A 72,089-nucleotide genomic window follows, 5' to 3' on the forward strand; every position below is an offset into this window, starting at 1 on the left:
TGAGGGAAATATATTTTATGAATATATATAATTGTTTTGCCTAATTTTAAATACAAATTTTTTTATGATTAAGTTAAATCAATAATTATAAGAAAATTATAAACACCCTAAAATATTATGTTAGACCCGGTAAGTTTTAGTGTCGTACTGCGCTTTGTGTCCTATGAGAAGGGATTGGAGTTGCAAAAATATAGAATTATGGATGTTGAAGAAAAGATATTATCGTAATAGAACGTTTGTGTTTATCAAGTTATATGATGGAATTTGGGTATTGACATTTATTGAAATGAGAAAAGATGAGATTAAAAGTAAGGTATGAGAAAAACGTTACAAAGTTGGTTTTATTTCTCGAATTGGATATTTGAGTATTAATGATCGAGATTAATTAATAAGAGGTTTAAATATTTTGTTTTATAAAGTTATGGAATAGTATTATTTATTTGGTTTCAGGTAATACGTATATGCGTGAGTAAAAGTGACTAATCGATAGTGTGGTTAAAGAAAAGATAAAGGAATTAATTGAATAGGTGAAGGATTGAAGAAGAAAGTTAGCCACACTATAAAACATGATGATATGAATAAAAACACAATATAGAGAGCAAGACTTCATCAACATCATCGATCAATTTCAAAATGCTATGGTTTCTTTATTTCTTATCGGAATTGGACGGTTCTTGTTGCTTTGAATCAAGAAATATATTCTCTATCCTCCTAGGGCTTCAAATCTATGTAAGCATCAGGTTTGGATTTCGGAAATTAGGTTTTTATAAGCTAATTTGTTGTGATTTGCATGCGATTAAATTGAGAGCTCCAAAACCTAGGTGTATGGATGAAATTATGACGTTTGATTGTTGTTCTGAGATAGGTTTTGAGTGTACATCAATTTTTATGCATTTTGGGACCTTGGAGAATGTCGAAAAAGGCTCGGAACGCATGTTTTGGGGTTATCTCATTCTCGATTAGAGAGAGTGTGGGGGCGCACACTCCTTTCAAAGAGGGTGTGCGGGTGCACAGACAGAGTGTGCGGGCGCACAGTCTGTTGCGCAACCGCACACCGATTGGTTCGGCGTTCCTTTGACGTTTTCGACCCGTATTTGTTTCCAACATACTAAAAAACTATAAAGATTACACTTAACAATAGGAACATATGCGATCAAGTTGTTAAGAAACGAGTTAAGTAAACTAGGGTTTTGATATTTTGAAGTTATATGCATCAAGATATCAGTATAGTCTTAGACCCAAGATTTAATATTGAGATTGACGTTTATGAATTAAACGTATTCTGATATTATGTCGCAACAGAGGATCTGAGGAGCTACCAGACCGATCGACATGTATTATCTTTATATCTTCGGGTAGGTTATATACTTGGTCAGGACACAAAGATGTTCAACGGACCAGCTTGTTTGGAGCTTATGTTTATGGATATGGAAATAGCAGTCGCTGTGAGTTTACATGTTACTTATGTGTATCATTATACCAAAATGTTTATTATATAATATACTATATGAAACACATTGCATATTAAATGATTTTACCGAAATGTTTCTCGTATCGTGAATTGCTTAAAAGTATGAAAACCAGAGTATGATATGAGGGAACAGGCTATCTATTGGGCGTCAATAGGACTGTGTGATCACCGGTGTTGTGTAAATGATAGATGTCAGTACTATGATTACGTTATGAAATGGAAAGAAGGATTACATATAGTAGACACAAGGTTGAACTCGGTGGAACTATCTCGGGACCTGTTTCTAGTGAGTTGAACTTGATGGAAATATCTCGGGACTCACACTTTGGGTTTAAGAAGTGAAATGAGTTGAACTCGGTAGAATTATCCTGGGACTATGTCACATGGTATTGGTTAACTCTGTTGAAATATCTCAGGACCATGCCATTTGGACTGATCGATTTATACTATGGAGCTTGATATAATAGTTCGTGAATCGAGTTTAGTCAATTCAGGATATGATTATAAGATTAGGATTTTGGTCGGGTCAAATACCTGTGTTATGTTTATAATTGTTTTATTTATATGCAATGTTAGTTTATATAATTCCTTAAGTAACTGTGAACTCACTGAGCATAGTCTGATCCTGTTGATGTTTTAACCTTTCAGGTATTTATAGTCTTGGGCAGACCAGACTTCCACTCCTTGTTCTTGGAAGTCTTCTTTTGGCATGTATAGTGTATACCTTTCTGCTAGAGCTGCAATAGTCTATGGTAGACCAATAGTAGTCTGTTACAGTAGTGTGTTGACATGAGTTTGTTTTCAGACCTATTGTCTTTGTATATATCGTTTGTAGGATATGTTTATGATGTTTTTTCCATTGTGCATATTGCTCACGTGATGGTGTGGTTAGCTAATGAATGTGATTGCGGTTGAGCTAGTACCTACAAGTATGAGAGTTATTACATATTCAGAAATGAGAGCAATATGTTTATAGTTAAGAATTAACAGATAACTTAAATGATGAATGAAAAAACAATAAATCTCAGAAACTTCCGCCATGCAAAACCCTAAACTTTTCCTCACCCGCCAAAACCCTAACCACCATGAAACCACCGCCTCCGAAAACAACTCACAACAAAACCGAAACCCCTTAAACACAAGTGCTCACCATCGAATCATCGTACCAGGACAATCTTCACAAACACCATATGTAAACCCTCAATATTAGGTGATCTGCTTCGAGATTGTCCACGGAACTGGAAACCATATGACCTGGAAAAAGCCTTTGCAAAATATAAGGTTTATGGTAGAGTTTCTCTTGCATAAAAACTATCAAAACGACGGTTCAATTTTGGATTTTTCAGACTAGTTAATGGCTCCGAATTAGTTTGGATTCTATTACAGATGAATATGATTATCATTGGGCAATTCCGACTGTGAGCCTATTGGTCTCGATATTCTAGTGTTTCAAATCAAGAGCTTAAGATAATTCCCAAGCCAACAGTAGTGCAGAAACAAAATTTAGTTGTGCATCAATCTCTTTGAGATAACAGATCTTACGCCAATATGATTAAACCGGTTAATAGAAATGTTAACTCTCAGAGTGCAGCTCATGTGGCCAAGATTACCATTAATGTGGATTGAAAAAAGATAGATGTGAGTAATATGGATTGGCTATAACGCTCAATCGTGGCAAGACTTAACTCGGTTCAATCTGTTATGAAGGTAAAAAATTATTTACTGTCTAAGGAAGTAATTTTTGATAATGTTTCTACTATGGGAGGTTGTTGGATTCTTATTATCTTTAATTCTATCTTGGATGATATGTTGTTCTTGGATGGGAAGTCCAAACAATTGTTGGATTTTTTCCATTCTTTTTATATGGGTATTGACTTTAACTCCCCTACTCTTCGTATGACATGGCTCTCGATTTTGGGTGTCCCTCTATCATTATGGTCTCTAGAGGTTTTCACAGAGACTGCTAACTATTTTGGAGAGGCAATAAAGGTTCACCCTTTGATTTATGTGAAAGAACGTTAAGATTCATGTCCGATGAGTTTTGAGCTTCATCTGTGATCCTGATGCATGAAGGATTATTTACAACCACTTGCCTTTAAATGTCTCTCAGTCTATGCGCGGCAGGCGCATTAACAACAGGATTTACTTGATTTGCCATTATTTGTCTCTTTTCTTTTCGATTCCTTCTGCAAGTGTGTTTGATCTCTGGGTTCAAGGGTAGCAATTCTGCGCTGATAGTGCTCTTGGAACGCATTCGTTGCATATACTACGTGAAATTCACACTTGAAAGAGTTTTAGAAAAAACAAGACAAAAATTAAAGAAAAAATAACTTAAAACCGTTATCCCCTGCAACGACGCCAAAAACTTGATCGCTTAATTCCGCAAGTGCACAGAATCAATTGTAGCAAGTAATACTCAGAGTATTCCGAGGTCGAATCCACAAGGAGCGAACTCTTTAAAATGCTATTTAATTTAACGTTTGTAACGTAGCCGTTCTGTTAAGTTGATTTGATTTTGAACAATAATTTAATACATAAAATGTAAGAATATTTTAAATAAAATATCAAGATTTAGAACAACTAGGATTTCGGGTTTCTCCATAGTCGAGGGGAAATTCTATCATATTCAATAATACATCTCAAAATCTTTTTCATGACAATTGTTTCTAAAATATGTTTATTCTCTCTCGAGACATAAACATGTGTTTAATTATTTCTGCATATTTCTCAATTACCATGTTAATTAATTAAACCCATTAAGTAAAACAATTAACACCATCACAATTCCTTAGCCATATCTCTATTCTAAGTAAAATATATTTAATCTCTAGATCCAAATTCATGCTTCACCGCTAAGTCATTTGCATGAATTTTAGGATAAAAACATTAATGTGATCAATCTTAATATTCATGATCATCACAAGAGAATTAAAAAAAACCCTTGTTTAAAACATTAATGAGATGTAATAATAAATAATCAAAAATTTCCCTCTAACTAGGCAACATCCCTAATCCTAGTTTAAGGATTTAGCAATCCATTATCATATTGAACATAACAATGAAATTGTTACACCTCAAGAACATATAAGAAAAGAAGTAAAAATAGAATAATGGTTGAGAGTTGTCTTATAGAAAATGTCTACACAGATGTATGTCTGAGTGAATCCAAAAGTGTGTCTTTCTTCTCAAAGTGAAGACTATTAATAGTATAGTTAGGAGTGTTCCCCAAGGCAAGCATTTACTTCGTCTCATAATGAGGTGGAGTGACGATCAAGTTTGAGATCTTTTGTTGCCATACATATTTTGAGTTACGTCCAAGTTTACCCTTCCTTCCATAGTGAGATTGAATGATAATCAAGTTTGACATATCTTCTTTCTATAAAGAGTTTGATGGAAGTCTAAGCTCATTTCGTTGAGTGCAAACTAGGCATCCCTTTTTGAGTGTGAATCAAGGTTATATCGACATAGAAGGTCTATGAGTGCTCACCAAGGCCTCACACTTTCCATAACTGTCAAAAACTAATTTTTCCAGGTTGCAGCCGTCCTTTGGCCGACTTGGAGGTCGTGGGCCGGACCCGGGCTAGCCGAGGGTCTGTTTCCCAAAGTTTCATCTATTTCGACCAATCTGATTTTTTGTTCGCACTAGTTCTGTCTTAGAGGCAGCTTTGGAGCCAGTTCGAGTCCGAATTTGTACTCAGTTTCTACATGAAAGTTGTAGATCTATCGCTTATCTTTCCATGTGAAGTTTAATTACATGATTTGGATATTTCTAGCTCCCGATATTTTCCGAATATAGACCTATGTCTGAATTTTCAGCTTTTCGATCCAAACTTTCAGAGACTGATGTAGCGGCCACTTTGCTTCCATTTAGACTTGATTCTCCATTATTCTTCTTCTTGGACTTGATAGAATCAATCCTGCAAGACTTTCACTTTATTTTTTCTATTTTTATTCAATTATGCTCCAAAAATGTTAAGTATTTACATTTTATATTAAAAACTACAAAAAGGTAAAAGTGATTATAAAACTCTCTATTTTACGCAATAAGACACTAAAATTATAACACCCCATAATTATAAGTAATTAAAATATTCCATAAGGTCAAATTGGAGAGATCAAAATATTAAAAATAATATTTTGAGGTTTCGAATATTAAAAAAATATTCGGAAAGACTAAGTTTGATAGTCAAAGGATAATAGTAAGGTTTGACTATTTAAAGTAATTAAATTAAATAACGGGAAGTGATTTAATAAATTCGGAATACGTAAATTAAATTTACGTTTAAATTTAATTTATACGTATCCGTAAAAGAATATCGTAATAACATGAGTTTAAAATTTAAATCGGATATTTAAATTTTAATAAATGGGATAAAAATGAGACAAATAGAATAGAGAATACGACTAGACGTCGTGGATGAAAATATATTGGTAATTAATATATTCATATACCACTCTAATTGGAGAGTTTATTATTTCGGATAAAACCTCGAAATTAAAATGTCGAAACTCGGAAGTCTCGACGAGTAATTAAAGAAAATAAGTTAAAAATATATGTATGAATAAAAAAAAGATTAAGAAGAAGAAATAGAGAGGCGGTTTGTGCGTGAACGCAAAGTAAGAAAAAGGTATGATTTGGTCCCCAATTTCATTATTTTAATTAATTTTAGTTTTTAACTACTCCCTCCGTCCCATTCTAATTGAGAAAATTTCAATTGCACATTATTTAAAAAATTTTAGTAACATTACTTTTATATCCTTACATTACATTAAATGCATCATAACTTTTTAAAAATATGCTTTCTAAATGCATTAATTGAAGAGGGTATAAAGAGAAAAGTAGTGTGAAAAGTACTCTATAAATAGAAAATGTCAATTAGAATGGGACACCCAAAAAGGAAATAGTGTTCTATTAGAATGGGACGGAGGGAGTAATTAAATATTATTAAGTAGTCCAAATCAAGATAAAATAATTTATAAGTCCCGAGCGAATAATTTTGGTGTCAATATTCGCAAAATAATATGACCAATCTATCGTTAAAATTTCATGAAATTTGGACGTAGTAATTTTAGTAAAGTGGGACTGATTTGGACCTAATAAATCTTCTGGATCGTATCGATCAAATTCGAATCGATTTAAAGTTTTTATTTTCGGAATTGGATTGTTTGGATTATGTTTTAGTGTTTGGTGTGAAATTTAGGTCAGAATAGCACGGGGCTATCTCTCCGTGGCTGTGCGAAACTCACGCCCAAAGGGCTACAATCGCACAGCCTGTGTTAGGGTTGTCCGCGCGCACAGTTAGGGCTGTGCAAGCGACATCTAGGGCTGTGTGAGCGCACAAGCCCTGCTGTGCGAACGCACAGCGATGCCTACGTTAGGGACAAAGCATTTTCAGCCTATTTCGAACAGTGTGTTCGTCATTAGTACAATCGGGCTCTTGAAAGTGAACTAGGACGTTTTAAAAGGTTAAGACGTTTATGTAAAGTAAAGATATTCGGTTTATTAAAATAATGTTATGTTTTAATAAAGCTCTATGTTAATCAAACAATTAATGATAAAAGGGCTATTAGTCCATACCAAGAGTGGTTTTATAAGCTGAACTAAAAAGTTCAATATTGAGATTAATTTATACGTCCCGTTTATAGAAGTTGTCTGTAAACGGAAGTTGTCTAAAGTCTATCGTTTATACAATAGGATTAAAGTTAGGGATTTAAGTATTTAATTGGACCATGTGTCCAGTTCTGATTCGCCAGGGTGGTGATATCGGAAATAATTTCCAAGAAATTCAAAGTAATTATGCCGTATTTAACATCATATTCCAATTCTAAAGTTGGAATTTAAACTAAAAAGGGATAAATGTCAAGAAAAGTCCCAAACTAGAGTTCAGGGACAAAAATGGTAATTTAACCAGTTAAGTCCCGAAAAGGAAAATTATTTCGCAAAGGTCCGCGAAATGTTTTATAGTAATAGTGGTAAAAATCTTGGGTCAATCGGAGACCTTTTAAAATTTGGACGCGGATGCGTTTTAGGCTAAATTGCGACTTTTGAAAAGTTCAAGGACCAAAGTGCAAATCAGCCAATTAAATCTCGAGAATAGTAATTAAAAGATTATTGACGGAAAATAATAATTTTGGCTTAATATTATTTATATGGATATAAATAATACGTAAGTAATCGAGTTAAAAGGATAATTTAACCATTTGGTTAAATTAGAAAGTTTAAAAGAGAAATGGTTAAAGTTAAAGAATTGAAGGATTAATATGGATAATTAGCCAAGCTATAAGTAAAGGAAATGAAGGAATCAGATGAGGGAAAGAAGGTTACAGAAAGAACGAGAGAAATTCGACGATCGATTACGATCCGTCGCCGTTTCGCCGTTTCTCGTCCAAATCGAACGTTCTTTATAGCGATTTGTTCAGAATTCGATTCTCTATCGATTTGTAGCTTCAAATCGAGGTAAGCTCGACGTTTTTGTTGCAAGAATTAGTAAATAAGAGTTATTTCGTTTAACGAATTAAACGAATTATAATCGCGTTCCTATTATCGTTGTTGATGAATTTGGAGTTGAATTCGTGATAAAATGAGATAGGGGCATGTCGGAATCAAGATTAGGCACGTCGGGATCGGCCGGAGACGGCTTCCGGACCGTGCGAATTCACGCTGTGCGAACGCACACTCAAGGTGTGCGAGCGCACACTCAAGGTGTGCGAGCGCACACCAATGTGTGCGAACGCACACACGGTTGTGCGAACGCACACATCCTCTTGTGTGCTCGCACAACAAACGACGAAGTCGTTTAAAGGTATATTCGCTCCGTTTAGACCTAGATTTCTGACCTCAAGTACGTCGGACATTAAAAGTAAACTACGGATCCTGAAAACGAGAAATTTAGATATCGAACATAATGTGTTCGATTAGGATACCGAGATATAAGGAACCTAAGTTTAAGAATCGATGAATAAGAGATATAACAAATATCTTGATTCAGTATTAGAGTACTATCAAAGTTAAGAATCGTATTTGAAATACGATTATGTTAAGCTAAGTTTATAACTTAGGATTTTGATACTAAGCCTACATTTATAAATTAAACGTACAGGTAATTCGGATAAGTAACTGACTTATCGACGAGCTACCAGACCGACAAGCTGGAATAGCTAAAGGATCAAACGACGCATAGAGCTCGTGTTCATGGGATCCTTATAATATTATATTTCGGAAAGCGGTCACAGTGAGTGGCAAATTTACTTTTGTATATTATTATGAAAGTTACTTTCATACCTTATTAGTAGTATTACCCGTATATCGCAATTGTATGAATTGTTATATGAGATGATAGGTTGATGAATTTGATTATATAGATGCTGTTGTATTCGATGTTTTAAAGATGAGTGTCTAGTGTGCGGTCCGAAGAGACCAACTACCTATTGGATGTCAATAGGCTGCGTGATCATTAGTGAGTCAGTCTAGAGTGCCTGACTTTGTGTTTAAGATTTAATTTATTGATGCATGATATAGTACGAATACGATGCGAGGGTTAACTCGATTACGGTGTAACCTTAACCCCGTATCTAGTGGGTTGGACCCACCAGTGAGTTGGACTCACACTTTGAATTCGATACGAGTGAGCATTCGGCTACGGTGTAGTCTGGAGTCCCCGTATCTAGTGAGTTCTTATTTCGACTTGGGTTTTATTTAAAGATTGATTTAAGACTTTGGTTTTCACTTTGGATTATGGTTGAGTCGGGTTAGACGTGTGTCGCCCGACATGTGATGTTGAGCTACACTGCAGTTAAGGCTAACACACTACCTTGGGAAATCTTTTGATTTAAATAAAGTATTTAAGCTATGAAAGGACTTTGGTTTTGTTTTAAAGATAATTTTGGTTATGCGTTGGTTGTTATTAAGATGCTAGTCCTATGTGGTGTCTAGTAATCTTAGAGTTAGGGGTTGATCGGAGTTTAACTTATACAATTGTTTTAGACCCGTCGACTGCTCATGCTTCGGAGTCTACGCAGGGTTAGCTGTTTGCCAAGATTCACGTGGATAAGCATGCAGTGAGTTTGTAGTGTTATTTACCGCTTTATTAAGTACCGCACATATTTTAGTATATAAACTGTTTTCGAACTGTTTTAAACGATTATGGATCTGGATTGGAACGAGCTACTCGATTGGCTTGTATCGAGACTGTGTGCACCGGTAAGTACTCTGGGATCGGCAGACTAATGTCTTGCTTACGCTGGTATATGATGAGGGATTTGTTCCCGTTCACTCTGGGTTCGGTATGATACGTCATACTAACGCTGGGATCATTTTAATACTGTTATTTCCATAATCTTATGTATATTAGTATAATAGGATTTGTTTTAAGGGTTTTATACTTAATAAATGTAAATAGCATTATTAACTCATCTCAGTATATCTCACCCCGTTGTTTTCCCAATTTTTTCCAGGCTTATGATTTGAGTGTGTTAGTCGATCTCCGATTTCTTGCTTTCCCTCGGAGGTTCATTTATTTTAAGAAAACTAATCAACTGATTTTACTCTTAGACCGCAGTAGAATTACTTAGTCGTTTATGTTTATTTTATATATTGGTTTATCAGAGTGGTCCGACTATTTCTATATTGATGTTGGCATGTATACATTGGATTTGATTTATATAAGGCATGTTGTTAAGTCTCAGATTTTAGTCGAGCGTTTTGGATAATTAAGCTGTGATTATGTTGTTATATAAACTACCATATTTAGGTTGGAGTCTCGGTTGCCCCCGAGCAGTAGTTTCTTTGCAGGTTTATTCTAATTGTATGTTATCCGCGAGGCTTCCTACGGGTTTTGGTACGACCATACCCATACCCTAGCACCGGTCGCGATCCTTGAAATTGGGTCGTGACAAAGTTGGTGTCAGAGCTTTGGTTTCAAACCAAGGCCAAATTTCGCATGTTATGTGTTTACTGCTTTAAGGCATGTTAAGTATTATTGTGTCATAGGATCTACTGCGGAGTTAGGATTCAAGTCTTGTCTGTTGAAACGTCATCTTTTATTTTCAAAATTTCTACCTTCATCTATATGAATGTTGAGTGTCGGTTTTATGTGTTACTGATGCTTTACTTTGGAATGTTTACTGCTTATACATTGGGTGATTTGTTGGCTGTACTGCCATATATGAGATATACTTTGAGTGATTTTTGTTGACTGTTGTGCCATCTATGAGATATACTTTGGGTGATGTTTTGATGGCTATTGTGCCATATATGGTGTTTACTTCGGGTGATGCTTTATAGGATGTTGTTCCTTATATGATTTTTACCTTGGGTGATTAGTTCTTGGCTTTTATGCCTTGGGTAATTTTGATTATAATTGGGTTGCCTTCACCTTATTGGTGAGTACAATTTGGTTTTGGCTATATTGTTGGGTGCTAAATAGGTTGGCACGTACTATGATCCGTTAGGCTTTGGCCTTGCATGATTTTTAAAGGATTTTTGTGTTAAATCTTTAAGCATGTTTTGTAGCTTTATGTTGTTTGATTGCACGTTGGTTTTACACTTTTTATTAAGAAAATTGTTTTGATTACTTTTGTGTTTTGACACGAGAATCAGAATAGACGTCTGGTTTTAATACTTTTTAAAAAAGTGATTTTTGATTACTTTGCAAGTAAAATGAATTCGATGTATTTCAGAATCTTACGTTTGGATTAGTGTTGACGAACAATTATTTTCAAAATAATTTAAATTATGAGGTGATTCACATTTGAGGATTTAATATTGCTTTTGTTATTTTCACCGCGTTGTGGTTTGTCAACGTTTGAAGCGTCGTTGGTCATATGTTTGGTATATTACGTTTGGCCAGATTAGGTGTTTACAGAATGACTGTTTGAGATTAAAGATTTTCTCACTTAAGATTTTGAAATGCTTTTGATTTTCGGATAAGGTTGAACTCCTATTTTTTTTAAGAAATATTGAGATTTTATTTAAATGCTTTTTCAAATTTATAAATAGTTGTGGTGATTTACGTTCTTCTCAACTAAGTAATTGAGTTGATTTTTGATACTTGGGTTGCGTTGAGCTCTTATAAAAAGTGGGATTTTATTTAAAGGCATCCTTTCGGACTTACAAATGTTTTGAATACGTTTTATAGACGGTTGTTTTGGGTTCGACTTGGGTCACCCAAATTTGGGAGTTGAACTTGGTAGTTGTAATGACTCGGCTAACTCGATGATTTTGTAATTGAAATACTTTGGGAATTCTTTTAAAGCGATTGATTTATAAGAAGAGATATTTTTTCCGGATAATTGATTGCGTTTTAATAGTGGATCTAAAAAAAAGCAATTGAAAATTTTTTTTGGTTGACTTTAAATTTCAAAATGAATTTGAAGCGTACTCTTGAAAGGTGACATATTACAGGTTGACTTTATTACAAATTCAAAATTGGTTATAGCACATTTTGATTTTGTCTTTTAAATATATTGGTTTAATTGGATGTATGGCACACTTGGAGGGTTTTAGAATTGTAGAATTCGTGATCTCTTGATTTGAATTTGCGTTGTTTACCTCACAAGTTTAGTTGATTTATGTTGGTTGAGTTTGTTTTATCTCATTGTGCGGAGTAGCATGTGAGGTAATTATTTTCATGTGTTCGTTTGGCTTAACCTTGATGTTTGGTTCTGATTTGTGGGTCGAGCATTTGTTAGACCCTGTACTGCCTTAGTTTCGGTTTGGGGTTAAGATGGGTTAATATTTTGTGGGTCGAGATCTTTTGGTTTCGATATGGAAAATCAGTAAAGTGTTTTTTTGAAAAGATTGGCGATATTTGTATATCATAGAAAAATATATTTTAGAAATTCTTATCCGAGGAGATAGATAGGTGTATCTTGTAATGCTAGTGCTTCTCATCAAGTTGGATAATATGATGCGGAAATTGATGGTAAGTTTTTTTTTGTAGAAGCATGCATGATGTATTGTTTTCCTTGAGTTAAATTTCAGTTTGATTGGAGTTTATCGAGTATTATTTTATTCATAAGAGATTTTAAAGGAGTTATCGGTTTGAATTGTTATGTTAGTATCATATTATTTGGTAGTTTGCGAGTATGAAATTTGAAATAATATTCTGAGGTTATCGAGTGCACGTCTCACAGAGTGTAACGTCTAGCAAATGTTTTATCGAGAAATTGATTTCGAATGAAAATTTGTAGAAGTATTTGAAATATTTTTATCACGTAATTGTGTCCAGACATATCATGAACATGCATTTTTGTATGTCACGAATAGGAAATTGCATTAAGCACTGAGTATGTTCACTAATTAAAAAAAATTAATAATTGATCCATGCGTAATAGTACATGCATCACGTGCATAGAAAAGTTTAGAATTGGATGCAACTCTTTGGGGATGAAAGATGTCATCACCCTGGCGCACAATTATGTAAAAAGGGATTTTATCGATAAAGTGTTTTTATGAAAGACGTTTTGAAACGAACTCGCGAGTCACATTGTGATAAATGTATTTAATAAGTTGTTGGATTTCAAATCATTTTGAAACTTTTACCAAAAGGTAGCTAGGCAAATACTCTGTGATGATGGTGGTGAATTAAGGACGATTACGTTATGAGTGATTGATCTGTAGTATCATAAATTTGGTGCTTCATAGGGAGTAAGAAGGAATATAAAGGTTGCACTCGAGTTATTGTTGCTATAAGTGTGATAGGATTTTGAGGTCGGATTGAAAGGCTTATGTGTTAGCTTCCAATTTATGATTTGAGGTTATTAGATTAAGGGATTTGGTTATTCTCGTCATATGTGTTTACGCCGGGATTTTAAAAGAAGTTTGTTATTACATATTCGTTTTTGTATAAATATTTTGGTATACTCGTATGAAAATACTATGTGGAAGAAGAGATTTTCTTTACAAATATTTTCTATTTTGATAAAAGGATAAAAAATTTATCAATCATTGATTTAAAGAAAATAATAATTCTGTTAGTTGAACTATTTTATATATTTGCAAACTTATATTGAGAGTAAGGTGCAACAGCGGAATTCAAATAAGAATGTTTTGAAACTTTTAATGTGTTTACAAAACTTGAGGTTTTCGAACGGTAAAAGCACTTTGGTCTTTGTATAAAAAGAGAGGTATTAGATGTTAACGTCTTTAAAAGAGAAGTGGAAGATATAAACATAATATTTTGTATTTTGGAAATTTTGTTTTCATATAAGTTTGACTTGAGCATAACCAATCACCTAGTTGCTAGTGAATTTGATCTAGGTGATATCCTGGTTTTAAGATTACAGTTACATTTGGTAAGATGATTTTGAGAGTTTGAGTTAGGTTCCGATTTATGAGTTAGCTGATTCGAGAATCGTGATCAGTAGGTTTCAACAATAAAGGTTGGCTGGTCGATACTATTGATTGTGGATTTTTGTTGTTTAAAGTTGGATATCGTTTTATTTGGTTGTTGAACCTTTTGTGTGCGGCATAAAATTTGGTTTGTGCAAAAGTTTGTATGTACGTTGGTGTTTAATTACCTTGGGTAGCTTCGGGCTGTATGCTTTCTTATTGTATGAGTGGAAGAATCTATTTGAATGAGTCAGTTTGTATATAACTTGGAGATTTCGTTATCATAGGTTAAAACGGTATATTCTTTGGAATGTCAGTATGTGAGTACGTTTTTAATGATTTGTTAAGGTTGATGGTCTTGTCGAGCTTAGTCCTTGTCGTGGGTACAACTCGATTTTGATGATGTTTTAAAGTTGGCTGATATATGTTGGCGAGAACCTTATCTAGTTAATTTTGGACTAGATCGTTCGTTTGACATAACGAGTTCATTTAAATACTTCGATGTGGGATAATAGGTGTTGATATGTTAAGTAAGTGGCGAGGGTTGCATGATGTCATTAATGGGGATTTCAAAGTTTCCATTTTGAAGTGTTAGATTTTGGTATTGTAAGAATTACGATTTGAGTTTCGGGTTGTCCTTGCACCTTGTTAAGGATGTTATTATAGATGTTAGACCTCGAGCGGGTCTTGGTAACCTCCCTTGTGAGCATATTTATTGTTTAGAGTTGAAAAATATTGAAGGTTTATATTTTGTTTAATCAAGTAATCGTTTGGATCAACGAACTGTTGGATATAAAATTTTGCGCATATATGTGTGGTGACAATTTGAGTTGTTGATTTATATGAGTGGTAGTTTTGAGTTATCATTCCAAGAGCAACCTATTAAGTTAGTGGTTACGCAAGTGCGTAGGTTGATGAGTGAAGGTATGCCTATGGTTTCGGTTTATTCAGTTTTATAGTTAGGGAGTATACTTAGGGGACGGAGTCCATTATGTGGAATTGTTATATTTCATTCCTTGAGGTACGCTGAGTTTAGCGTTGCTTCGAATGTTCGATGTTATTTTAGTACTTTGGATTTGTGTTATATGTTTTACTTGGGTTGCTTTGTGCGCGTATACCGTGTTTTGTGCTTGTTTGCGTTGTGTTAAAATCGAGGACGATTTTGTTTTTAAGTTGGGGAGAATGTAATATCCCGTGTGTTTATGACTCGATTCGAAGGTTGTTTGACCGTTTAATGTTCGGTTTAGGTTGGACACTAGTCGTGTTCTCACTTCGGTTTGTGCATGTGTTTTGGTGTTGGTTTGGTTCACACTTGTGTGTGTGTTTGGCGAATCATATCGTAGCCTTCAGGACGTGTTTGGACACGTTTTCAGTCAGTTTTTAGGCTTTGAGTGGACCTAGGACCGGACCTACTGGGTAGAACCGGTTTGAAGGTCCGGTTTGCTCAATTTTGCTGAGCAGAGGGTGAACCGGTTCTCTGACCTGTTCTGCCCAGTAAAACTGCGCAGAGGGCCGGCTCATTTTATGCTTGGCCGGTTCATTGACCGGTTCTGCCCAGTAGAACCGGCCAGTGAACCGGTTCACTATGGGAAGGCTTATAAAAGCCCCGTTTCTGAAACCTAATCAGCCCCCACTTTTTTCTAAAATCCTAAACACGATTCTAACTCATTCCCAACTGATTCCCTACCTTTCCTTGGTGATTTAGACATTCAGTAAGTGTTCTAAACCAATCCCTTGTCGTTTAATTCATTGATTTCCTTATCCCATCGAATTGGATTCATTAGTTATGGTGTTTGGTTGATTGTAGGTTTGTTCTAATCAAATATTTTCTGGGTTTTCTATATTGAATCGTTCTTAATCTGTTCTAAGAGGTTAGTGGCTCTAATCCCTTGTTTAAATGTGCAGAGATTGCTAAATGATTGTATGAATCCATACCTAGGGTGTTTGGCTTGTTAATTTCTGTTTGGTTGCAATATAAAAATCTGTAAATAATGATTAGTGTTGCGATTGGCTTGTTCTTGTCAATTGTACTTTGGGTGGATTGATTTGGTTGAGTTAATTGGAGGAATAATACATTCGGCAATATTTTGAATTGAAATTCTGGAAATCCACTATAGGATGATTATAGGTTGTTAGTTAACAACTAATTCATTGGGGGGTTTGTGATAAATTGGCTAAGGTTAAATCATTGGTTAATTAATATTTTACAAAGATTAAATCGCTGTTTTGAAATGACTTATATTGCTGGAAATTACTTTAAGGTTGATCTTAAGTAATTTTAATGCTACTTTGGGTGAGATTGGATTAAATGGTTAACCAACATTTTGGCCAAATGTTTAAGGCATATTTAAGATGTTTTTTAGTAAATATAAGAGGCTGAAAACTATGTTTTAAAAGTGGTTTAAACATATTAAAAGGATGTTAACCTTATTCTAGATTGTGGTTAACATGGGTTAAGTAATTGATTAAAGGCATGTAAGGTGTAAGATGGTTGTATTATGTTTAGCTAAGTTATTTTAGTTTCAAGTTGATACATGAAATATGTTGAATCTTATTGATTCTATTTAAGGTGATATATTCAAGTGTACCTTGGGTGTTACTTGCCAAGTGTTAGCAAATGTATTTGGCTTTGTTGCTTTCTGTGTTTTTGGCATTGTTAAGTTAGGGAATGAGTTCTTATTTCGACTTGGGTTTTATTTAAAGATTGATTTAAGACTTTGGTTTTCACTTTGGATTATGGTTGAGTCGGGTTAGACGTGTGTCGCCCGACATGTGATGTTGAGCTACACTACAGTTAAGGCTAACACACTACCTTGGGAAATCTTTTGATTTAAATAAAGTATTTAAGCTATGAAAGGACTTTGGTTTTGTTTTAAAGGTAAGAACTAAATTTAACTTGCCTAATTTGATATTTGGTTTGAATGGATTACTTTGGTTATGCGTTGGTTGTTATTAAGATGCTAGTCCTATGTGGTGTCTAGTAATCTTAGAGTTAGGGGTTGATCGGATTTTAACTTATACAATTGTTTTAGACCCGTCGACTGCTCATGCTTCGGAGTCTACGCAGGGTTAGCTGTTTGCCAAGATTCACGTAAATAAGCAAGTCGTGAGTTTGTAGTGTTATTTACCGCTTTATTAAGTACCGCACATATTTTAGTATATAAACTGTTTTCGAACTGTTTTAAACGATTATGGATCTGGATTGGAACGAACTACTCGATAGGCTTGTATCGAGACTGTGTGCACCGGTAAGTACTCTGGGATCGGCAGACTAATGTCTTGCTTACGCTGGTATATGATGAGGGATTTGTTCCCGTTCACTCTGGGTTCGGTATGATACGTCATACTTACACTGGGATCATTTCAATACTGTTATTTCCATAATCTTATGTATATTAGTATAAAAGGATTTGTTTTAAGGGTTTTAAACTTAATAAATGTAAATAGCATTATGAACTCATCTCAGTATATCTGAACCCGTTGTTTTCCCAATTTTTTCAGGCTTATGATTTGAGTGTGTTGGTCGATCTCCGATTTCTTGCTTTCCCTCGGAGGTTCATTTATTTTAAGAAAACTAATCAACTGATTTTACTCTTGGAACGTAGTAGAATTACTTAGTCGTTTATGTTTATTTCATATATTGGTTTATCGGAGTGGTCCGACTATTTCTATATTGATGTTGGCATGTATACATTGGATTTGATTTATATAAGGCATGTTGTTTAGTCTCGGATTTTAGTCGAGCGTTTTGGATAATTAAGTTGTGATTATGTTGTTATATAAACTGCTAGACTTAGGTTAGAGTCTCGGTTGCCCACGAGCAGTGGTTTCTTTGCAGGTTTATTCTGATTGTATGTTATCCGCGAGGCTTGCTACGGGTTTTGGCACGACCATACCCATATCCTTGCGGCGGTCGCGATCCTTGAAATTGGGTCGTGACATCCAGTGACTATATTGATTTGGCAACAATTACAAAAACTAGAATGGAAATAAGAAAAGATGTTAAAGAATTTGTCGTCAAAATATCTTGGTGTCGAGAAATTTTTGACTCGATGTAAGTGATTGTGATTAATATGATGAAGATCATATGATCCATACTCTCAAGACTTTGCAAATAACAATAAGTTAATGAGAGTTAAAACGATAAAGGTGAAGTCTACGGATGACTAAAACATGTGAAATGTTTTAGATCAGTAAATAGACAGTAGTATCGTTTGTTGCCCATAAGTAACAAACGACCTAAAGGGGTAAACCCAGAAGTAAGAGTATACACATGCCTTAGTATGTAAAAGACAATGGATTTAGAGAACTCATAGAGTAATGATATAAGAAGGCATTATGGGATCAAAGTAGTTGATCCCCCTTGTGTTAAGAGAAGTGAAAGAAAGAGAGGCTATATAATATATAAATCATGTGTATACATACGAATGAATAGTGTCGAGATTTATACTTCGTTAAAAGACGAAGGACACTGATCCAAAGAGTAAGAGTAATTGAGAGGTTAAGAGAAATACGAAAAAGAGTATAACCTAGGTTATAACGAAATGCCTCGCCCTTCATACATGAAGCCATATCCAGATTGGATCGACAAATTGTACCCTTTCCCAAGGGGATACAAGGTTCCAGAATTCAGCCTCTTCTCTGGAGAAGAGCGAGGACAATCGACGATTGAGCACGTTGCTCGGTTCTTGGCCCAATGCGACGAAGCAGCAGCTCATGACTTCTGGAAACTCAGGTTGTTCGTAAGTTCATTGACGAAAATGGCTTTCACCTGGTATTCAAGGTTAACACCGAAATCTATTGAGACCTGGAAGGATTTGGAAATCCTCTTCCACGAGGAGTTTTACAGGGCACCTCTTGATGTCACCCTCGCTGACTTAGCTCGTATATCCCAGCTACCAAGTAAATCAGCGGAGAAGTACATCGACCGATTCATAAACCTAAGAAGAAGGTGTTCAACAAAGATGTCTGAGGCCGATTGCGTTCTAATGGTGGTTAGAGGAATGAGCTTCGCCATGAGGGAACATTTCGAAGGTCACCGATTCTGGGACCTATTTGAATTGACGAATAGAGTGAAGAGCTATGAAAGCTTCTCGAGGAAAAAGAGTAGAGGCGAGGAGCTTCCAAAGGTACTTACTACAAGGACCAATTGGACATAGCGTTGATTTGGACAGCAAAGATAGTGGCTCGGAGGACGAAATCAACATGGCTGAATTTTTAGGTACTAAGCCATTGGAGTGTTCGGCCTTGAGGAAACCGGGTTTTGTCAAGAAGAATAAAACCGCGGTAGTACAGAAGGAATATTCATTTGATTTGAACAAAGACGACGAGATATTTGATGCCTTGTTCAAAGATTGACAGATCACCCTCAGTGAAGGCCACGTGATCCCACCGCCAGAAAAAATGGTCGGAAAGGATTACTACAAATACCACAACTCTTGGAGGCACAGTACGGACAACTGCGTAAATTTCAGGAACGTAATCCAGAAGGCGATAAATGAGGGAGAACTCTTGTTCCCGGCCAAGAAGGAGGCTGACGCAAAGTACGTATCCATCAATACTATTCGCCCCCATTTTGACAGTTTCTTATAACAAGGGCAGATCCAGAGTAAGTGGAGCCCCAGAAAACCTAAACTCAAGGTAGAGACGGATGGGTCTAAGTGGCAAGCGGAAAAGGGGCGACCTCAACAGCAAAAGAGGAAACGTAATAGTTCTCCCACAGCAGAAGTCACGTGTCCATCATGCAGTACTTGTTTCGCCGCCAAGAGGGCCGAGAAAGTAAGGGAACCCCCCAAGACATTCAAGCCCAAGTCGCCTACTGAGCAGTGACAAAAACATCAGCCACAACGTGAGTCTAAGACGATCGTGTTCAAGAGGATTTTTCGGCCAATGGAGGAGACCCCTCGTATGACGAAAACCCAAAAAAGGCGAATGCAGAGATTGAGGCAGGAATCAAGGGCTAATCATAGCGCAGCCAAATCGGCCATCCCATACAGAACCGGTTGACAATCAAGCCTGAACGGATGAACAGACCCATGGCTGAGAGATTGGTGAGTAGGGCACAAATCGAAAAAGCTACCGAGCCACATGAGCACAGAATGACTAAGGTTCGGAAAATATGGGTTCCAAAGAGAATTGTTGAGAGCGGAGGGGCGATCGACATGGCCCATGAGACTGAGGTTCCAAAAAAGCCTGAGAAAGAGAAGGATAAACGGCAATCTTACAAGGACGTCCTCATCTCCCATCAAGATGGTCAGCTGAAAGCGAAGGTACCCAAAGATAGAGAAGTAATCGTCTTGCACAAGAAAGGGGTGCTTAAGGCGTGGGTCCCGGTTGTTAGAGACGAATTTGGGGTGAAAGTGGTTACACTCCCCGATTCCTACAGAAGCAAGCCACGGCAAAAGGCGACCTTGGAAGGTGATGTGATCGTCCCAGAAGACGATAGTGCTGATAGCACGGCTGTGGTGCCGCTCAGTAAACCCCCGACGAGAATGACTCGTCATATTCGGTAATTGTATATCAAGGCTGATTTAAACAGAGTAACTATAAACAGGGTGGTAATAGATAACGGAGCAGGGGTGAATTTACTCCAAGAGAAGATGCTCAAAAAACTCGGCATAAATCGGGATCAGTTGGATCCAACTGATGTATACATGACTGATTTCGCTGGAGGCGAAACACCGGCCAAGGGGTATATCACTCTCTGAATTAAAGTCGGGCGAGTAGAGACCGAAGAGGGTTTCTTCGTAGTCAATGCATGAAGCAATTACAGTATATTGCTCGGCCGAGATTGTATACACTCTAACATGTGCATACCGTCCACAATGCATCAAATGTTATTCATCTGGCGGGAAGATGGTGAGGCCGAGGTTGTTCAGGGTGATCCTAATCCCTCCGTCGAAGACCATAATATGTTAGAAGCGCGTCTATATGACGAAGACGTCAGAAATATACAATCTCTCAGCTCCAACGGGCAGACAAGCGTACCTCGCTTGTTGGTCAATTCGGATCGGTCAGTGACGATTACCCTTGGGGGCAACGGCCGATCTACTATCATCAATCCTTTAAATGATAGCACGCCTTAATGAGTTGAGAGAGAAAATCAGGCAACTCGCCTGTGAAATCGCATCCGTCGAATGTATTTATGAGGATCAGGATCAAGATCCCATAGGAACGTTGAAGATTGAGGACTTGCAACTGGCAACAGACAAAATGGAGGATGACCTCGCCCAAGTACAAGACAAACTGATGGAGATAAATTTGGGTTCGGACGATTGGCCTAGACCTATATATATCAACGCAGGGTTAAGTGAAGAATTCAAGGCACGACTGGTCGCCCTCCTTGTCGAGTATTGGGATTGCTTCGATTGGTCGTACGACGAAATGCCAGGTCTGGACCCAAAAATCGCAGAGCATAAACTTCCGTTGAAAAGCGGATTCAGGCCATATCGGCAACCTCCCAGGCGAATGTCAACAGAGGTGGATACCCTGATCCAAGACGAGATCAAGAGGTTTGAAGATGCCAAGTTTATTCGGGAAGCACAGTATAGCGAATGGTTATCTAATAACATCCCTGTGATAAAAAAGAATGGAAAACTGAAGGTTTGTGTGGACTTTCGGAACCTCAATCTAGCTACACCAAAGGGCGAATATCCTATGTTAATAGACAGAGCAGCAGGACACATGGTGCTTAGTTTCCTTGATGCACATTCAGGGTACAACCAAGTACCGATCAGCAAAGAAGATGTGTCCAAAATAGCTTTTCAATGCCCATGGCCGATCGGAGTTTACGAATGAGTTGTTATGCCTTTCGGTTAAAAAATGCGGGTGCCACCTATTAGAGTGCGATGAATAAGATGTTTAGGGGTTTAAATTGCCTTGAAGTATACATTGACGATGTTGTGGTTAAGTCAAATACTGAGGAAGTTCACCTGGCCGATTTAAGAAAAGGATTTGATCCAACAGGCTAAAAATGAACACGCTCAAATGTGCATTCGGAGTTTCGGCTGGAAACTTCTTGGGTTTCTTGGTTTACCAGCGGGGAGTAGAGATAGATAAAAACAAGGCAAGGGCGATCATCAATGCCGAACCACCAAAAACCAAGAAGCAGCTTCAGAGACTGATCGGTCAAATAAACTTTATGAGGAGATTTATTGCAAACACTGCAGGGCGACTTCGCATTTGGAGTGCCTTGTTAAGAGGAAAAAAGACCGATCAGTTCATATGGACGAGCGAGCAGCAAAAAGTATTCGATGAGTTGAAGGTATACTTGGCTAAACCCCCATTCATGACTCCTCCAAAGCCGAATAAGCCGCTGTTACTTTATTTATCGGCCGCGCATGAATCTTTGGGGTGTATGCTCGCCCAAGAGGATGAAGGGGTAGAAAGAGCGGTTTACTACCTGAGTCACGGTTTGACCGATACAGAAATCCGCTACACCGACATAGAAAAGATGTGCCTTTGTCTATACTTCACTTGTTGTAAGCTCCGATATTATTTGTTGCCAGTGGTAGTCTACGTTTTGTTCCAGACCGATATCATCAAGTATATTTTGTCGAAACCATACTTGAGAAATCAGATTGAGAAGTGGGCAATTGCTATGTCCAAATTCACCCTGGTTTATGTTCCTCAAAGAGCAGGTTTAGGGCAAGTTTTGGCCGATTTTTTATCTGATCATACTGGTATCGCTATTAAGGAAGAAACAGTTAGTTGCGTCGCCATAACCACGTGGAGAATGTGGTTTGACGGATCTAAGACCAGTCAGGGGGCAGGAGCCGGAGTGCATATCATATCGCCTTTGGGGGCATCTTACCAGTTGTCATATAAACTCCATTTCGAGTGTACCAACAATCAAGCGGAGTATGAAGCTCTAATATTCGGCCTCGAGATATTGGGGACACTCTTTGTTTGTCATCAAGCAAGTAATTGGGGAATTCAAGTGTGAGTCCGAGCTCCTGGTGAGATATTGTGATAAGGCAAAACACTTAATTGAGGGTTTTTAGGATACAAGGCTAGAATACACAAAAAGAGCTGACAATTGTATCGCCAATGACTTGTCTCAACACGATAGTGGTTATAAGGTGAACCTTCAATTCGATGCAATCGAGAGGGAGACGCCGAATCTTCATACTGGGGGCATCACTGTTGATGAAATAGGTTTTTCTGTTTATCAATTAGATGTAACCCAAGATTGGAGGATCGAAATCCTGGGGTTGTTTGAGAAACCAGATCAAACAAACAGAAGGCTAAGGACCTTGGCCCTGAATTATGTTGTTCTAGTTGGCGAGCTATACAAGAAGGATTTCGAAGGTTTAATCTTTAGGTGCATCGGCTCAAAGGAGGCAATGTTAGCAATGGCCGAGGTACACAAAGGGATAACAGGCACTCATCAGGCCGGACCGAGAATGAGATGGCTTATCCATAAATATGGCTTTTATTGGCCGTAGATGGAACAAGACTACATTAGGTATGCGAAGGGATGCGAAGCTTGTCAGAAATGTGGACCGATACAACATGTGCCCGCCGAAGAACTTCATTCCATTATCAAGCCGTGGCCATTTCAAGGATAGGCAGTCAATCTCATAGGAAAAATATATCATGGTTCATTAGATGGCCATACATTTGTTATAATCGCCACATGTTACTTCACCAAGTGGGTCGAGGCAAAGCCATTGAAATCGCTTACCCAAGAAGCTGTGATAAAGTTATTTAAGGAATATATTGTGTATCGCCATGGGTTTCCTGAATCAATTACTACCGACCAAGGGATGATGTGATATGATGGAATGGGCTTCTCAAATGAAGATCAAGATACTACACTCGACCCCATACTACGCACAAGCCAACAGACAGGCCGAGGCAACTACTAAGGCCATCAAACTCATTGTTCAAAAAATGATAGAGGATAACCCAAGACAATGGCACGTGTTCCTATCAGATGCTGTTTGGGCGAATAGAACACGTCAAAAGTCTGCCACATGGACTTCTCCTTTTAGGATGGTATACGGACATGATGCGATGCTGCCAATGAGTTGTCCGTTATGTCTACTCGCTGCAAGTATCATAGTAAATTGTCTAAAGACGACTATTTCGAGAAGATGGTGATAGAATCCCTTGATTTGGATGAAGAAAGATTGACGGCGTTAGACCATCTTGAGGCTCAGAAAAGAAGGGTCGAGCGAGCATACAATAATCGAGTAAAATCAAAGTCGTTTGTCGTGGGTGATTTGGTGTGGAAGGAGATCTTACCTATTGGTCACAAAGATAGGCGATCTGGAAAATGGAGTCCGAATTGGGAGGGACCATTTATCGTGACCACTAAGCTAGCTAATGGTGCTTATGTTTTGCAAATATTGATGGGGAAGAACATGAAAGGGCGATTAACGGTCAGTTCTTACAGAAGTATGTCTCTAGTTGTTGGGAAAACATAGAAGAGGCGTTCGTTTACAGACGACAAAGAGTGATTCGCCCATTAGACAATTATCGGGCATACCTGACTGATAAGTGGTCTGTCAAGGCAGATATATGTAATTCTATAGATACATGTTGTGTTTTCGGCCATATTTTGTTACAGTTGAGTTTTTTCAACGGGTCCTCCGTTTTTCTCAACTTATTAATGTAAATGTTATTATATAAATAATTCAATTAATATCGGACTGTTTAGACTGATAGGAATTTGGGCAAATAATAATAAGGAATGCAAACAATAAACATCCAAGTATTCGGCCCTCTGGCTGATTAAAATTTAGCTGGTTTAAACAAGTTTACAAAGTACCAAAAGATCTGTCCACCAGGCCGATAAAAATGTCAGAAAATTTGGGTATTTCATAAGATTGTTCTAAACCTAAAATAAAAATACAGATAAAAAATGGCTAAAACAGTTGCCCAACTCGCTGCGAATTGTATTATAATCTCTGCGTGCCCCGTCGATCTTCAGCTTCACTTTGGCGATGCTTTGCTTCAAAACATTTCGGTATTTCTTGATGTCAATCCCCAAAAGCAGATCTTTATCCATAGAAACCTCTAGCTGACCGATACCTTTTTCTTCAGTTTCTAGATCCAGCTTCATAGCAGCGATTCTGTCTTGTAGCTCTTTTACACGAGTTCGGCGATCTGTGAGAGTGGAAACGGCAGACTTCACATTCCCCTTCAGTACTTCCAGCTTTTCTTTGGCTTCTGCTTCTTGGTGAAGCACTTTATCATGTTCGGCTTGGATGGATACCGATTCATCGTGAATTTTCTGAAACGCTTGCAGAGATACCGACAATTTCGCCACCGCATCACGAGCTGCTTCACCAAGAACTTCTCGAGGAGCATCAGACAAAGCCGCTGCGTACTTTTTCTTCTTCTCAAAATCCCCGGGCGATTTGAACAAAGAGATGCCTTGTGTTTTCATCTCAGACATGACATCCAAGTGATCCCCCCAGTTTTCAGAAGGACAGATGTTCACTTTTACGTGCGATTCATGTTCTGGAAGAACAGGCGAATCCTCTTCATCACTATCCGAGTTTAGAAAAACAGCTGCCTTTGCCGCAATATCATCATTGTTCGCCGGGGTCGTGTCAGGAATCTGCCAAGATTGTCCATAATAAAAAATCAGATGCTAGGCTACTATTATGGCAACTTTAAACAAATTAAGGTACCTTTGTTTTAGTCCCAGCAGCAATTCGCGTTGGTAGGTTGATCAAATCTGAACCTAGCGGTGATAACAATGGGGGCAACAGAGAGAAGGTAAGCATCTGGGAAATGGTGGGTGTCGCCTCAGAAGGAGTTTTTTTACAAAGAACAGTCTTGCTGAAGGGAGAGGCCCTCGTCACCAGTCTGCTCGTTGCCGGTTTGGGTATCGCCCCGTGAGGAAGAATGAGCGCTCCTGGAGGGACGAGTTGTTTCAGGTTCAGAAGGAGTAGGATCAAACAGGCGAGACCCCGCCAAATCTGCCTTGGCTTTTTTGGCCCTAGGTTCTTTCTTGGACGACTTTTTGTTTTATGGGCGTTTCTGTCTGGCCCTCTTGGACTCTGGCTTCTCTTCGCCATCGGCATCAAAAACATCATCTTTATTCCATTTCAGAACGCCAACTGAATAGGAAAGAAGGGAGTTAATGCAACATTCTAACAAGTGTTTAGCAAGAAAATCATTCAACTTACCTGGTACTCTAGTATAACCGTTTTTGACCAATTCGGTTAGCGCCTCTAATTCAGAAGGGTATCTGATGCCGGTATAAGTTACTCTTTCATTAGTCATATTCGGCTTTGATTTTTTAATTCCTTTCTTAGGCATTTTTATTGGAGTTTCGGTGGACATATTGCACTTAGGGACTGGTGGACTTTTATATTTGAATTTAGGACGAATATGGGCTAAGTAAAATTCATAGGAGTAAGTTTTTTCATACTTTTCTTTCCAAACCTTTTTCATTTTTTTATTATATTTTGTTCTAGTTATTCGCCTATGGCGTTGCATTTTAAGATTCATACCAGGCCGATCAAGTGGGTCATATTTGAATTTGTAAAAGCGTTCGAGCTTAGCTATTTCAAAAAGGTGGAAAAGGTTACCTTCAAATTTAGAACGTTTCGGTGCCTGCAAAAAAAAACAGATCGGCATGAGTAAAGTTTCTAGTTATAGGAGGTAATGAAAAATTATGAAGAGAGAGGATTTCTTTTGGGGACAGGTCGAAGTATGACTCTATGGCTGAAGCCCACAAGCTTTCATACTCAGGGGTACAACTTGAGGATACAGAAGGGCGAGAAATTTCAAAGATAGGTGGAAGGTAAGCCCTGTTTAGGCGAGTTATGAATTGAAAGTCTAGGTAGTTTTCTAATGAAGGTCTGTAGGTCCCGCGATTATTGACGGATATCAATAAAGGACAGGGAATTCCTTGGTTATAGCCGAACTGACGGGCAACGTAGTTAGGGCAGTATGCCTCTATGCTGCTACGCTTGTATTCTAAACCAGCGATCAGATTGCGGGACTTCGAAGCATTGCCCCAGTATTGGCCACCAAGTTTTAGTTGAGAATCGGCCTTTGCTTCTTCAGTATCGTCACTATCCCAGCCGAGGAAGAGCCAGGAAGGGGGATACTTCACGGTTCAGATTGGACAGAACAATTCGGAGGCTCTGACAGAATTGGTAAAAACTTCCAACACATCTAACACATGTGGAAGGCGTGTACCAGCAGAGATTAGTTGGTATCCACACAATTCGGCCTTAATCTGAGGGCCGACTTCGAAAAGCTCTGGAAAGTAGAGTGCAAGCCATAATTGAAGGACCCATAGGAGGCCACTAGGATATTGAAACACCCGGATGGCACCATGAGGGTCGATTTCATTAAGTCCTTTGTATAAGTGAGCAAGCATGAACTCCCCAAGGTTACATTTTCGCCCGTCAACAAAAGCAGTGGTAAGTGTGAAGCAGTCGGTAGTAACTCTAAAAGAAGAAGTGTAGAGGACAAATTTCGCCACGAAGAAGGCGAGGAACGCAATATGTTCTCTGGCATCACGCTTGTAATATTCTTCGCCCATGAATACCTTGACGAATGGACCATATGACTTCTCTGAGCTGTTATCAACTTAAATGGTGGGACGTCGGCATCCAAATTAGGCGAAATGCGTTTGCCGATGACTGGAATGTTGAGAATAGTCGCCATGTCCAGGAGAGGGACAGTCATAACGCCGAACTTGAAACAGAAGAATTGATGGCGCTTGACCAAAAAAGAGAGGTGCCCATGATATAATGCTTTGTTATGGGTCTGCTTGCCTTGCATAGACCGATCATGTCATTTATACCAACATCTTTCCATAATTGACCGAAGTGTGGCTTCAGTCTGTTTACCCAGTCTTGATACCCTTTATGTTCAGTCGGCCAGTTCCTGAACATGGTGTTTACCCAGATGGAGGATTGGTGGGGAAGAGAGAAGCGTGGTGGGACTTCTTCATGAAAGGGAGTGGCAATCTCGCACAGATGGTTGGGCGAAACAAGGATGGGGCCGACACACTCTTGATCGTCACTAGCTTTGATTATTACCTGAAAGTCTGTGTTTGGAGCAGCTGCGCGAATCTCGGTGATCTTCTCGGTGACTTGGATAGCGACGGTATAATTAGGAGCAGCCATGGTGACTGCAAACGAGAGCACACCCCGATTAGGCGAAATGAAAAAGGGCGATTTAAACAATGAAAGGCGAGTACTTACCAGGAGGATTGCAGAAAGCTTGAAATTGCTAAGAAGAGAGAGAAAGTCTTGAAATTTGCAGAAAGAATAGGTAATGAACAAATGACTTGTTGTTTTTCTTAAAAGTGCAAAATTGGTGGAAGCCGAAGAGTTCAGGCCATTAGTACGTGTCATTGTGGGAAACAGTTGGGGATGACGTGGCACTAAGGGGGTACCGAATGGTTTATAACTGCGAACCCCTTTTGTAACACCCACGTTTGAATATCATATAGTTATGCTCATGCATTTCATTCATTTTGACGATTAAGAGTAAGTGTCATTCATAAGCATTTAAGTGAGCATTTAAACATATGATTGATATATAATTAAATGGAATAATGGGGGTTTGTTTAATGCAATAACTATTTAAAATGAATAATAGTAAATATAACGACAAACATATATATTAGAACTAAATTGTATTGAAAGCACGTCGGTAAAACTTAATTGGTTTGGTTACCATGAAATGAAATAAACTAAAAGGGTTAAGTTGGAGTTAAATTATATTTCAAGGATTAAATTAGATGTTTGTATTGGAAGATAATTGTATGAAACTAATTCTATTTTAGTTGAGTGAAACCTTATGTATAAGTTAAATATCACCTCTTTAGCTAAATTTTCTTCATCTATCTAAACAAGAGAGACGGAAGAGCAAGAAACTCATGAAAACCTAAATCTAACTCCAGCCATAAGATCAATTACTCTATAATTAAAGTTTGAATCAAGAAAGAAGAAATTTGGTACTTATAGACCAGAAGGTAATACAACGGATAAGCCTGGAACTTCACGGGTTTGAACGGATAAGCCTGGAACTTCAAGGGGTTGAGACTCGGTGAATTGAGTAAGTGAATAGATAGTGTTATACTTGGTATATACATTTATTTGCAATTGCAAGTGTGTATTGATTTGAGACGTAAATGCGCTTGTGAATTATGGTTGAATTGTTTGTGCGAGTTATGTTTTGGTTTTGAGAATCATGTCATGCTTATGTTTGGATATTCAATGAGAATTGAGATAGCCGTTGGTTGCCTAATTGGCGATTCGGGCCAACGACGTGAGATTGAGTTATTGGTTGCCTAAAGGGCGATTTGGGCCAATAACGTATGTTGGTTGCCTATATGGCGATTTGGGCCAACGTGAGATTTATGCGCATGATTGAATATCCTTCTGTATGCTTGATGTTGATTGGAAATGTGAGAATATGTTTGGGTTGAATTGAACATGTGATTACTATGTTTGTTGTGGTTATTGCGTATGTTGAATGGATAATTGCTTGAGTTATATTTTAGCTTTATGAATGTGTATATTTAGTATGCATACATCTATTTGCTTATTGAGTTGCAGGCACACCCCTCTGCGTTATTTTTTTTTTTCAGGATACAAAGAGTTTCATTGAGTCGACATTTGCATCTGATAGAGGTTTCAGGTGGGCCAATGGAGAGTTCATTGCACGTGCATATATTTTGAAGTGTTTATGTAAATAAGTTAGATAAATGAAACCTTTGTACTAAGAGTTTTTGTTTAATGTTATGTATAAGTGATTGATGTGAGACAATTTGAATGTTACGGTTATGCGATAAGTTAAAACTTTTGTGTCGTAACATGAAATGTATGAAATGGATTATGTTGTGTTTGTTATAACTGTATGAGTAAATAATATTTTAATTAAGAGGGTGTCACATTAAGTGGTATCAAAGCAGGGATTAGATTCCCTAGGGCGTAGAGTTGTGATGCATATTGCATAACATGCATAACATGATATACATCTAATTGATGTAGTACATCTTCTATAGGATGGATGAGCATGGAGATGATCCCATTGGCCCATAAATGTCTGTAGAGTCTGTGCATGGTCCTGGAAATGCATCTTTTAATGAACATGAACATTCTGAGGATAATGCTCCACCGCAAGATGAAAATCCTTTTCTGGGACAGTTTATCGAAATGTTGCAAAGAATAGCAGCACCTCCGCACCATCGAGCACAGGAACCAGAAATTGACAAAAACTATGAGAGAGTTAGGAAACAAGGGGCAAAGACATTTTGAGGTACTACAGGTCCTGCAGAAGCTGAAGAATGGTTGAGAAATACAGAGAGAGTTTTAGACAGAATTGAATGCGCTCCTCAGCAGAAGTTAAAATATGCAGTGTCATTGTTTGAGAAGGATGCTTTGGATTGGTGGGAAACAGTTACAGGAAGCGGAAATAGGCCATTGACTTTAACCTGGGATGATTTCCTCAGAGAATTTGGTGAGAAATACATGCGACCAGTGTATCGTGATAAAAAGAAAATTGAATTCATGGAACTGAAGCAGAATGAGTTATCAGTGGCTGAATATGAACTTCAATTTGTCAGATTATCAAAGTATGCACCTGAAGAGATAACTACTGAGGAAAGGAAAAGAAGTAAATTTGAAAGGGGTTTGAACCTTGATATTCGAGAGAAAATTGCTGTTAAGACTCCTACTTATAGTGCATTGATTGAAGCCGCTTTGAGGGCTGAAGAAATACTAGTTGAAAGGAGCGAGATAGAGTCTAAAAAGAAGAAAATGACTGGGACTTTTTATGCTCCTTCAAGACATGGTAGTTCCTTTTCTTTTAGAGGATCAAGTTCAAGTACTAGTGGCTATAGAGGAAAGGGAAGAGGTCAGTCGAGTAGGCCAGCTTTAATGCCATCTGGCAGAGGTGGATATACATCTACTGGGTTTGATAATAGACAACGACCAACAAGGTCAGTTAGTGTAGGATCCACTCCAGTGTGTGCAAATTGTGGCAGAGTACATTCAGGGGAGTGTTGGGGAAGAAACCCTATTGTGTGTTATAATTGTCGTCAACCTGGCCATATTGTTAGAGATTGTCCACTCAGGAGAGGTTTGCTTGAAGAATCTCAAGCTATGGGTCAGAGTAGTGTGGGTGAAAATATACACCAAGTGGGTGTAGGCCGGGGAAGAGGAAGAGGTAATAGAGGAGGAGGAACATCTTCAGCTATACAGTCTGGATATACAAGCCAACCTCATACCCAAGCCAGAGTATTTGCAGTGACGAGGCAAGATGCACCTACTGCACCTGATGTGATTACTGGTACATTTTCTATCTGTAATTGTGATGCACATGTGTTAATTGATCCTGGATCTACATGTTCATTCATATCACATGAGTTTGCATTACGTGTGCATGGCATATTTGAACCATTGGGACATGATATATATGTTTCTATGCCTGCTTGGGGTGTTATTATTGTAAATACTATGATGAAATCTTGTCCTATGATTGTGGATGGTATGACCTTACAAGCTGATTTGGTGGTTATTAATTTGAGAGTTTGATGTTATATTGGGTATGGATTGGTTGTCAAAACATCATGCCATTGTTGATTGTCAAACTAAAGAAGTAGTTATGGAAATTCAAGGGCAAATGAAAACGATGATTGTTGGGGAAAGGAAAACAGTGCTGAATTGTTTAATCTCTGCTGTTACTGCGTTTCATTTGATCAAAGATGGTTGTCAAGCATATTTGGCTAGTGTAATAGATATGACTAAAGTTAGTCTGGGGGTTTCAGAAATTCTAGTAGTGAGAGACTTTCCAGATGTGTTTCTTGATGATTTGCCTGGTTTACCACCACATAAGGAGGTTGACTTTGAAATTGAAACTATACCTGGGTCAGCTCCTATTTCTATAGCACCATATAGAATGGCTCCACTAGAATTGAAAGAACTGAAGAAACAGTTAGAAGAACTGCTAGATAAGGGATTCATCAGGCCAAGTATTTCTCCCTGGGGCGCACCTGTGTTATTTGTGAAGAAGAAAGATGGTAGTATGCGATTATGCATTGATTATAGGCAATTGAATATAATTACTGTGAAGAATAAATATCCATTGCCAAGAATCGATGATTTAATTGATCAATTGAGAGGTGCCATGGTATTTTCTAAAATTGATTTGCGGTCAGGGTATTGGCAACTTCGAGTTGATGAGAAGTCCATTCCTAAAACTGCATTTAGAACTAGGTATGGACATTATGAGTTTATTGTGATGCCATTTGGATTGACGAATGCTCCAGCTGCTTTTATGTCATTAATGAACAAAACATTTCAGCAGTATTTGGATAAGTTTGTGATTGTGTTTATTGATGATATTCTGATCTATTCTCGAAGCCATGAAGAACATGAACAACATTTGAGAATTGTCTTACAAGTTTTAAAAGACAAACAACTTTATGCCAAGTTTAGTAAATGTGAATTCTGGTTGGTAGAAATAGCCTTTTTGGGACATATTATTTCTAAACATGGTCTACAGCCAGATCCATCAAAGGTTAAAGCTATTCTTGAATGGGAGTCACCACAGAATGTTACAGAAGTTCGTAGTTTTCTGGGTTTAGCAGGGTATTACAGAAGATTTGTGAAAGACTTTTCTGTTATTGCAAAACCGTTGACAAATTTGCTGAAAAAGAATGCAACTTTCAAGTGGATTGACACATGTGAGAAAAGCTTTGAGGAATTAAAGAAAAGGCTTACTTCAGCACCAATACTTTCCTTACCATCTGAAAATGGAGGTTATGTGGTTTACACTGATACATCAAAGCAAGGCTTTGGATGTGTATTAATGCAACATGGAAAGGTCATTGCATATACTTCTAGACAACTACGACCTCATGAGGTGAATTATCCCACACATGATCTAGAACTTGGTGCTATTGTGCATGGTTGAAGACATGGAGACATTACTTATATGGTGAGACATTTCAAGTTTTCACAGATCATAAAAGCTTGAAATATATTCCTACACAGAAAGAGTTGAATTTAAGGCAAAGAAGATGGATTGAGTTACTAAAAGATTATGATTGTACAAGAGTTGAATTTAAGGCAAAGAAGATGGATTGAGTTACTAAAAGATTATGATTGTACTATTGATTACCATCCTGGAAAAGCCAATGTTGTTGCAGATGCTTTGATTCGAACGGTTGTGGATAGTATGGAAAGTATGCCTTGTTATGATGTTGACTACTTAATTGCACTTAGAAGTATGAATACTTGGTTGGACACATATGATGATATCTTATTAGCCACCTTACAAGTGAAGCCTTCTATTGAAGATAAAATTAAAGAAACTCAGTTTGAAGATCCTTATTTACAGAAGATGAGAAGAAAGGTTGAACAAGGAAAACATGATCAATTTGTTCTGAGAGATGATGGTCTTTTGTTAAATGGCAGTTGTGTTTGTGTTCCAAATGTGGAAAAATTGAGGGAGGATATATTAGAAGAAGCTCATAATGCACCCTATAGTATGCACCCTGGAAGTACTAAAATGTACAGAAATATGAAGCCTTTTTATTGGTGGCCAACAATGAAGAAAGATGTGTCAGAATTTGTGGCTAAATGCTTAACATGTCAACAAGTGAAAGCAGAACATCAGGCACCTGCAGGTAAACTTCATTCTTTAGCTATACCAGAGTGGAAATGGGAGAAAATAACTATGGATTTTGTTGTTGGGTTGCCACGTACATTCAGAAAGCATGATTCTATTTGGGTTATTGTTGATAGACTCAGTAAATCTGCTCATTTCTTACCTGTTCAACAAACTGATTCCCTAGATAAATTGGCTACATTATATGTTTCTGAGATTGTTAGATTGCATGGTGTGCCTAATTCAATTGTGTCTGATAGAGATCCGCGGTTTATGTAATACTCCAAAATATTTAATTAGCTAATTGGACCACGTGTCCAGTTTTGATTCGCCAGAGTGGCGATATCAGAAGAATTTCTGAAAAGATAAAGTAAATAAGTTTCAAGTAGGTCGGTTATGGGAAATTAACTATGAGAAAATTAAGGTTATATTTCAATTCTAAAGTTAGAATTGGAATTAAAAGGAAAAATGTTAAGAGAAGTTCAAAATAAAGTACAGGGACCAAAGTGGTAATTTAGCCACTTCGTGCCGAAAATGGAAATTTGTAGGATTCGACGGGAAAATAGTAATATTGAGTTTCGTATTATTTATTGGATATAAATAATACGTATAAGTTATAATAAAAGGATTTATCGATTTAGTTATAGATTAAATCGTACGAAATAAAAGTTTAAAAGATAAATGATAATGAATAAAAAGAACAAGGACCAAAGTGGTATATTTGCCAAAATATATGTATAAAGAAATATGAAACAGAAGAAGGAAAAGAGAGTTCGAGAGAAATTTGGAAACCATCGCCGATTACGATCGTTCCGCCGCCGTTTCGCCGTACGACGTCCGATTCAAGTGATTTTCGCGGCGATTTCTTCAGAATCGAATCCTCTATCAATCTCGAGCATCAAATCAAGGTAAATATCTCGAGAATTGGTACAAAAATAGGATTTTATTGGCTGTTATGATGGAATTGAGTTTTAGGATTGAATTCGACGTTTTTGAAGTTATTATATCGTTTTAATGAAAACCGAGATGCGGGTTTTGTATAGTTGAATGTATGGCACGTCGGGATGGCTGAAAAGCCCAGGAAAACGACTTTCCGGGGACTGTCAAGGGTGTGCGTTCGCACACATTGAGTGTGCGTTCGCACACTCCTTGAATTTTAGGGTGTGCGTTCGCACACTACCCAAATCTTGGCAGATTCAAAATCCCAACGGTCAGTTTATAGATTTGCCTCTTAGGAACGCCTCTGTCAAATTTCATCTCGATCCAACGGTTCAATTGGGAGAGATCATCGTTTTACTAAACAGTGTCAGTGTGCAGGCAGCACCTGCTCATTGTCCTGAAAACTCCTTGAAACTTCATCGGAATGAAACTAAACCCTAAAACTTAAAAGTATTATACGTATGGGAATACGAGATTCACGTCTAATCATTAAACATTAATTATTTATCAGACGTGTCAGCGAGCAGAGAGGTCAGTAGACGTGGGATAGCGAGGGCATATCATTTCATCGACCACATTATTGATTGGATAGCGGTCACTGTGAGTTGTATTTACTTTCGTGTATTATATATTAAAGATATTTTATATAGATATATATATACTGTTTATACGCATCGCATGTTATATTTGATTGAAATGTTATATGTTTTTATTAAGTTTATATACGAGAACTAGTATGCGACCCGAAGAAACTAGCTACCTATTGGGTGTCAATAGGCTGTGTGATCACCAGTATCGAGTCGGTCTAGTCTGTTTGCATTTGAGAAACGACTAGATATATATAATACGATATGAATATGAAATTTGAGATTTGAGGTATAGTTTGATACGAGTGAGCACTCGGCTACGGTGTAGTCTGGAGTCCCCGTATCTAGTGGGCTGGGCCCACCAGTGAGTTGGACTCACAACTTGAGATTTACGATTGGGTTGAACGATATATGATTATTCAAGAGATGAGTCGCATGCTAGGATATTAGTTTCGTATGGATCGAATACATGTTTATATGTTTTATATTATTGTTTTCTTGAAATGCGATGCTATGTTTTTATATTAATATCGTTAGTAAATGTCAACTCACTCAGTATTTTCCCAAATACTGACCCCTCACCTTTGATGTTTCCAGGTGCTTAGTGTGTGGACTTAGCTAGAGGCCAATTTTGAAGTCCAGAAGTCAGCTGTATATGTATAGTTTCTGACTTTTGTGAATGCTGCAGTAGTAGTCCCGCGTTGACAGAGTCGTAGCCTAGACAACAGTGTATTTTGATTGTACATATCCTAGCTGTCTTGTTTATGTGCTTTGATAGGCTACGTGCTTTATGTTTTACTCACGGCCCGAGGTGCCGGTGATATGCTCTGTTACACTAACTGATGTATATAGTACCGCGAGGCCAGTTCGTACAGGGTACGGTAACTAGAGCCCGCGAGGTTTTGGAACAGTTAGTGTAAATGTATGATTATATGTTGTATATGTATATTGGCTTCCGTTGTTTACTGTTGTTTGTTTATTATTTGCGAAAAATTAATAGTCGTTTGAGGCTTGCTACGGGTTCCGGAGCTACCACTCCCGTTCCCTATTGCCGGTTGCGGCTCAATATTTTGGGTCGTGACAGTTTACCTCACACTTTTGGAGTAGTTTACAAAATGCTATGGGTACTAAGTTGCATTTCAGTACAGCATTTCATCCGCAGACAGATGGGCAATCAGAAAGAACTATTCAGACTTTGGAGGACATGATGAGAGCTTGTGCACTAGAATTCAAAGGGAACTGGGATGATCATTTACCTTTGATGGAATTTGCCTACAATAATAGTTTTCATTCTAGTATAGGTATGGCTCCATATGAAGCACTGTACGGAAGAAAGTGTCGAAGTCCAGTGTGTTGGGATATCGAAGGAATGCGACAACTTGAAGGTCCTGAAATAGTTCAAGAAACTGTGGATAAGATACAAACAGTCAAACAGTGTTTGAAAGCATCACAAGATCGGCAAAAGAGTTACACTGTAGACATCGTAGGGAAATGGAATATGAAGTGGGTGAGAAAGTATTCTTGAAAGTATCTCCATGGAAAGGAATTTTGAGATTTGGCAAGCAGGGAAAGCTTAGTCCAAGATATATTGGACCGTATGAAATCATTGAGAGAATTGGACCATTGGCTTATCGACTAGCATTACCGGGAGAGTTATCACAAATTCATGACGTGTTTCATGTTTCCATGTTACGAAGATATAGATTTGATCCTAGTCATGTGATAAAAGAACCAGAGGTAGAACTCATAGAGAAATCGGTATACACAGAGGAACCTATAGAAATACTAGGAGCAGAGGTAAAGAAATTAAGAAATAAAGAGATACCGATGGTTAAAGTAAGATGGAGTCGTCATTATCCAAAGGAAGCTACATGGGAGGTGGAAGAACATATGAGAAGGAAATATCCTTATCTGTTTAATGATGGTGGTAAGTTCTTCAATTTCGAGACGAAATTTTCTAAGGTGGGGAGAGTTGTAACACCCACATTTGAATATCATATAGTTATGCTCATGCATTTCATTCATTTTGACGATTAAGAGTAAGTGTCATTCATAAGAATTTACGTGAGCATTTAAACATATGATTAATATATAATTAAATGGAATAATGGGGGTTTGTTTAATGCAATAACTATTTAAAATGAATAATAGTAAATATAACGACAAATATATATATTAGAACTAAATTGTATTGAAAGCACGTCGGTAAAACTTAATTGGTTTAATTACCATGAAATGAAACAAACTAAAAGGGTTAAGTTGGAGTTAAATTATATTTCAAGAATTATATTAGATGTTTGTATTGGAAGATAATTGTATGAAACTAATTCTATTTTAGTTGAGTGAAACCTTATGTATAAGTTAAATATCACCTCTTTAGCTAAATTTTCTTCATCTATCTAAACAAGAGAGACGGAAGAGCAAGAAACTCATGAAAACCTAAATCTAACTCCAGCCATAAGATCAATTACTCTATAATTAAAGTTTGAATCAAGAAAGAAGAAATTTGGTACTTATAGACCAGAAGGTAATACAACGGACAAGCCTGGAACTTCACGGGTTTGAGACTCGGTGAATTGAGTAAGTGAATAGATACTGTTATACTTGGTATATATGTTTATTTGCAATAGCAAGTGTGTATTGATTTGAGACGTAAATGCGCTTGTGAATTATGGTTGAATTGTTTGTGCGAGTCATGTTTTGGTTTTGAGAATCATGTCATGCTTATGTTTGGATATTCAATGAGAATTGAGATAGTCGTTGGTTGCCTAATTGGCGATTCGGGCCAACGACGTGAGATTGAGTTATTGGTTGTCTAAAGGGCGATTTGGGCCAATAACGTATGTTGGTTGCCTATATGGCGATTTGGGCCAACGTGAGATTTATGCGCATGATTGAATATCCTTCTGTAAGCTTGATGTTGATTGGAAATGTGAGAATATGTTTGGGTTGAATTGAACATTGGATTACTATGTTTGTTGTGGTTATTGCGTATGTTGAATGGATAATTGCTTGAGTTATATTTTAGCTTTATGAATGTGTATATTTAGTATACATACATCTATTTGCTTATTGAGTTTCAGGCTCACCCCTCTGCGTTATTTTTTTTTCCAGGATACAAAGAGTTGCATTGAGTCGACATTTGCATCTGATAGAGGTTTCAGGTGGGCCAATGGAGAGTTCATTGCATGTGCATATATTTTCAAGTTTTTATGGAAATAAGTTAGATAAATGAAACGTTTGTACTAAGAGTTTTTGTATAATGTTATGTATAAGTGATTGATGTGAGACAGTTTGAATGTTACGGTTATGCGATAAGTTAAAACTTTTGTGTCGTAACATGAAATGTATGAAATGGATTATGTTGTGTTTATTATAACATTATGAGTAAATAATATTTTAATTAAGAGGGTGTCACACCTTTAAATTTTGATACACCAGAATCTGGGCCGGAGATGTGGATTAAGAAGCATCAGATATGGGCCTGAGAAAGGAACAAGCCCAAAACGTGTATTTCAGGCTTGTTTGGGGCATTGTTTACACCGGCCCAAAAATATTATGGGTAGAGCATCATGTGGGCTTATCAAGGGGATTAAGCCCAACTAAAAGCCTTTTTCAGATTAGCTTTTATTTTTATTAGGAATTTGCATCTCATTAGGAGTATTTCTCTTTAGGAATATTAGTTATAGTTAAATTAGGAATCTTGGTTTTGTAGAGCTATATATAACTCAGAGCTTCATTATTTTTGTATCAACAAATCAATCAATCAAAAACCAAACCCAATTCTTTTTATTCTGCAATCTCCAGATTCTTTTAATTTAGGAGTAGTTTCAGTATTAATCTCGCCTGAGTTCATTAACTTCCAGATTATTATCATTTAGATTACGTGGTTAAATATTTTTAACCAAAGAAGCTCTGTGAATATCTTCATAGTTTTGTTAAAGAATCAAACCTCAAACCGATACCATTTATATATTCAAAGAATCGAGTCCGCATAATTTCAAGGCGAAAAGTTTTTAACTAATTAAATATTATTAAGTAGTCCAAATCAAGATAAAATAATTTATAAATCCTGAGCGAATAATTTTGGTGTCAATATTCGCGAAATAATTTGGCGAATCTATCATTAAATTTCATGAAATTTGGACGTAGTAATTTTAATCAAGTGGGACTGATTTGGACCTAATAAATCTTTCCGAATTTATTAAAAATAAAATATAAGTTGGATGCGAATAAAAATTATATTTTTATTCGTTTAATATTTTATTGGATTTTTGGGTAAAGTTTCGCGAAATTTGAAATTAGTCTCCATTTGAGTTACAGATGACTAATTAAGAATAAGGGTTAAAGTGTATGATAAAGCTAGTACCAAATAGCACTTAGTGCAAATTTGAATTCTATAACTAAGAGAAGGGCAGAGCCCATTTCTCTCATTTCTTTCTTCGCCTCCTGCTTGCTTATAAGCATAGGTCGCGCGCAACAGTTGTGCGAAATTAAGTTCGATCCGATTTGCGTCTGATTTCGCAATTCCGACTCCGATTTCTTCGATAATCCGCACATATTCAAGGTAATAACCAATATATAGAATTCGGTTATTTATAAATTGGATTATAATTAAATTTATAACGTCGACCGTATCGAATCGATAGAATTCAAATCGGTTTAACGTTTTGATTTTGAAATTGGATTGTTTGTATTGTGTTTTAGTGTTCGGTGTGAAATTTAGGTTGGAATAGCCCGGGGTATCGCCCCGTGGCTGTGCAAAACGCAAGGCCAAAGGGCTGTGCGATCGCGCAGGCCCTGCTGTGCGAACGCACAGCGATACCGACGTTAGGGGTCGAGCATTTTCGACTTATTTCGAACAGTGTGTTTGACATTAGTCCAATCGGGATCTTGAAAGTAAACTAGAACGTTTTAAAAGGATAAAACGTTTATGTAAAGTAAAAGATATTCGGTTTATTAAAATAGGTCCATATTAACAGTGGTATTATAAGTGGAACAAAAACGTTCAATATTGAAATTAATTTATATGTCTCGTTTATAGAATTTGTCTATAAACGGAAGTTGTCTAAATTCTATCGTTTATACGATAGAACTAAAGTTAGGAATTCAATGTCTGATAATGTTTTGACATTTGAATTCTAGCTAGATGCGACGAGAGTCGATATGCCAAGTTAGAACACCATGGTGTTTGACTAGTGGGTTACGAGGAGCATACGCTTTTGGGGGGATATCGGTTTTGTGAGTTTACTTTGTGGTTTTTACCTTTGAATATTTATATTTAAACTGTTTTTAAATAAAAAAATCGCACTAGTATATTTCAACCATGAAAGATCCATTGGAACAAAGCTCCTATTGGTTGTCAATAGGACTGTGTAATACCGCGTGTTTTCCGACTTGTTTTGGTGGTTTGGTTGTCCGTTTAAATTTTGGTTTGTGATGGACTTTATTTGTATTTTCGCTTCGTCATGTTCTCGTTGTGATTCGGACTTATTTTCATATTGATAATGTTCGGATTAGCATATGTGGTACCTTGGTTGTGTCATGTTGAGTGACTTATGTGTACCCCTTGAGTCTCTGTCACGACCCAATTTCATGGATCGCGACCGGCGCAAGGGTATGGGTATGGTTGTACCAAAACCCGTAGCAAGCCTTGTGGAAAACCACCAATCAAATAAACCTGCAGAAAATCACTCGGGGGCAACCCAGACTTCAACTTAAACTAACAGTTTAATATAAGTACTTCTATTAAATAAAAATAACCAGAGTTAAATAATAATAATGCCAAAGCATAAAATAAAGCCAGTCAGACAAATCCGACAAATAGACTAGAATAATATAGACTTCTAATTTACTACTGCGGTCTAAGAATAAAAGTAGTTTGACAATTTATTAAAAGAAAATAAACCTCTGAGGAATAAAGATTCGCAATACTATTTACAACGGGGTCAGATATATTGAGATGAGTTCGCAATACTATTTACATTTATTAAGTTTAAAACCCTTAAATCAAAACCTTTTATACAAATAATAATATGATTATAGAATAACAGTATTGAAATGATCCCAGCGTAAGATTGACATAGCATAATGATAAACCCAGAGTGGACGGGAATAAATCCTCGTCATATACCAGCGTAAGCAAGACTTTAGTCTGCCGATCTCAGAGTACTTACCGGTGCACACATCTCGATACAAGCCTATCGAGCAGCTCGTTTCAATCCAGATCCATAATCGCTTAAAACAGTTCTAAAGCATTTATAATATTAAAATATATTGCGGTACTTAATAAAGCGGTAAATAGCACTACAAACTCACAGCTTGCTTATCCACGTGAATCTTAGCAAACAGCTAACCCTGCGTAGACTCCGAAGCACGAGCAGTCGACGAGTCTTAAACAATATATAAGTTAAAATCCATTCAACCCCTAACTCTAAGAATACTAGACACCACATAGGACTAGCACAATACCGAGTCAAACATAAATGTAGCCAGAATAGAATGAATAGTTAATCACGTAATGACCCGAGTCAAAATGAACCACATCGAGTAACACAATACTCAAATAAATAAATAAGCCAAGTCTATTGGGTTTCCGCTTTAAAATTCGTTCCTGAAAATATTACTTAAATAATACGTAAATAATAACTTAAATCTAATTCCTCAAATATTGGGTTAGCCAAGTTACCAATAACTACCGAACTACCTCACATGTCGGGTGACCCAAGTCTAACCCGACCCAAAATATTTTATCAAAATATAAACCAGAGTTTAAAATTCTCAAAAATAACTTGATAAAATAATATGATCATAGCCAATTATAAACCATAGTTTATAATTATAAAATCAACTTTGATAAAATAATAAATCAATATTTAAAACGGAACCCAATATCTTTAACTTCGAGTAACCCAAGTTACTATCAAAAATTTAATCAATTACGTTTTTAAAACGTTCAAGGGCTAACTTGTAATTTAGCCAAAATACCATACCAACGTAATTTAAATTTAAAATATTAATACCCAACGTAATTTTTAATTTATTAATTATAATATTACTCAAGTTGCTAATTAATAAATCGAAATCAATTTCGTAGATTAAAATCAAAATAAAAATGAAACAGTTAATAATAAAGTTAAAGCATCATTAGAATTAAGTCAAAATAATTTAGCAGCTAAAATAGCCAATAAACCAAGAGAACACTCAATAAGCCAATCATTAATTGACACCTCATCACCATCAACCTTTCATACAAACCCAAACAATTGAATAAGCCACTGACGCCAAATTATTAAACAATAGAATAAACCATAGCCAAGAACACAATTCATGGCCAATTGTAATTTCAATAATCAAACCTCCAAGCCACATGCCAATTTTAAATACAAATTAAATCTGCCAACATAAAACATAACCAAAATATCAATTCATTAATTAAACTCCAAAACAACGACAAACAAAACTCAGACAATATCTCAAGCTAGCTAACAGTGACAATCTATCATCCTCTAATCAATAATTTACAACACAAAAAAAACTCAACAAATCTTAACCCATCTTAAATATAGCTTACTGAAATCATCACCTAATCAAACCAAGAATGAAAATTACTACCATCAAGAACAAAACAATATGCAGAGACAACCATATGAAATTCGCAGTGAGGAAATCAAGAGCCCGAGAAAAACAATGAAAGCAATTGATACAAAACCTTATAGATTCAGTTATAATCTAATCAAACAAGAGATATAACACATCAAAACACAAAAATCATAACCAAAGAGAAAAATGACAATTCGGCAGAAACAAACATATGAAAATAGAACCAAACACATTCAAAAAGCGATGAAACGGCGGTGTCTATAGCGGAATGATTTACGTACCGAATGCGAAAACGAAGTTGAGAATCGTAGAGGCGTGAGTCTAGTATCACAGGGACAAGACGGATCCAAATATAACGCTATAACGAGAGAGTACAATTAAGAATACGCAAGTATCAATTTTAGCCAAAAACTGAAATATGAACAATGATTCTTACCTAATTTCACGAGCATAAAGAGGATGATTTGAACAGCGATGTTTTAGAGGTTTTGAGATAAAATTGACGGCTAGGGTTAGGTTTAAGTGATGAATAAATTAGGGTTTTAAAACGGTTTTAAAATGGCTTAATTATTTAAGGAAAGAAAAAGAAATTAACGTAGCAAGTTGCTGCTCCTACACATTGCATGGACAACTAAAATTGCATGGGCCAAAAATCAATCATGGGCCAATTAAAACGTGTAGGAAATAAATGGATAATCAATATGCATGGATTACTATGAGCCCAACAAAATAATAACAAAACATGGGCCAACCGACCCAACATAGATTTGAACACGAATCAAACTATAAATTTGTAAACGACTTCAAATTATTAGCGGAAACTCATAAAAATAAATTAAAAAAATTTACGGGGTATTACATTCTCCCCAACTTATTAAAAATTCGTCCTCGAATTCACCGCAACCAAAATAATATAAAATCAATTATAGCATGCACAAAATCACACATAAATCAAAAATACGGAGTAACGCGTGCTCAACTTAACGAAAGGAAACTACTACGCGTATCACATTTCTGATTCTCAAAATCATTTTACTACCAGGAGGCAACTCAACAGAAACAAAATAAACCGCATAATACCACTTAAGTATAACACCGCCGCAAATTCAATATATAAAACCAAACCCTTGGTAATTCTATCACAAGAACAACTGAGGAGATTCAAGCGAAACGAAACATAATTTAACCGAAAACGCGTTGAAAATAATATGGATATTCTCCCCAACTATAGAAATACGACTTCAAATTTAAAACTGAGTCGAAAATTCGAATGATCACCACACGCATACGCAAAAAAAAATTCTTAGTTCAACAATCTGGTACCTCAAACGACCCTCCAAACACCACGTGTGAACGAACTAAAAATTTATTTTCAATCGGGAAATAATCAACACGCTAAACGAGAAATTTTTAAAATTATCTGATCAAGTCTCCAAGACTACCAAGCAACATCATAAGTGTAGGAACAATCACCAAAAATAAATCGAAATCTTAATAAGCCAAACTCCAATGTTATTACTAAAACATACAGACACTCTTACTGGTATTAATCTTACATCACCCAACACCTACGCACTACAAAACTTATAGTGGTCAAAATACCAATTACCTCAAATGAGAAAGCTTATCAGCAATTCAAAATGTCGTCCTGCTTATAATTGCTCTCACAAATAACGGCTTAAAACTAAATACCACTAGAATCGTCTCGATTCAACCAACTAAGATCAACTCGACAACACCATCAACTTCGAGAACTAAGACATAAGAAAACACACCAATTTCTAAGGAATACATAACTTAAACTTCAGACAACAATATTTTTTTATCCTAAAAATTTATTTTTAATTACTAAAACCTCGAATCCTACCGAAGATCATTTAGATCAAATCTTAATCAATCGGTTTATTGGTTATGCTCAAAATAAAATTTATAGAAAAATGATTTCCGCAACCAGAAATATATAAATAACACCATCCTCCTTTAATTTGAAATTTCTAGCACCTCACGTTAAATTTCATTTTCAACCGAAAATAATTAACCCGTTGAAAAATGCTTTTGTTCGTAAACACATCTACAAAATAAAACACTCTCATTTTTGAAATCATAATCGATCCTTATTTTCAAAATAAATTCACGATTTTATAAAATCATTCATTTAGTAAAAATCTTAAAATCCACTTTTTAAATGAAGCTGACAAAATTTCATCACTTTCCCTAAAATAAGAACCCCTTTGTTTACGAAATAATTTTCATACTGGTATCAAAAAATAATAATAATAATAATAATTTGAATAAAAATTGAATCTGTATAAACAAAATTCCTTTTAAATCTTTCAGTGTAAATAAACACGTAGAGCATAACCAATTTCCTTAAATGAAAAATCCTCAATTTGTATACTCTACGCTGACACCATCCTTTAATCTGCACTCAATATATTTCCGTACTACCACAACTAAACCTCGAGTGTAACCTCATAACCATAGCTTTTATTTATCAATTACGGATACTCCATAAATATAAAACAAACCCTTACAATGCAATTCCTTTTAAATCCCCACCGTCATCACAGAGTATTTGTCTAGATACCAACCAGATAAAAGTTTCAAAACCGTTTGAAATTATCAACCTTTTAAACATCATTTTCACAATGTAACTCGCGAGTTTATAACAAAATATTTTTCTTGAAAAGTCCCACTGATAAAATTTATTTTACATAATTGTGTGCCAGGGAGATGACAGCTCTCATCCCCAAAGAGTTGCACTCAACCCTAATCATTTAATGTCGTGATGAATGTACTAAATGTATGTATCAATTATTTATTCTTCTTTTAATTAGTGATCATATTGAATGCTCAATGCAGTTTCCTATTCGTGGCATTTCAAATGCATGTTCATGACATGTCTGGACACAATTACGTGATAAAAATATTTCAATTACTTTAACAAGCTAACATTTGAAATCAATTTTCCCTCGAAATATTTTTCTAGACATTACACTCTGTGAGACGTGCACTCGCCCATCTTGACATATTTTCCCAACTCCATTATCCTAGTCCACCAATATGAATCATCATCAACGAAATAACTCAATTTAATAACGAAACTAAAATTTACCTAACAACGGATTCCACCTCAAAACAAAATGAAAATTTTCCAAAGAAAACAAAGCAACACGACCGCCTTCACAGCTCCACCATCAGTTTCGGTATTTCACCAATCTTCCTAATGAAAACACCAGCGTGTTACTACACTGATCATCCTTGATTTACAGATTTCATAACTACTTCCAGAATGCCAACAGCCAAAAATCTTGATACCATAATTTATTACAAACGAGATCGACCTAGAAACGCATAACGCTCAAATTTCCACGCATGAGGCAAACACTCACGAGTAGAATTATTCCACCGGCGCCGAGTAATATAACTCAAATCACCTTCCTCTAACAAAGATAGATTCTTAAACAGGATCTACTACTGATCTGAAAAGTCGATCCTCAGATTCCTTGATACCAAATTTAAACACCTAAAATCTCCAGGGTTCAAACTATAGATTTGGCTAAACCAAATATAACATCTAAAAATAATTACAAGGTCTAACAAATGTTCGAATCGCACATCGACACCAACGCCAAAGTTTAGCCAATGAAAAACTAGCGAGAAAAACCCTCACGTGATACTCCGCACAACGAGGCCAATGAGGACAAAAACTGATAAGGCATAACTTAACCAAACATGAGAGACAAAAATAATAACACTTAAACATCTCACAGTAAAACAATTACTCATTAGGATGGTTAAACAATATAAGTCTCAAAGGATTGAGCATAGAACATCTTATGTGATCAACGAATTTTCTACCGAAATGGTTACAACTCAAATAGCCCGGAAATGATCGAAATATTAAATTATATAATAACATGTCCCAAACATCAAATCAGATCTATATATATTGATCGAAAAGTACGCATCAAAACCTATCTCGAAAGACAAAATTACAAAGTAGATTTCAAGTTCATGTCGAGCCCCACAGTTTTTAAAAAATCATTTTCCGGAAAACCTCTTTACAAAAAAAATTTTGTTCCCAAACGTCTCAGTTTAAAATTATCGATTTAGCCGAGTAATTACAACTTCCAAGCCCAACTCCAATTTGAATGACCGAAGTCAAACCCGCAATTACCATTTGCAAAATTAATACAAAATATTTTTAAATCCGGAAAAGTACATTTCAAAACAAATCTCAATATTTTCAAAATAAGAAGCTCGACGTCACCCAATAACAACATCAAACTTATCGCCCAAGTGAGGAAAACATTTAATCTCTAACAATCTTTTCATAAACACATACTTCAATCAAAATTATTAAATCGAGCATAAGACCAACAACACCAAAGTGTTGACAAATCGAAATATGGTAAAATTACAAACGTAATATTAAATCATCAAAACGGCATCACCTTACAAAATAATTTTTTTTCAAAACAAACATATTGAAAATACCAAGCTAGATGTAACATTTATTTTAGAATATGAGAAATTCATTCTATATCAAAAGAACAACCCTTTTTCAATCCTTAGTCAGATATACAATTTCTTTTGAAATATATAAATTTCACTTTTACTGGCAAGCTACTGAAAATTATATTTTAGGGTGTCGTGTCCAAACTACCCATTTAATTTTTTGCATCAAAACCCCAGTTAGGTAAAAATAATATCCTTAAAGTAATATAAAACCAATACGTGGCCAACAATGTAATTCACAAAACATGAAAAAGATTTTTCGGTCAAAATCATTTAAACTCAAAACAATGTCAAAGCCTGATAAAATATTAATTTTTAGAAATCAAAGCTCACGGACAGAGCCAGAAATACTCACAAATAATTTAGCGTCAGCAACATCATAAAAGGCATAACAGCCAAAATATATCACCCAAGTGAAAAGCAACATTATTAAGATAAGGCAATTAACATCATTTTCAAGTATGACATAAAGAAAATTATCAACATAAGATTTCCCGAGAAATCATAAGCAATTAAATCACCTAAGTGAAATAACATCAATATAATAAAATAAACGGATCACATCAAGTCATAATTAATGACCGACTCGATGCAATCCTATCGGTGTAAGCAGAAAGTTTTAAAAAAAATTAAAAGATGACATTTCAAAAACAAGACATGAACCTAATTCCGCAGTAGTACCTATGACTCAGTAACAACATAACAGAGTAAGCACATAGCATGTAAATGGCCTTGGTTTGAAATCAAAGCTCTGATACCAACTTTGTCACGACCCAATTTCATGGATCGCGACCGGCGCTAGGGTATGGGTATGGTTGTACCAAAACCCGTAGCAAGCCTTGTGGAAAACCACCAATCAAATAAACCTGCAGAAAATCACTCGGGGGCAACCGAGACTTCAACTTAAACTAACAGTTTAATATAAGTACTTCTATTAAATAAAAATAACCAGAGTTAAATAATAATAATGCCAAAGCATAAAATAAAGTCAGTCAGACAAATGCGACAAATAGACTAGAATAATATAGACTTCTAATTTACTACTGCGGTCTAAGAATAAAAGTAGTTTGACAATTTATTAAAAGAAAATATACCTCCGAGGAATAAAGATTCGGAGATCTGCAGACTCGCTCAATATAATAAACCTGGAAAATTTGGAAAAACAACGGGGTCAGATATACTGAGATGAGTTCGCAATACTATTTACATTTATTAAGTTTAAAACCCTTAAATCAAAACCTTTTATACAAATAATAATATGATTATAGAATAACAGTATTGAAATGATCCCAGCGTAAGTATGACATAGCATACTGATAAACCCAGAGTGGACGGGAATAAATCCTCGTCATATACCAGCGTAAGCAAGACTTTAGTCTGCCGATCCCAGAGTACTTACCGGTGCACACAGTCTCGATACAAGCCTATCGAGCAGCTCGTTTCAATCCAGATCCATAATCGCTTAAAACAGTTCTAAAGCATTTATAATATTAAAATAAATTGCGGCTTAATAAAGCGGTAAATAGCACTACAAACTCACAGCTTGCTTATCCACGTGAATCTTAGCAAACAGCTAACCCTGCGTAGACTCCGAAGCACGAGCAGTCGACGAGTCTTAAACAATATATAAGTTAAAATCCAATCAACCCCTAACTCTAAGAATACTAGACACCACATAGGACTAGCACAATACCGAGTCAAACATAAACGTAGCCAGAATAGAATGAATAGTTAATCACGTAATGACCCGAGTCAAAATGAACCACATCGAGTAACACAATACTCAAATAAATAAATAAGCCAAGTCTATTGGGTTTCCGCTATAAAATTCGTTCCTGAAAATATTATTTAAATAATATGTAAATAATAACTTAAATCTAATTCCTCAAATATTGGGTTAGCCGAGTTACCAATAACTACCGAACTACCTCACATGTCGGGTGATCCAAGTCTAACCCGACCCAAAATATTTTATCAAAATATAAACCAGAGTTTAAAATTCTCAAAAATAACTTGATAAAATAATATGATCATAGCCAATTATAAACCATAGTTTATAATTATAAAATCAACTTTGATAAAGTAATAAATCAATATTTAAAACGGAACCCTATATCTTTAACTTCGAGTAACCCAAGTTACAATCAAAAACTTAATCAAATACGTTGTTAAAACATTCAAGGGCTAACTTGTAATTTAGCCAAAATGCCATACCAAAAAGATATTTAAAACCAAATATAATTACGCCAGTAATTATATTAATTTAAATTATAAAATAATTATCGTTTTCAATTTGTCAAATTATATAACGAAATCCAAAAATTAAAATATAAATTTAATCACGTTACCACGCTAAGCCTAAAATCTCAAAATAATAATTATTAATAACTCAATATTATTTTTAGATTTTAAAAATAATATTACTAATTTGATAAACTTTCAAATAAAAATAAAACCCTAAATTCCCTTTTAATATAGTCAAAATAAATAATCAAATCTAAAATCATTTAAATTATAATAAGATTAATATTAAATCTAAATTTAAAATATTAATGGCCAACGTAATTTTAATTTATAAATTATAATATTACTCAAGTTGCTAATTAATAAATCGAAATCAATTTCGTAGATTAAAATCAAAATAAAAATGAAATAGTTAATAATAAAGTTAAAGCATCATTAGAATTAAGTCAAAATAATTTAGCGGCTAAAATAGCCAATAAACCACGAGAACACTCAATAAGCCAATCATTAATTGACACCTCATCACCATCAACCTTTCATACGAACCCAAAAAATTGAATAAGCCACTGACGCCAAATTATTAAACAAAAGAATAAACCATAGCCAAGAACACAATTCATGGCCAATTGTAATTTCAATAATCAAACCTCCAAGCCACATGCCAATTTTAAATACAAATTAAATCTGCCAACATAAAACATAACCAAGATATCAATTCATTAATTAAACTCCAAAACAACGACAAACAAAACCCAGACAATATCTCAAGCTAGCTAACAGTGACAATCTATCATCCTCTAATCAATAATTTACAACACAAGAAAAACTCAACAAATCTTAACCCATCTTAAATATAGCTTACTGAAATCATCACCTAATCAAACCAAGAATGAAAATTACTACCATCAAGAACAAAACAATATGCAGAGACAACCATATGAAATTCGCAGTGAGGAAATCAAGAGCCCGAGAAAAACAATGAAAGCAATTGATACAAAACCTTATAGATTCAGTTATAATCTAATCAAACAAGAGATATAACACATCGAAACACAAAAATCATAACCAAAGAGAAAAATGACAATTCGGCAGAAACAAACATATGAAAATAGAACCAAACACATTCAAAAAGTGATGAAACGGCGGCGTCTATAGCGGAATGATTTACGTACCGAATGCGAAAACGAAGTTGAGAATCGTAGAGGCGTGAGTCTAGTATCACAGGGACAAGACGGATCCAAATATAACGCTATAACGAGAGAGTACGATTAAGAATACGCAAGTATCAATTTTAGCCAAAAACTTAAATATGAACAATGATTCTTACCTAATTTCACGAGCATAAAGAGGATGATTTGAACAGCGATGTTTTAGAGGTTTTGAGATAAAATTGACGGCTAGGGTTAGGTTTAAGTGATGAATAAATTAGGGTTTTAAAACGGTTTTAAAATGGCTTAATTATTTAAGGAAAGAAAAAGAAATTAACGTAGCAAGTTGCTGCTCCTACACATTGCATGGACAACTAAAATTGCATGAGCCAAAAATCAATCATGGGCCAATTAAAACGTGTAGGAAATAAATGAATAATTAATATGCATGGATTACTATGAGCCCAACAAAATAATAGCAAAACATAGGCCAACCGACCCAACATAGATTTGAACACGAATCAAACTACAAATTTGTAAACGACTTCAAATTATTATTGGAAACTCATAAAAATAAATTAAAATTTACGGGGTATTACAGTCTCTAAGTAATTAATGTTGAATTGATTTATTTCCCGGTTGTTATCGAAAAAATATTTGCATGTTTTCCAAATCTGCCATGTTGTAGTAAAACGTGCATATCTCCCAATTTAACTGTCGGGATCGGGTCGCATTTTAAATATGTTGTACCTAAGAGGATTATCTTTCATTCGACCGCTTGGATCGTCATTTCGACCCTTTTTCGGGTCTACCGGACCGGCTGGGTAGATCAAGCCGTAGGTCCGGTCCACTTCAATTGTTTTGGTTTCAATGAGCTAACCGGTTCAATAGAATCGGTTGGGTTTGTTTTGGAGGCTTTAAGTAGACTTTTACTCGACCCAAACAGCCCCTATTTAATTTTTAAAATCCTAAACTCATTGTTAACTATTCCTAGGCAATTTCCCTCTGATTATTTATGTCTATAACACTTGGTAAGTGTTCTAACCTCCAATCCATCATTCAATTCATGGTTTACGTAATCAAATCGTTTGGGTATTCATTGGTCCTTTGAATTTTCATTGTTGTAGCAATAGATCCACTATTTCTCTGAGATTTCCCTTTCTCTTTGGGTTAACAAGGTATTCAATCCACTCTCTTATCATTCGATTTGAATCTATGTGTTGTGTTGTGGTTGTGTTTTGTATAAATCGATTATTTCTTTCGATAAGGCTTTACCCACTGTTTTGTTTGATTGATTGGTTGCCCATTCTTGATTTGGATTAGATCTTTGTATTTGTGAATGTTATATCATGATTTGGTTGAATGTTAGTCATATAACAAATTGGTTGATTGTTACAATATTGTAGGGATAATGGAATGTTATAAACTGTTTTTGTGGTTCTTAATATTGGGTTGTAAATGGTTGAATTAACATGTGTTTGGTGAATTAAAATCAATTTAATAGAATTGGATTAGTTGAATTTGAGTATACCAAATTGTTTGTTAAATTGCCATGATAATTACGATCAATTGGTATGTTTTGAATCTGAAAATGGATAATATTTATGCTAAATGTTATGTATTGAATTCATAAAGTGTTATGGCATGATTGTAATAAGGTTAATTTTTTGTACCGTTTCTGGCTAAGTGTTGGTTAACCTTCCATAACTTGATTTAGTATGTATGCGTAGATCAAGTGAGTTGTTTATCAAAGTTAATGTTGTTTGGGCATGTTGAGTGTTTAGAGGGCATACTAGGGTGATTGTATGATTTGTATTAGTGAATGAATGAGTTGTTGATTTGGATCTTTTATCGATCACCTTATTAGCATGATATTATTTTGGATTATTAAGTTCTTATTGAGTTCCTTGCTTTCAAAGATGGATGTTCCAAATATTAAACTCTGGTTTTACTCTGGTTGGATTTTGGTTCAGATTAGACTTGGGTCGCCTGATTTGTGAGAAGATGCCTTGTATTGTTGTAACTTGGTTGACTCACCATGTTTGTTTTAAACTTGGTTTTATGGATTTAACTAAATTATTTGAAATGGATTTCCGGATTATGTTGTTAAAGTGGGAACTCAATTTGACTTTACTGGTTGTATGACTTTGGTGACAGTCCGAGTAAGTATGATTACTCCACGTTGATTTATGCTTTGGCATTTTGGCCATATATGTGTAATGACATTATAATGGTTTGTACTTGGATTGATTGATATTTGTGCTACTCGTATGTGGTGTCTAGTATTCTCTAGAGTTAACCCGTCGACTACTCGTGCTTTGGAGTCAAATCAGGTTTAGTTGCTTGCCAGGTTTTCACGTGGATTTGCAAGCACTGAGTTTATGTTGCTATTTACTGCTTTATTAAGTAAATTATATATTGTTGTATGTATATTGTATACACAGCTTTTGAACTGTTTTCTGCATTTTGGATCTGAATTGGAACGGGCTACTTGATGGGCATCATCGAGACTGCGTGCGCACCGATATGATCATTTAATATTTGAGGTAGGTAGGAGATTCTTCTCGCCTAAGTGTGGGCGCCGGTGGAAGATACGTCTCCTGGGACTCACGTGATTTATTTAAGTGACAGTCGGGGATCGGTTATGGAGATACGTCTCACCGGCACGACAAATGGATTTAGTTATTTGTGGTTTAGGGTTTCAATGCTTATCCATAATGATAATTTTTTTTTATAAATGTCTTTAAGGTTTTTCACTTAATAAATGTAAATAGTAATGTGAACTCATCTCAGTATACCTGGCCCCGTTGTTTTCCCAATTTTTCCAGGTTTAAGATTTTGAGTGTGTCCGTTGATCTCCAAATTTCATTATTTCTGTGGAGGTCTACTTTTGGATTTTAAATAAAGATAGTCATGTTTATCTCAAAACTCTTAGACCGCAGTTGTACTAGCATTGTATTTGTTGCTTTTATACTAATGTTAGTTTGTCAGATTGGTCTGCCTGTTTATGCATGTTGTATGCTTATTACTCTATTTGGATTATTTATATAAGGCATGCTATTGGAGTCTCGGATTTGAGCCGAGCAATTAACTATATTTTTACTTATATAAATTGCTAAATTTAGGTTGAAGTCTCGGTTGCCCCCGAGCAATGGTTTTATGCAGATCATATGTTATCCGCGATGCTAGCTACGGGTTTCGGAGCTACCACTTCCATACCCTAGCGTCGGTCACGATCTATGAAAATGGGTCATGACAGACTGGGTGATCACCAGTAGTACGCTAGATACAAGACTATGTCTGACATAGAGGTCAGTTAATATCATTGGGTGTTGGAAAACCTCGCGACCCTCACTTAACAGTCTGAGACGGCAGTAAAGGTTACGGTCACAGACAATACTGTGATGATAGTTTCACGGCTACGGTCCACACACCCAGCTTAGACGGCAGTGATTCAGTTCAAGGTCTAAGGCCTATGGTGTGTTGGTTGAGACCCATACAATAGTCTATCTTGTAGGGTTTCATCTGAATCAAGTAATTGATTATATTTTATATATACAGTTGTTTTATATATATGCGATTTGAATATTCATTTGTTAATGTGTGAACTCACTCAGAAATATTTATATTTTTGACCCTCCCTAATGTTTACCTTTCAGGTTATCAAGTACGAGGTCAGACTTCCACAATAATTCTGGAAGTCAATGTCAGCCATACCTCTAGAGCTGCAAGTAATTTGGTACCGGGAAGTCTGTCTTTCTGTTTACAATAGTTCAACCTATTTTGATAAACTCTGATTTGAACTACTGTATAAGATATATGTTTTAAAAGCTGTGTGTTTTCTAAAATTCTTTGACCAATCGTTCAAATGAGGTACAATAGTCTTTGATAATAGCATTTTAGCATTATTTTGGAAACAGAGCAGGTACGTCATAAGAGAATGATGTTTGCGCTCTGATTTCTTGAAATACAATAATGATTTTGTGAACGCGTTTTAAGAAAAGGTTTTAACGTGTTTCCGCAACGAGGTTGCGAACCCTTTTATGTCTTTAAACGCGAAAAATTTGTAAGGGTTTTTAGGCTTACTACGGGTTTTGGAGCAATCACCGCCATTCCGTAGCGCCGGTTTCAGCTCGTTTTTTGGGGGGGAAATCGAGTCGTGACAAAAATACATTATACAAATAACATGAAATTGACGTAAAATAGAGGCTTAACACATACAATTGTGATTCAGGGTGATGACATCTCTCATCCCCAAAGAGTTGTTATTTCAATTCATTTTTCATTGATATGCTGATATATCAATATATATGGTGTATGCCCTAATCAAAACTATTTTATGTATTTATGTAATATATATATATAATTTAGGTATGCATCTTCTATAGTGATTTTCGTAACATGCATCTTTAATGCATCTGAGCACAGTTATACGTTCAATTGTAAATAAAACTTTAATAAGTTTCTTTCAAACTACTTCTATGTGCCATTTTATGCATTCCTAATCCTCACATTAGGCTTTATTGTTCTTTATTTAACATTTATCCTTTATTTTTTTATTCATCGTCAGACTGTCTATTAAGAATTATTATTCATTCATATGTGTGTTCTTGTTTAAGGATATTCTCTATATGTATTTTATGTTTTCTAGTTTTAGTACTTCATACAGAAACACATAAACATACTTAACTTAAATGTAAGACACATATTTAAATGATACCTGAGGCTTATTATTGAGGCGGTGGTGCCTCTCGAATCATCAGACCTTTTCCTCGTCCGCATCGACGCACAAGTTTTCCTTTTTCCTTTACCCCCTCGCTGTGCAAAGTAAGGGTTGGTCCACTCAGCTTCAAACCTACTGATAAGCCGCTATTTTACGTCATTTTCATATCATTTGTATAATGTATTTTAGTGTCTTATTGCGTAAAATAGAGAGCTTTATAATCATTTTTACCCTTTTGTAGTTTTAAATATAAATTGTGAATACTTAGTATTTTTGGAGTATAATTAAATAAACAAAGCTTAAATGAAGTGAAAGCCAACCCGAATTGATTCTATCAAGTCCAAGAAGAATAATAATGGAGAATCAAGTATAAGTACAAGCAACGTAGGCGCTAAATCAGTATCTGAAAATTTAGATTGAAAAGCTGAAAATTCAGACATAGTTTTGTATTAGGATTATATCTGGAGCTAGAAATATCCAAATCATATGATTCAACATGTCATGAAAATATAAGAGATAGCTCTACAACGTTTATGAAGAAATAAAGTCAAAATTTGGACTCTGACCGGCTCAAACGTGGCCTCCAAGACGGAACCGGTGCAAACCAGGAATCGAATCGGACAAAGTCAGTGGATTTGGGTGAAACAGCCCCTGAACCGGCCCGGAACCGGCCCACGACTTCAGACCGGCCCAAGGCCGATTCAGACCTCTAGAAATCTCACTTTTTGCCGAAAAATAAAGCTAGGACAGCCCTCGACCGGTGCCAAGCCGGCGTAGGTACGAAATACGAAGAATTTTGACATTTTGGAAGTCTTGGTGAGCACTCATGGATCTTTATATTGATATACCCTTGGACCACACTCTTGATGTTATTTTTTCTTGACTTTCACACAAAGAAATGAGTTTTGTCAAACACCCCATCTCATTATGGAAATGAGATATGCAAGCTTGACTTCAATTCAAGCTACACAAGGTAAGAAGTGGACCAAACTTGGATCCCACTCAAGATTAGCTAAGGAAACAAGATCTCATATGGCTTGACTACCAATCCTCTTATTCCTATAAATAAGACACATTTTTGTAGAGAAAAGGGACTCTCATATTCACTCCCACATTCACTTATACCTACAATTGTGTAAACATTTTGTATAATACAATTCTCTCAACCATTATTCTCGTTTCACTTCTTTTCTTACATGTTCTTGAAGTGTAACAATTTCATTGTTATTTTCAATATAACAATGGATTGCTAAACTCTTAAACTAGGATTAGGGATGTAGCCTAGTCAGATGGGAATTCTTGATTATTTATTACTACATCTCATTAATGTTTTAAACAAGGGATTTCCTTAATTCTCTTGTGATGATCATGAATATTAAGATTGATCACGTTAATGTTTTTATCCTAGAATTCATGTGAAGGACTTAGCGGTGAAGCATAAATTTGGATCTAGAGATTAAACACAATTTACTTAAGAATAGAGATATGTCTTGTGATGGCGCTAATTGTTTTTCTTAATGGGTTTAATTAATTAACATGGTAATTGAGAAATATCAAGAATTAACTAAGCACGAGTTTATGTCTCAAGAGAGAAAAAACATATTTTAGAAACAATTGTCATGAAAAATCTTTTGAGATGTATTATTAATTATGATAGAATTTTCCATCAACTATGGTGAACCTCGAAATCCTAATTGATTTAAATCTTGATATTTTACAGAAAATATTTGTTTACTTTTCTTTATTTAATTATTTGTTCTCAAAACCAAATCAATTTAACAGAACGGTTACTTCATAAAAGTTAAATTAAATAACATTTTAAAGAGTTCGTCCTTTGTGGATTCGACCTCGTAATACTCTGAGTATTACTTGCTACAATTGATTCTGTAAACTTGCAGAATTAAGCGATCAAGTTTTTGGCGCCTTTGCCGGGGACGACGGTTTTAAATTATTATTTCTTTAATTTTTGTGTCTTTATTACTAAAAACAATTCAAGTGTGAATTTCAGGTAGTATATGCAACGGAGGCGTTCTAAGAACACCGACGACGTAGAATTATTACCTTTGAACTCAGAAATAGAACGCACTTGTAGAAAAAATCGAAAAGAAAGAAAAAAAAGAAACCATGGCGGATCAAGTTATAAATGCACCTGCAACACATCGACTAAGAGATATTCAAAGGCCAGTCGTGGTAAACAACCCTTCATGCATCCGGATCACGGATGAAGCTCAGAACTATGAGCTTAAAACCATTCATCTCAACATGTTACCACAATTTAATGGAACAACACTTGATGATCCATTGGCTTTTATTAAAGAATTATATAGTGTGGTGGAAACTTTTCCATTGAACAGGTTAACGGAAGGTCAATTAAGGAAAAGATGTTTTCCTTATTACATGAAGATGAGTGCGAGGACATGGCTTTTGAACTTGCCTGAAGGGTCTTTCAATACTTGGCCAGATGTATATGATGCCTTCATCACAAAATATTATTCTCCACAGAAGACTTTTGACCTTCGTGGCAAAATATATAATTTCAATCAATTGAATGGTGAATCATTCCATGAGGCGTGGGAGCGCTTCAAGTTGCTCAATGTCCACATCATTGATTCTTACTAATGCAAATGTTCTTTAAAGTATTGACCATGAGTGGGAAAACATTGGTGGAAATGGCATCAGGAGGATGTTATGGAGAAAAGACGTCGACCGAAATAAATAAAATTTATGAAAATGTCGCTCTAAATTCTTTATAAAGAGTGATTAGAGGGCGAAGGGCAGCCTTCCATGAGGTATCTTTACTTCATGATATTGTGTCGGAAGTCGCAGAACTGACTAAGCAAGTGAAGATGCTGTTTAGTCAGAATCAGCAGTTGAAGGAGAGTTGTGGCAGTCTATGGGATTCAAGGGCATGGTGAAAATTCTTGTAGGTATGCCAATAGAGTCCAACCAGAGGAAACCAATTTCATTTGGTATAATCAAAACAGACCGCCAAGGAATGATCCGTACTCGAACACTTACAATCCAAGGTGGCAAAATCATTCGAATATTTTATGGAGAGATCCGAACAACGTTAAGCTGCAAGGACCATCTGAATTTCACCAAAACAGACCAGCACCCTCACCTCCACTAAAAGAGAAGAAACCTTCGCTCAAAGAGATGATGGTTCAGTTCATGGAAAATCAAAATGGACATAGCAACAAAATGGAGAAAAGAATTAGCCAGATTGAACAATCATTTCAATCTTCCATTCGTAATATGGAGCTTCAACTAGGGAAATTGGCAAATAAGGTTGCTGAAAGAGAAAAGGGAAAATTACCTAGCCACACTGAGACAAATCAAAAAAAGAGAGCTATGGCAATCTCTTTAACATGCGAGAACAAAGTTGATGAAGCATCAAAAGAAAACAAGGTGGAAGAATCGGTTGTTGTAAATGAGAGAGCAAAAAACAAGGTAGTAGAAGAGAGAACTATAAAGAAACCTCCACCGACAGTTAAGGCATATGTGCCTCCAATTCCATACCCTCAGCGGCAGATGAAGAGGATAAACGAGTTGAATTTTCAAAAGCTTTTAAACATCTTTAAGAAAATTCAAATCAACATTCCTTTTACCGAGGCCTTGGCACAAATACCATCATATGAAAAGTTCTTGAAGGAGATCATTTCCAACAAGAACAAATTGGAGGAGTATGTATCAGTGGCCTTGACTGAGGAGTGCAGTGCAAGATTGCAAAGGAAATCACCTCCAATGTTGAAAGACCGAGGGAGTTTCTCTATCCCATGTGTTATTGGTAATATTGATGTTGCAAATTGCTTATGTGATTTAGGTGCAACCATCAACTTAATGCCGCTATCACTTGTGAGAAAACTGGGCATAACCGAGATGAGGTTTTATTACAACTTGCAGACAGATCCATCAAACGACCGCTTGGAATAGAAGAAGATTTGCTCGTAAAAGAGGAAATTAGCATCGAGGTTCATTGGTCCGTATGAGATTACGGAGAGAGTTGGACCAGTTGCTTATCGTTTGCCTTTGTGCCAGACATGTCTTTGGTACATCCAGTGTTTCATATTTTTATGTTGCGGAAGTGCGTTTCTGATCCTTCTCAAGTGATCGTACCACAGAGTGTCGAGATTGACCAAGAGTTGTCTTATGAGGAACAACCTGTTTTGATTGTTGATACGCAGATGCGTAAATTGCGGAACAAGGAGATTCCGATGGTCAAGGTTCTGTGGCGGAATCACTCTGTATAGGAGTGCACTTAAGAGACGTAGTCCGATATGAGGATTTGTTATCCTTTCCTCTTTCCTTGAGGTATGTTGGGTTTGTTATTGCTTTTATGACATGTTAGTCTTTTGGGTTTAGTATTTGTTTTATGTCTTACGTTGATATTTGATACTTTGGACTTGTGCTACATGTACTACTTTGGTATGATTATATGTGTTTAGTGCTCAGTTTTGTTGTTTTAAAATCGAGGACGATTTTGTTTTTAAGTTGGGAGAATGTAACACCCCGTATTTTTCCGTATTAGTTTCATTAAGCTTTCCGATACTTTCGGATTCGTTTGGATAGTTCGACTACTTAGAATCGTGGTTCGAAGGTTCTAACCTTTTTATATGTGTTTTAAGATGTATTGGGAGTAGTCTCAGAGTTTGGAGCGGTTTCGATTTCATTTTCAAAAATCGAATTTTTCATCGGAGGTAAAAGGATTTCGCGGGCGCGACATGCCTGGATCGCGGGCGAGACGCGTGCATTGTTCAGTTTGCTACTTTTCTGTAAATACCACCTTAACTTGACCCTAATCAGATTTTAAACACTTTTAACTTATCTACAAATCCTAATTCGGCTGAGGCTCTATCCTAGGTCATTCCTTCATCCTTTTCCCTTCAATTTTAATCATTGGTAAGTGGTCTAACTTGGTTTTATGACTAAATCCATTAGTTATGATTCGTGCTCAATCCCTTTTCCACTTTCTCAATCTCTTGGCTGATTTTCGATCTATATTTCTTGGTTTTCTCTTGTTGATTGTTCTTAATCCACTTCTAAAGGTATGTGGTTCTAATCCTCCTTTTATGGTTGCATAGAGATTGCTAGATTGTTGTATGAATATATACTTTGGGTGATTGGTTTGTATTTTCTGTTTTGCTATGATTTATATATTTTGGAAATCTTGATTTAAAGTTATAAAAGTCTTTGATTGCACTTGTATCTTGGGTGGATTGAGATAATTGTCTAAGTGTTTAGGTATATCAATTGGTTGGTGTTTTTGGATTGAATATTCTGTTTTTAAACACAATTAAATCTGGAAATTTAAGGCAAATGAATTATAAGATTTTAGATGTCTAACAATACATTGGATGGTTTGGAGAAATCGTTTAAATGGAATAATGTATCAATTGGTTTAAGCTTTTGAGTTAATTTCTGTTTTGTGTAATAAACTAAAAGCTGGAAACTTTCTTTTAAAGGTTAAAAGGGATTGTTAGTTACAACTAGAACTTTGGGTGATTGAGATAATTGTTTTAGGATAAGTTATACGTTAATCGAAGTTTCTAAAGGTTTATATCGCTGTTTTAAAATGATAGTGTAGCTGGAAACTATTTACAAAGGGTGGTTTAAAGTATTTTAATAGGTTACTTTGGTGGTTATTAGTGAATCAATGTTTTGGCTTTGTTAAGTGCCTACTTAGTGTGGTTTGATCATGTTACTAAGCTGGAAGCTTTTTTAATAAAATGGTTTAAGTATTTCGAAGTGTTTGATATCATGTTATTTACACTTAAGGTATTTTTAATTGAGAAGTATGAACTCCAGGTGGAATTGTCAGTGTTGACAATTTATGGGTTATTATTGCTATCCTGGTATTTGTTTGATTTTTAGTTAAGCTTATAGTGAGTTCCTTGTTTGCAAATACATTGGTTTGGTTTTAAAGGATTTAACTTTTGATTTTACTCTGGTTGATTCGGGTTAGACTTGTGTCGCCCGACATGTTGTGTTGAGCATGTAGTTGATATATGGCTAACACACTACTTTGGGATTTATTGGATTTTGAAAGATGTTGTTGGAACTATATTGCTCTGGATTATTTTAAAACGAGAACTCACTTAAGCTTAATTAGATATTGTATTGGTTGGATACGTATGTACTTTGGCTTTAGGAAAACTGTGTTTCGAATGTTAATCTTTGGTTGCTTTAAGATGCTAGTCCTATGTCGTGTCTAGTAATCTTAGAGTTAGGGGTTGTTTGGATATTAACTTATATATTGTTTTAGACCCGTCGACTGCTCATGCTTCGGAGTCTACGCAGCGTTAGCTGTTTGCCAAGATTCACGTGGATAAGCAAGCAGTGAGTTTGCAGTGTTATTTACCGCTTTATTAAGTACTGCAATTATTTTAGTATATAAATTGTTTTTGAACTTTTTTAAGCGATTATGGATCTACATTGGAACGAGCTACTCGATAGGCTAGTATCGAGACTGTGTGCAACAGTAAGTACTCTGGGATCGGCAGACTAATGTCTTGCTTACGCTGGTATATGACGAGGATTTATTCCCGTCCACTCTAGGTTTTTCAGTATGCTATGTCATACTTACGTTGGGATCATCTCAATATTGTTATTCCATAATCTTAAGTATATTAGTATAAAAGGATATGTTTTATGAGTTTTAAATTTAAGAAATGTAAATAGCATTATCAACTCATCTCAGTATATCTGACCCCGTTGTTTTCCCAATTTTCCAAGTTCATGATTTGAAAGCCTGGTCATCTCCAATTCTTGATTCTTGGAGGTTTTTATGTCAATAAAACTAGTCTAATGTTTTAAACTCTTAGACTGCAGTAGAACTAGTATTTATTTTGGTTATCGTACTTTGGATTGTCAGATTAGTCCGACTGCTTTATTATTACCTTTGGCATGCATACTTTGAATTTATCTCGTTATATACAAGGAATGCTGTTGAGACTCGGTTCCGCTGAGCATTTCATATATTTAAGTTGTTTATATTGGAACTGTGATATTAGGTTGGAGTCTCGGTTGCCCCCGAGTAGTGTTTTCTGCAGGTTTATATGTTTGATTGTTTTCCGCAAGGCTTGCTACGGGTTTTGGTACGACCATACCCATACCCTAGCACCGGTCGCGATCCATGAAATGGGGTAATGACACATATACACTACCCACATATACGGACTGCAACTTATAGCTGGATGTTTTCAACAACTGAAAACTGATTAAGACATGACTCGAATCCTATGCTACTGCAATAGTTTATTACGAATCCCCACAATTCCTAACACAACTTACTTAACAGTATCAACAATAGTACTTCGAGCATTCGAGTACTAAAAACATTGCTCTGATACCACCTTTGTCACGACCCGAATTCCACCCTAATCCAACCGGCGCTAGGGAGTGGGAATGGTTGTTCCGAAACCCATAACAAGCCTATAACCTCTAGAAAGTTTTTGCAAATATTATTACTGGAACGCACCTCGCGCACGATCTATTTTCAGAAAACACTGTTTAAACTTTTCTCTTTTAACGCAAACACATTTCTGAAATTATACATATAAGCGAAATCTGGTTTTCATAAGTACTAGTTGGATAATCGTATTATCTCAACCCTCATTTCCTTTTGAAAACATGGCGTGGTGATCACTGGAAACCAGGGGCTTAAGTCTCGCTTGCCTTAACACATAGGCAGCCCTGCTCCAAATCACACGCCAATGTTAATATATTTAATAAAATAATGCGGACACATCTACGTCTCACAACGGTGGTATTAAACATATTAAAATACACAGCGGATTGGTTACACATAGCTGACGTATATAAAAGATTTTATTTTTTTACCCTCCCAAAAACACACGAGGCCGACTCGGTAACTATATACAATATGCCACTACGCAGCCACCCAAAAGGTATACACACCTGCACTAGATACTATCAGAGTATCTAAACAGAGGACTGGTGGCACGGCTGCTGGCATATCAGACAAATACTATTGTAGCATTCTAAGAGTACAAAACATATGTACAATACCCGAAAAGAAGAGCTTCCCTGAAGTAGGAAGGTGGAAGCTCGACTGACTTTAAAGCTCGTCACCTGAAAATGGGAAACAACAATGGGGTCAGAAATATAAATATTTCTGAGTGAGAAAAAAGTTTACAGATAAATACCAAAATCGCATCATATACATAAAACAATTATATATATAAAATATTACTAATTCTTCGATCCATATGAAACCCTAGTCCACAAATGTCCTAACAGACATACGCACATTACGAGCTTACAGACTACAAACTAAGGACCATGAATGGAATCACTGTTGCCCACTTCTATATCTCTGGTACATGGACAGTAATCATAAAACTGCCATCGCGGTTTGACCCACGGCCGTAATTGTATTATTGTCGTTTTAGAGTTTACCCGTTAAGTCAGGGCATTCACTTTCCCAATGACTTAACACAAAAGACATACATGTATACCTCGACAGAAGTACATCTAAAATTGGTGTCGGTGATTACGCAACCCTATTGTTGCCCAATCGGTAGTTCCTTCCAATGGATCTCTCTTGGCTAAGTTTATCGACTATGGATTTAAAATAGTTGAATACTGATATTCAAAAGTTAACATGTAAACTCACAATATTGCTAAGTTACTACTTAGCCTTGTCGTATGTGTGACAGACTCCCTTGAGTCCTTGTCTGACTGCCGGATAGCTAGTCGGATCAAACATATAAAACACACAAGACAACACATCAATACTTATTTCTGGTATAAACATCTAGGTCCTGAAACCTAGGTCTATTCAAATCATTCAATTCACATAACACATAACACTTACGGTCTCTTTATTTTTAAAACCATTTGAACCGTTCTCACTTGGAGAATTCGTTTAGACTTTGCTCTAGAAGTCATGTTAGGTATAGCAATACATAAATAAAATCATTTAATAGTATCGACTTATTTGCCAAAACAATTCACAGTCGTATACTAATTATTTACAACATCACTTGCAATTTCTTTTAAACCGGTTAAACGTCGACGTTAACTCTTTTTAAAGACCTTTTTAAACGCTTAACTTTACTTTTAAAATCTCTTTTAAAAAGTGTTTAGGTTTAGGTTTAAATCTCTTTTCGTTTTAATTTAAAACAAATAATCGTTTTTAAACACTTTTGGTTCGACGAAATTATGTCAAACGAGTAGGGAAAAAGCGCCCAAATAATTCCCCTCCCCTTCGGCGTCAAACCTGTTGTGTAAGGCACGACTTGCACGACCATGCAGCTTTAGTTGCACGTTTGTGCATCCATGAATCCATCCCGGGGAAGCTCAATTTCTTGGGCATTCCGACGTGCTCGGGACGTCCGGAACGCTGCAATACGTGAATTCAACGTCCTATTACACGTATACGCACTCAATTCACAATTCAGACGTTAAAAACGATTAATCGATTCAGAAACCGTTTATAAACGAATATATATTCAAAATATATCGAAATAAACGTTTAATATGGGTTTAATACCTCGATTACTTGAGGAATCGTCGAAGAAACAGAGTTAGAATCGAGAAATCAAACGAACAGAATAGAACCGCGACGAAACCTACGGTTTCGTTGCTTTGGAGAGCTTAACAGCTCTTATTCTTCATTTAAAATGAAGAAATGAGCTTTTGAGCTCATTTTGAACATGGGTTATCATATATACTAGCAAAATGGCCAAGTTTTGCTTTGGCTGATTATTAATCAAGTATGTAATGCATATAATGATTTAGTTATAAAATTTTATTAAGAAGAATAAACGATAAGAAAAAAGATTTTGATTGACCATTTTTACATACAATCGTAATAAAATTCATTAAAAAATAAATTACATCACATACCATTCTAGCGGATATATGAATGTGCATGTAAGTGGTTTCGCCAATAATTTAAAAATTAAGATAATTTTTATCTGTATTTTCTTTCTAAATTTTCTTATAAAGAACTTTTATTATCAGTATTAGGGAGATGGTTCTTATTGGCTCTAAAATTAATTCCTTATATATATATACTCGTGCTTTTAATTATATTTGGAACTTTTTTTATCAATCAACTTTTAAGAAAGTTAATTCAGCAAAGTTTAAAATTGGAGCATTAAATTTGGAGAAAAATGACGTTGGAGAAAAAAAATTACCGAGATAAAAGTCATTTTTTAACTGTCACCTCTGTAAATTTTAAATTTGAAATTTAATGTCATTTTTCAACTGTCACTTCAGAATATTATGATTTATTGTATCAATTTAGAGAAAAAAAATTATTAGTGTCCAAATATGACACTTTCTACAAGACGTGATTTAACTGAAATAGCGTGTAAAGTTGGTGAATTTTATGATATTAGCTTTAAAATTATTTAATTTAATTATAATTATTATGCAATATGAAACTAAATGCTAGTGATAATAATAAATAGAAAAAAGAGTATTAAATAAATAAGTGTATACTATTAGAGATAAATTGTTCATTTACTAAACATTCATCCTTAATGGAAGCAGCTATTGGCACGCTTTTAAAACTTTATACACTTTCATTATTTCAAAATGTCCAGAGAATTTCAAAAATCTGGCTGATCTTTTATTGGTTGTTTAATAAATTTAAAATATTATCCTGATACCCTCTGTGTTGACATTGATCCGAATTTCTTTTTATTTTAATTTAAAAATTGATTGTTGTTTAGCTATAAATATTAGGGATTATTTTCCAAATACCTGTTTTGGCCAAAGTATTTACAGCATTTTGGCACATCTTTTTCTCTTTTCCAACGCTACCAATTTTGCCAAATTATTTACCAAAAATACATAACTAACGGGACACTGACAAACGACGTTACTCATTTGTTTAGAATTAGATATTGAAGAACAGATTACGATTTGCTAAGCTTCCAAAATAGAAAATGAAGAACAGAGAACAATTTTAAATCCCTAATTTCATACAAAAATTGTCAGAGATTGAATGAAATTGAGGTAATTTAGTTCGAGGTAGGTGATTGGAGTTGCGATTCGTAGATCGAAATCGCACTGCTTTTGTTTGAGTAATTTTTTTCAGTTCACGATTATCAGATTCAGCATAAAAAGCATTTGATTGAAATCGCACTGCTTTTGTTCGAGGTAAGTGATTGAAATTGAGCTAATTTAGTTTGAGGTAAGTGATTGGAATCGCGATACGTAGATCGAAATCGCGCTGCTTTTGTTTGAAGTAATTTTTTTCAATTCCCGATTATCAGATTCAGGTCAAATATAATTTGATTAAAATCGCTCTTCTTTTGCTCGAGGTAATTCATTGATTTGATTTTATTTACTGTCAAATTTCATTTGTTATCTGATAAACTAACAACATTATGAAAAAAACTGATTTATACAGAATGGATACAACGAAAATGATAGTTTTGATTCAGTATAATGGTCATTGGAACGATGATATGGAATATAGTGATTTCAAAATCAAAGGAGCTTCAATTGACAAAAATTGCAATTATAAAGCATTGCTAGATATGGTGAAAAAACTACTGAAGCTTGGAGAAAATGATTATAAAATCGAAATACGATATCAGGTATTCTAAATTATTGTGTTATTCGTATATTGATGATTTTGTTTTTATTAATAAATTGATGCATTGTCAGCTAGATATTGTTTCATTTCCTGTTAAATGAAGGTGTAATGTTAGTGTATTATTAGTGTATTATTCGTAACATTTAGTGTATTATTGGTGTATTATTCGTAACTTTTTTGTTATTAAGTATATTAGATAAATATAGTAAATATGTATTTCTGTTCTAAACTTTATTTTTCAGGTCAAGAATCATTTACCAGCAATTACAATAGATGATGATCAAGCACTGCCATTCTATTTCGATTTAAAACAAACAGAAACACCATGTTTCCAATTTGTGTTGATTTTCAAGATATATCTGAACAAAATTCTTACTACTCAATTGGACAGAAATTAGCTGATTATGAAATTTCTGAAGAACTAAATTCAAAAATTTCTGAAAATATGGTAGAAAAGCTGCAAGATATCAATTCATATATTCAAGTGAGTGAACAAGGTCAAATATCAGCAGCAGAATGTGAAGATATCGATGATGAAGCTCACATAATTACAGAGGCAAGATACATTGAAATGAGAGAAGGACAAATGTTCAAGGATAAAGAAATATTAAAAGAGGTAATTGCAATTTGTGCAATTAAAGAGCATTTTCAGTATAAAGTGTATAAATCATGCAAGCTTGTACACATCATCAAGTGCATTACTGAAGATTGCTTTTGAAAATGAGAGATTCTAAGTCAGTACGATAAGAAGTTTTTGTTATAAAAAAGTATCATAATCATCACAACTGTACGATTGAATCAAGATTGACAAAAAATAACAAAGCAAAGTCAAAGGCAGTTGGTAATATAATCAAACACAAACTTCTTGATATAAAGAATGATTATAAACCAAATGATATCATAAATGATATGAGAGCTGAGTATGGTTTAAATATGGGTTATCAATAAGCTTGGAGATCAAGGGCTAAAGCAAGGGAGAGCATAGCTGGAAAACCAATTGACTCATACAGTTTACTACCAAGTCTTATGTATATGATAATGACGAAGAATTCAGGCTCGTCTATAGAGCTGAAAAGTAGAAATGGAAGATTTCTTTATATTTTCATGGCGCTACATGCTTCTATTGCAGGATGGATATACTGCAGACCTGTTATAGTAGTCGATGGAACTTTCTTAAGTTCATGTTCAAAAGGAATGCTTTATCTGCAGTAACTCAAAATGGTTGTGGTAAAAAATTTCCACTAGCTTACTGCATAGTTGATTCAAAAAATAAGCAGTCATGGGAATGATTTTTCCATAGAATGAGAGACTGTTTTGGAATAAGAGAGGAATTATGTATTGTTTCTGACGGACATGATAGTATTAGCAGAGCAATTAAAATTGCATATCCTGAAGCATTTCATGGGATATGCATTTATCATTTCCTGAACAATGTTAGAGGAAAATTCTGAAAAGATTCTGAAAACATTCGCATTCATTTCATTTCAGCTGCTAAGGCATACGCAGTAGAAAAATTGAAGTTCCACATGACACAGCTTGATAATATTGATGCAGGGATAAGGAAATATCTTACTGAAGTTGGATTTGATACAAGTCTTTTAGAGAAAAATTGTCTACAAACACATGCTCTAAATGTAAGAAAAATAGTCACAACAAGAAGACATGTATTGTTGTAGCAGCAGTTTTTTTTATTAATTTCCAATTGAATTGTATTAAAAATCGTATCTGAACAGAAATAATTCGTAGTATAATTTCTTTTCATATAATTTTATTACTTTATAATTTTATTGCATGGTGGTCATATGGCAATTGTTAGGTTAAACAAGTTTGATAGTTATCCATAAAAATAAATGTGTATTTTCAAAAGTAATGATTATTGTGAAAACCCATTCAAAATATAAGAGACGTCAAACTAAAGTAAAAAGTTTTACTTCCCAATAAATTTAAGTTTGAAATGTCATATTTCACACTACTAATGTCCATATTCACAGTTTGCATTCAAAGTTAACTTGCACAGTGGGAATAGAAAAATAATGATTACAAGAAAGAAAAAGGAACTTGAAACGACTATTTAACCAAAGTTAATTAATTTAAATTGAAACAAAATACTGACTTCAATAGAAAAAGAGGTTATATAAAGGTATTGATATATTTAAGTGTATAGTTTGTGTAAAATTAGTGTATAATTAGTGTATAGTTAGTGATATATTGATGATATAATTTTTTTTAATAATAATATATGTTGGTGTATCATTAGTGTATAATTGGTGTATGTTGGTTTAATATTAGTGTATAATTAGTGTAACATTAGTATACAATTAGTGTATAATAAGTGTATAATTAATGTAGGTTGGTGTAACATTAGTGTATAAATAGTGTATGTTGGTGTAAGATTAATGTACAATTTCCAATTAAATTGTATTAAAAAATTTCTGTGAACAGAAATAATTCTTAGTATAATTTATTTTCATATAATTTTATTACTTTATAATTTTATTGCACGCTGGCCAGATGGCTATTGTTAGGTTAAACAAGTTTGATAGTTATCCATAAAAATAAATGTGTATTTTCAAAAGTAATAATTATTGTGAAAAACCATTCAAAATTCAAGAGACCCTTGACCAATTATACATTCAAAATTAAAAAGTTATATTAACTGCAAACAAGTAAACCACTATTAAAGTATTTTTTATTTGTAAACTGTAAAATATAGCTATATGAATAGACACTTGAACAGTTACACATTCAAAAACTAAAAAGTTCTAATAACAGCAAAGAAAAAACCATAAGTAAACCACTATTAAACCATTTTTTATTTGGAAACTGTAAAATTTAAAATTTGAAATGAAAATAATGTATTCAGTCAATAAAAAATATTAAATAATGTTTAAAAAAAATATTTTTTCTTCTTTTCTTTATCATTTTGAATTATAACTTTAATTAGTAACTATTTAATTGAATTAATAAATTAATAATTAGTGTAATATTGGTGTATATTTAGTGTATTATAAGTGTATATATATCATTTTCCAATACATATATCAAATTTAATATTCAAAATTTATAGTGATTATTAAAACTAACATAGTGTTAGAGATTAATGATGGAGTCTGCCTTCTCAACTGGTGAATGAGACTTGCAAAACAGGGTAGAAGCTAATCGAACGGTGGTTGTCCGATTAACTCTCCGATGCTAAAGTCAGTTTAGAGTTTTGAGCAGCGTATTGAGTATATGATTGTAATTGTGTTTTTAGGCATACCTCATGCTCCTTTTATAGTAGATGAATGCATACCTTGCAGAGTTATAGTAGGTAAGTGGATCCTATTTTGTAAGGATTCACCCTGATTTATCATGATCTACCTTATTCAGACATGAGCCCTATTTAGGAACGTCTTTCTAAATAGTCTCGCCTTCCTAAGATAGAGCTTATCTTTCCATGTTGGAGATTGTGTCCAAATGGGAAGATACTTCGAGATATCATAGTAGATTTGGCGATCTGGCCGAATCCTGGATCAACGCGCTTTGGGTGGATCCTAAGGGATTCGGTCTTCGTCTCATTGAATGGTACATCGGCAGATCCTGTGGATTCGGTCGTCTTCCTCATGTATTCAAGTCTTCCATTGGGAGTCCGGTATCACCTAAGATTGGATCTCCTGTGACTCGGCTCCATTGTAATTAGTGTAGGATTCGGTATCCATCATAAGCCCCCCCCCCCCCCCCCCCCCCGCAAGTGAGCTGAAGTAATTGGTATTCATGCCTTAGTAGATTTTGGCTCTTTTGGAGCTGAGTCTTTTCGTATTCAGGGCGAGTCGTTTCATATGTCGGCGAGTCGTTTTTCTTCTCTAGTAAGATTCTCTTTCTTGCCACATGTCATTATTTAATGATTTGACATAAACGTTCCTCGTATTTAAACTCTTCGTGTTTCTCTTTTCTTCTTTCATTTTCACTTATCTTCGAAAGTACTCTCTTTCTTCGATTATCTTCTCTTGGATTTTTAGGATTATTCTGTTCTATGTTTGCTCATTGCTTTCTATCGTTTCCTTTTCCAGATATCAGGTATGTTTCTTTTGTTTGTTTTGTGCTTTTGAATATTTGAAGCTATTTCTTTATTTTCTTCGATTTTCAGCAAATGATATTCTGGGAATTGTTTTGTTGCTCTTGGTGTTCTTCGATATTTTCTTTGTTTGATCTTTAGTTTTTATTTGCGTTTGTGATTTCCTATTCTAGGATGCCTCTTAGTCGAGCGGAGAATGCATGCACCGCTATGGCCATCACCAGATCTGGACTTCGTAGGAGCGAAGTCTTAGATATTTATTTTAAGTATAGTTTTCCTTTCGACTATAGAGTAATATTACCCAGTGCCGATATGGCTGCTTCTGGGTCCCCTGGTTCTTCTTGTAGGGCGATTGTCTTTGAAGAGCAGTTCGCTGCTGGTAGTGCTCGCCTTCGTGGAAGCATGTAAGCTTTAGGGTCATACCCCTTCTCTTAATGTCCTTTATTACTTTGTAGATTTTAGAAAGTGTGACGGTTGTTTCGTGTTTGCACTAGGTAGGAGAAGTCGATCCCGTATTTATCTTCCCTGTTTAAATAATCGATGGCGGAGGCGTTTCTTTATAGTGTATCATAATTTTGCTTTTCTCCATTTTCCAGATGGTTTTTCTACTCATCAAGTTCAAAACTATCTGTCTCCTTTAAGTTTATCCGAGTCCATCCTTGCTTTTGACTTGTCATTCCATAGTGTCTTTCAACGTCCTACTTTAGATGTTTTGATTAGTAGTCATCTTCGGTAACGATGGTTTCCTTTGGAGGATCCTTCTCGAGGCCTGGCAGATCTTCATTATTCCTTTCTTCAAGGTATAAAGTTTATCAGTGTTTCTTTTCCTTTTGTAGGATGTCTTCATCTTCTGACGATTTGTTTTCCGGGTTTAAAGTAAATTTGGATATTCCAATGGGCGGTCCTGAAGTCCACATCGCTGAGCCTATTCCAGGAAATGAGGCTGGAGTAGCTGTGGTTCCAGCCGGGGCAGTATTGCTTGCTGGTGACGGAGTAATCGTCATAGCCGATGTCGATGCGGTTGAAGCACCATTAGGTGATGAGGCTGTTGTAGCTCCGCTTCCCCCTCCAGCTCCAGTGAATATTCCGGAAGAAGATGGGGAAGTTAATTCGAGCGAGTTGATTTTTACCGATTCGGAGGAGGTTTCCCCGAGTCAAGATATCATGGATTCGCCATCCAGGAAGCGGTGTCGGGTTAGCAACGAATCTCCTTCAAGGGAGAGTCTTCCTGGAGGTTCTTCTTCTGCTACCAGTTTGGTGCAGTGGGTTGAAGGTCATGATCCAGCAATCTTGCT

At 35.6% G+C, this 72,089-nt stretch overlaps 5 protein-coding genes and 1 pseudogene across 5 annotated transcripts; 5 read left to right on the forward strand and 1 right to left on the reverse strand.

Annotated features, from left to right (window-relative positions):
• Window positions 1-18,346: 18,346 nt before the first annotated feature.
• On the forward strand, window positions 18,347-19,631 carry LOC126668336 (uncharacterized). Its single transcript, XM_050361541.1, has 3 exons — window positions 18,347-18,931; window positions 19,164-19,349; window positions 19,404-19,631. Exons 1-3 carry the CDS (start codon window positions 18,347-18,349, stop codon window positions 19,629-19,631), a joined length of 999 nt encoding a protein of 332 aa, XP_050217498.1.
• Window positions 19,632-21,774: 2,143 nt separating this feature from the next.
• On the forward strand, window positions 21,775-23,387 carry LOC126668337 (uncharacterized). The gene is made up of 3 exons (XM_050361542.1): window positions 21,775-22,740; window positions 22,805-23,148; window positions 23,249-23,387. The coding sequence occupies exons 1-3, from the start codon at window positions 21,775-21,777 to the stop codon at window positions 23,385-23,387; spliced, it is 1,449 nt and encodes a 482-aa protein (XP_050217499.1).
• Window positions 23,388-23,579: 192 nt separating this feature from the next.
• On the forward strand, window positions 23,580-24,423 carry LOC126668338 (uncharacterized). Its single transcript, XM_050361543.1, has 3 exons — window positions 23,580-23,801; window positions 23,861-24,203; window positions 24,323-24,423. Exons 1-3 carry the CDS (start codon window positions 23,580-23,582, stop codon window positions 24,421-24,423), a joined length of 666 nt encoding a protein of 221 aa, XP_050217500.1.
• Window positions 24,424-29,830: 5,407 nt separating this feature from the next.
• On the forward strand, window positions 29,831-31,324 carry LOC126668340 (uncharacterized). Its single transcript, XM_050361545.1, has 2 exons — window positions 29,831-30,016; window positions 30,128-31,324. Exons 1-2 carry the CDS (start codon window positions 29,831-29,833, stop codon window positions 31,322-31,324), a joined length of 1,383 nt encoding a protein of 460 aa, XP_050217502.1.
• Window positions 31,325-57,676: 26,352 nt separating this feature from the next.
• Window positions 57,677-57,776, reverse strand: LOC126670910 (small nucleolar RNA R71; annotated as a pseudogene).
• Window positions 57,777-57,949: 173 nt separating this feature from the next.
• Window positions 57,950-59,098, forward strand: LOC126668341 (uncharacterized). Its single transcript, XM_050361546.1, has 2 exons — window positions 57,950-57,954; window positions 58,093-59,098. Exons 1-2 carry the CDS (start codon window positions 57,950-57,952, stop codon window positions 59,096-59,098), a joined length of 1,011 nt encoding a protein of 336 aa, XP_050217503.1.
• The last annotated feature ends 12,991 nt before the right edge of the window (window positions 59,099-72,089 follow it).

This window comes from Mercurialis annua, linkage group LG2 (genome assembly GCF_937616625.2).
Source record: "Mercurialis annua linkage group LG2, ddMerAnnu1.2, whole genome shotgun sequence".
Classification (NCBI taxonomy): Eukaryota; Viridiplantae; Streptophyta; class Magnoliopsida; order Malpighiales; family Euphorbiaceae; genus Mercurialis; species Mercurialis annua.

Excerpts from the sequence above, each read along its gene's own strand:
- LOC126668337 (XM_050361542.1), top strand. The coding sequence starts at position 21,775 with ATGAACACGCTCAAATGTGCATTCGGAGTTTCGGCTGGAAACTTCTTG. Across the intron at positions 22,741-22,804 it reads CAAGTAATTGGGGAATTCAA|GATACAAGGCTAGAATACAC; the intron begins GTGTGAGTCCGA and ends GAGGGTTTTTAG. Across the intron at positions 23,149-23,248 it reads ATCGGCTCAAAGGAGGCAAT|ATGGAACAAGACTACATTAG; the intron begins GTTAGCAATGGC and ends TATTGGCCGTAG.
- LOC126668336 (XM_050361541.1), top strand. The coding sequence starts at position 18,347 with ATGCCTCGCCCTTCATACATGAAGCCATATCCAGATTGGATCGACAAA. Across the intron at positions 18,932-19,163 it reads GAGGCGAGGAGCTTCCAAAG|ATCACCCTCAGTGAAGGCCA; the intron begins GTACTTACTACA and ends AAAGATTGACAG. Across the intron at positions 19,350-19,403 it reads AGGAGGCTGACGCAAAGTAC|ATCCAGAGTAAGTGGAGCCC; the intron begins GTATCCATCAAT and ends TAACAAGGGCAG.
- LOC126668340 (XM_050361545.1), top strand. The coding sequence starts at position 29,831 with ATGTCTGTAGAGTCTGTGCATGGTCCTGGAAATGCATCTTTTAATGAA. Across the intron at positions 30,017-30,127 it reads TTGACAAAAACTATGAGAGA|CAGAAGTTAAAATATGCAGT; the intron begins GTTAGGAAACAA and ends TGCGCTCCTCAG.
- LOC126668338 (XM_050361543.1), top strand. The coding sequence starts at position 23,580 with ATGATGGAATGGGCTTCTCAAATGAAGATCAAGATACTACACTCGACC. Across the intron at positions 23,802-23,860 it reads GGACTTCTCCTTTTAGGATG|TATCATAGTAAATTGTCTAA; the intron begins GTATACGGACAT and ends ACTCGCTGCAAG. Across the intron at positions 24,204-24,322 it reads AACGGTCAGTTCTTACAGAA|ATATATGTAATTCTATAGAT; the intron begins GTATGTCTCTAG and ends CTGTCAAGGCAG.